Here is a 72,089-nt window from a genome sequence, read left to right as displayed (position 1 = left end):
TTATTTTTTAATGTAAATGTTTGACAAACATGATACAAAAGTTTTAACATTCATATGATTTCTTTGGCAAATTATGTTTATAAATTTCATACATATGCTATAATAATTATATACTGGTTTGGCAACCCAGACAAGAAAATTGAATTTTGAAAATACCTCCAGTGAAATTCTAACATGGATCTAAGCAGTCAGTGAACACAAATAAGTGTAAATGACCAAATCCATTACTTGATCTGAATCTGATTAACCACCTTTAACCACTTTATGTGCTGCCTCGGGACTGACTTGAGATGAAAGAAACAATACATGACAAAAGTCGTTTAAAACGTACATTCGGAATAGAAAAATGTGAATTATATGAGACTGTTATCAAAGTATAGAATGCTTAAAAATATAAGTTTGCTTAGTTGCAAGCAATTCATACTTCTTGTATCCTTCTGAAATATTGAAAATAAGTAGTAGGTCAGTTATTTAGAGACACTGAAATCAATCAAACTTATAAATTGTCTTATAGCGATCATAGTTACATAAAACAATCCGTATAAGTTTGTGCTTAAATGAATCAATCTGAAGGATAAAAGTTATCCTGTTATGTGTTGTTATATTTTCTGGTCTTTTGGGATAATGGAATCCACTTAATACATTTGTAATAGAGGTGCTAGGGAACGTGAGAGGTGTTGCACTTTCCATTACCTCTCATGAACAGACTCAATCTGCTATCATTTTGCTTTGTTGCATTCTATGTTTTACAGATTTTATTACTCATACAGAACGGCCAATCAAACTTTAGTTTCCCGAGAAAGTAAGAGATCCAATCGTAAATGTTAAATTTGGCTTTTTCTGTTCACAAGTAATCATTATAATTATAACTTATTTTCAGGAGACCTATAAGGAGATTGTACTTCATATGCTTTTCTCTAAAGTAAAGGTTGGAGACAAGTTCCAGTTCGTGATTCAAAAGTCGAACACAGACAGGTAATATACTCAATGATATTTATACTTCTCTTGTTTTTATTTTTTGTTTTATTCATTTTTGGTGTGTATCTGTGTGTGTGTGTGGGCGGGGGGGGGGGGAGGGGGTGTACATATACACCGCATTAAATCGTTATGTTCATAAAACTAAAATATCCATGTGTAACCTTGACCTATTTCTGAACAGCTACATAAATCAGAGTTCTTCAATTTGTATATTCAAGTAGTTGGATATATTCTTTCGTTCACAAGGCTTCATTTTCAAATAGTTTACTGGCGCAGAATAATTTATGTCTAGACGACTTCAGATTGTATGAAATTGGAGGTCGTTTAGTTAAGCTTAGCAAATTACTTGTATGCTCTTTTACAGATTTGGAATTATTTTCAAAGACCAGGGAAAGAACTTCATGCTTTCTTTCCAAGATCAGTCCACCTGGCTTACGATGAATGACAAGTATATCAATGCCTACGGCAAGGCGGAAAAAATACAACCATATCCGTTCTCCGCCTTTAAAGAATACAAGATTGTGTTCCAGGTACTAGAGACACACTGGCAGGTAATATATTTAAAGAAATGATTCAATAATTTATAATTGTATTTTTCATATAATAGTTTTGATTCAATCTTAAAAATCGAGTAATAAGAGGCATCTACATTTGAAGCATCTTTAAGGTAGTGGCACATTTCAACTTTCTGTCTGGATGGAACACTCTCGGACATGTATTTACTGGGCAGGTACTAATCTTGTGAAAACCGCACACGAAGTATCAACTAGGTAGGTACTTATCTAAAACGAAATACTTGTGAAAACCGCACACGAAGTATGAACTAGGCAGTTACTTATCTAAAACGAAATACTTATGAAAACCGCACACGAAGTATCAACTAGGCAGGTATTTGTCTAAAACGAAATACTTGTAAAAACCGCACACGAAGTATCATAATAACAATCCGCCATAAAATTACTACGTGTAACCCTAACATGCGATATTGTATATGGTACAATTTTAAAGGTGGATAATCAGATTTTGGCCATGTAACGGATTTGTTCGAAACTTTAGCATCTGATCATTTACTCTCATTTATGTTCACTTAACACTTAATACAAATTAGATTTTCACTGGAGGTATTTTTAAAATTTCATTTTCCTATCCTGGTTGCCCAACCAAGATAGAGTTATTTTATCATAAGTATAAATTTGATAAACATACTTTGCCTAAGGAAATGTATAAATATTAGACATATTGAAATATATTTGTAAAATATTTGCATTAAGAATTATGTATTTAGATGGAATTCATTAGAAACGCAAGTTTGAAAAATTATTATTACCTCCCTTTGCCTATCTTGGTTGCGCAACCAAGATAAATTGGAAATAAATGAATTCAGAAGCTACACACAGCTTTAAAACTTGCATTTTGGTTCAGATTGTTCAATAGATATGTCTATCAAATGCAAATGTAAAACTAGACATTGTATCGAAATAAAAAGAAATACTCAGCTTTTTATATACTTTCATATTAAAGGGGGGTAATTACAAAATTTTATAAAAATAATAAAATATACATTTCAAATAGGAATCTAACTCAATGTAATCGGTATTTTTGTTCCTTAAATAATTCTCTACCAGAATATACAAAAAGTAAAAATGTCATTAAATGTTGTTTAAATGTGATTGACCACCTTTAACTGTACATACAACTCCGTTGATCTCTGATTATACCTCAGTAATATTTCGAAATAAGTTGCACACCAAAAGCAATATTGTAATTTTCATAAATATCATTTAGAGACTGGTTTACTTGGAGTTTCTTAGAAAAAGTTGAAAAAAAATGAAAACAAAAATCTATTGATAAATTATTTCTTAGAAAGATTATATAAACGTACTTAAGTTTTCATAAAATGTTTATGTAATTGAGGCAATTCAGAGTCCCCTGCTGGTTAATGAGCAATTAATGACTACCATTCCGTCTAATACTATGTGCCATGTTAATTAGAAAATTTGGCCGCCGGAGTGTTCAAGATTTTTCGTTTAATGATTTGAATTTGTAACTTAATTAAATGTTCGAACATAGGCAGTGCTTTATGTGTATTAAGTAGAAAACTTTAAGTTTCTTCTTTGATTTAACCTAGTGACATAATGTTTGACCCCAGAATAAAACAACATTTCAAAGAGCTTTTGTTGTTGTTCTTAGCTTGTCTTTCTTGGGTTTAACGTCACAACGACACAATTATAGATCATATGTCGAGTTTCCAGGTGCTAACGGTGAAAGAGTATCCCAGGTGCCTCTCCAGAAAATATTTCCTCGAGGGGCGGCACTTGCGTAGAACCACCAATAAGCGACTAATATTCTTATCAGTTTGTTTCTTTGTTAGTTTTGTTGCGTTTAGCAACACACCGACACAATTAATTTTCCTGATTTAATGATGGAAGGAAACTCCAGGTGCCCCTCCATGTATTTATTCCATCACGTCGAGTCGGCATCTGGCTATTTCCACAGACATTCCGTTAGCCAGCTTGATAGCTTCCTCAGATGAAGAATTACACCCCGAGTGAGGCTGGAATCCACATCGGCTAGGTTCAATTGATTCGAAATCAAAGACCTAAACCACTTGGCCATGGAGGTCCCCTTTTCCGATCAGGTCTTACTAATACAACAAGTTAACAGTAAAATTTTGATAGACGACGACGGGTATTTTGTTCTTTTAAGCTAAAAATCCCACATTCATAAAGGTATTAAGGATACTGACATTATATATCTTTCTCTGGTTTATCCTCAAATGCAGTTGCTATTTATTGTATCATTGACTAGTACATGAATTAAATATGTTAGATTAGCATTTGTTTTATTCAAATTATAAAAGATTTTGAATTTATATGCAAACAGAGAATGGATGAAAATTAACTTTGAAAAGATCTATGAGGAAAAATATCGATTCGAATAATGCCGAACAATGTAAACTGATAAATAATTCTGCCCATTTGTAAAGACGCGCCACAGAATAATAATGTTGTTTTGATGATGGTAATTATACATGATTTGCACGTACACTTTGCGAAAAACAAGTGTATAGTTACAAATTTTCAGCGACATATATTAGGCCAAGTCATCATGTTTAATGTCTAAATATTTCAGTGAATGAATGTAGCAGCATTTACTGTATAAGTCGGGTTTACTCCTCACTTTGTTTCTACAGGGTAAGATAGTTATTTATCGATGTTTTTAAAACAATACTGAAAAGAGATTGACTGATGATTTTGTGAAAACACATTAATTCAGGAAGAGCCTAAATTGTCCATTGGTCATATTGTGATATAGCTGCATAATACCAGTATTACCAGAAGTATTTTCACGAAGTTCATGTGGGAGGGAAAAGTAGGTCCCTAGGTCGTGGCGGGTCTTTAAAAAGACGCGCCACAGAATAATGTATTGTTTTGTATTTCCACGATGGTAATTATATATTATCTGCATGAAAACTTTGAGAAATACAAATAATAATTGCAAACTTTCAGTGACATATATTAGGCCAAACGAATATGTTTAATGTGTAAACATGTTATTGGGTGAATGCAGCAATATGCACTGTATTTGATTCACACTTTTTTTTTCTACAATGTTAGATAGTAATTCATCTACAATTTAAAACCAAACTGAAAAATAAATTGCAGATGAAATTGTGACAATACGTTAATGCACGGAGAGCCTAAATTGTAGACATGTCATCTTGTCTTATAGATGTATTATACCAGTATTATCCGCATGATTTTCATGAAATTCATTTGGGAGTAGTGGTGTAGTGCCCCAGATATTGTACTATACATGATATTTATTGTTATTTTATTGTATGGTATATGATACCATTCAGAGTAGAAGTTATGCTATGTCAGGTATTTTAATCTGTTTATTGTTTATCCGGACGTGTGTATCCGAATTTGTGATGTCCACTTAGAGATCGATTTTTGCATAATGAACCAGGTAGCATTGTAATCTTTGGATCATTTCTGTAAGACTCTTTTACTACCTTCAGGTCATGGTGTATTTAACTGCTTATCAGATGTATTTACGAAGAAATCTTGCTTTATTTACAAATTTACATTCACTTCTGGGTTGTTATTAAGCGGTGTCACGGTAACTTTCTCCTTAGTAACGATAGAAGGTCACCATTTTTGTGTTGAAGCCAAATAGACGAAAGATGAGCAACAAAAGGACTTATGCTGTAAGGATGTGATAGATTATCATAATTTCTAATGTATCAAGCTAAAGTCTAATTATTTTAGTGTAATTTTATCGTAAATTATGGTTGCCGACTCTGAATACTGGTTGTCAGTGCGCAAATGTTGTTTGTGTACATTTTTAGCCAATGACGTTGGCGTCTTGTACACATTTGTCTTTGGTGCATTTGTTGCATTTTTGCGTACCCGCACGAATTTGCGGCGTACCCACTTTTGGTTTTAGTGCACAGGTCTTGGGTATATATACCCGTTGTTCCCGATTTTCGGGGTCTCCGCAATTCAAAACATCTAAGGGCAAATTCTTGTCAGTTGACAGAAATTCAGATAAAGTTTACTTCCAAGAGTTCAAGGCCGGCTACCATATTTATCACAATAAATCAGAAATCTTTTAAGGTCATTAATTCTTTAATCTGTCTCAAATATCAGACTGTTTATTTATTTTGTATTAAACATTTTAAGGCTGACTGATAGAATTTTCACAGTATTTTAAAGAGAATTTAAAAGTCTAGGTTCGTGCACTACAGATATAAGAGAACTGCTTTATCATAGACTACTGTATTTCTTGTCCTGTTAATTGTTGACAGATCCTTGTATTTTCACGTGATATTTTTAGTAGTGCCTGACCGTGCATTTTCGCGTATTTTATTCGAAGCTTGTGACATTGTAAGTCTTATAAGACACCGCATTTGTGCTATTTATTGTTGTGATATTTTCACTTTGTTGAATCGAGAATTTTAGTCACTCATTGAGTATTTGTTAGGGAATAAATAAATAAATCATTTTATTCTTTAGAATTCTATTGTTGTATTCACTTAATTAATTAATGCAAAGTTTAGTACATTTCCCAAATGCCCTGTGGAGACCAACCCTTTCTATTTGATTAATTCTTGTAAGTCCTTTAAAGAGCCAACACAACATATACCAAGGTGAACTTGTTGCCTTAGTCTACGCAGAACTTCAAAGCCAGAGCTACAATCATAGTCCACACCGGGTTGTCTGCACGTCACTCATAGTTTACATAGATCCAGATTGTCGAAGTTTCCTCACAATCTACTTAGACACATTCAACTCAGTCTACAGACGTAATACATGTATACTCAGATTCAGATATCCTAATCCATTGACACAATACCAGGCTACCGAGGTGTCGTTGGGTTAGGTAATCTTATTCACGCTACCAGTTATAATTCTTAAGGCCACTAGCTCGCTACATACTTTTTGGTGGCAGCGGTGGGATCCTCTAATACAAACGAGGATCCAGAGATTCGAATCCTATACTCCGGGCAAATAGAGCGCAAACAAAATGGAGTACCATACACCAGCTGGGAGTGATGGTGAGATATCCTTTAAGCGTCCGGAACCAAGAGGCGAGAATCATGTGGCCATTTCAAGGTCATGTAGTATGCAGAGTTTGAAGACAGATGATAATTTATCAGTTACATCAAGATTTTCTTATGATATTGTTAGGCCCACTCCAACCAATTTACCGCATCATGTCGACAATGCAGTCAATACCTCCTTTGGGAATCAAATTGTTGACAGTAGAATCCAATCAAATGATCTTAGTGAAATCTCAGGGGTTTCAAAAGAGGTGGTCTTAGAACTTCAGGTACTGAAACAGGCCCTACCAAAGAATAATCATGCCGCGTCTGCGCCGCGTGTCATGTCTGCTGCGGACCGTAGTACTGCATGCAATGAAGCAGATGATAATTATACTCAATATACAGCAAGAGAACAGCCTTTATTTCCCTACCGCATTAATGACACATATGAACGGGGGGATGGGGCTTTGCCCAGGGCACTTGCACATCAATTGAACGCCAATTACAATTCAGTTGCTCCTCAGATCCCTGGGGGATATGAAAACTTGTACAATGGGGACAGGCATAGATATGAAAACCAACCAGTAAGGTTTCAACAAGGAAATTACATTAGGGGTTCTGGCACGCGAGCACGTGCAACAGATAATGTTAAGATGCCAGCTTTCACTGGGAAGGAAGAGTGGCCAGTGTGGATAGCCAGGTTTGAAGCAATCACGGAGAGATATCAATGGAGTGATGGCGACCGACTTGACCAACTTCTGCCACGTATAGAGGGCCAAGCAGCACAATTTCTATATGGAGAACTGCCAAAGGCAACATTAAGAAACTACCAGGAAGTAGTCAGGGAAATGCATAATCGTTTTAGGGTTATTGAGACAAGCAGAGCATATGCAGCAAAATTTAGTCGTCGTAATCAGAAGTCCGGAGAAACCGCAGAGGAATACGCAGCTGACCTTAAGATGCTATATGACAAGGCACATGGGTATCGTGACAGGAGGACCCGGGACGAGGACTTAGTTAGACAATTCTTAGATGGACTTAGGGATGAAGAAATAAGATTTGAAATTGAATTTCACAAGGAACCTGAAACAATAGATGAGGCTGTCTATCATGTGGTCAACTTCATACAATAATGGTGCAACAGACAGAAAATACAGGTCTGCGAGGAGAGCATTCCAGTCACACGAAGGTACAGACTCACATATGACTAATATCTTAAGGGTGCCAGATAAAGAAACATCTCGAGCAAATTCTATGGAAGAAAACAAACCGTGCAGGGAGACAAACCGGGTGTGTAAGGAAAATGACGTGCTGGCGAAAATCTTAGCAAGGTTGGAAAAGTTGGAGGAAGCAAATAGGAGTGTACAATCAAAGAAAGCTTCGCCAACGGCTAAGAGGCAGGTGGAGTGCTACAGTTGCCATGGAGTAGGTCACTATGCCCGGGATTGCCCAGAAAAGGGGTCATCAAAAGGGTCTAGAAATTGGCGAGATAGGGGTCCAAGCAATCGTGGTGCTACAAGAGAAAATGCAGGAGCCGAGCCTTTAAACTACCAGGGACCTACCCCAGTGGCCGGGAGGCGGTCCAATTAGAGTTCAGTGGCCACATGGAGGACAAGCGGAGTGATAATGCAGAAGAGGGTGTTAAAGAGAGGAAGCGACTCAGTGATGGGGTTTATGTAAAGGGTAAAGTAGAAGGAGTGGGGTTGTTGTTTACTGCAGATACAGGTGCAGCAAGGTCAGTGCTGTCATCTAGAATATATAGGAAGATAGAAGAGAGACAGAGACCAAAGTTAGCGAAGTGTGGAAGTCTTTGTGGGGCCAATGGTTCGCCAATAGCAGAATTAGGCAAAGCAGAATTCAGCATCACCGTAGGGTCGTACGAGATGGTGCATGAGGTTGTGGTCGCTGATATCGAGGACGACGCCCTTTTAGGGTTCGACATATTAAGGGGAAGTGAAAAGGGACCAGCTGACTTACTGTTAAGCAAGGGGGTGATACTATTGGATGGCGTCGAGATCCCTTGTTTACAGGTTGGTAAAAGAAATAGGTCAAGGAGAGTGACTGTTGCAGATGATGTATGTATCCCAGGCAGACCAGAGGCGCTTGTTGATGTATGTGTTGAAAGGGAGGAAGTCGATGATTTTGACAAGTATGATGAGTACCTGGTAGAACCCATAGAGGTATCAGTTGGTAATGGCATCATCGCTGGTTGACATCAACAAAGGCCCGACTTGTAAAGTCAGAGTACTTAACCCATTTCCGACGGAGGTGAGACTACATCAAAATGCCCACATAGGAGGGGCTGAACAAATAGAGAAGATCGTGAGTGTCGTGGCCGAGCAAGAATACGAGGGAGAAGATGAGAATTTGTCCAGGGTTAGGCGAATAGGAACTCAGAAGAAAGAGATTAAGAATGTGGGGGAGGGTGTCAAAAATATCAAGGGTAGCACTGATCCGGACCACCTGAGAGATCTATTTGAGAGATCAACAGTCGGTAAAAATGAAGTCGAGAAAAGCGCTGTGGCGACATTACTTAATAAGTACAGTGGTACCTTTTCAAAGAATGAGTCGGACATCGGACTCACAGACCTAGCTGAACACCCAATAGATACTGGCGATGCCACACCCATTAAGCAAAGACCGAGACGCGTCCCGCTTGCGTTTGCTTCGGAAGAAAAGGCAGCTATAGATGATCTGTTAAAAAAAGACGTGATACAAAAGAGTACCTCCCCGTGGGCCAGCCCCATTGTGTTTGTTCGTAAGAAGTCGGGAGCAGTTAGGCCCTGTGTCGATTATAGGAAGGTCAATGCGCTTGGGAAACCAGATGGATTCCCACTCCCAAGGGTACAGGACTGTCTAGACGCTGTTGCAGGTGTGAGCCTTTTCAGCTCGTTCGATTTAACAAGTGGATACTTCCAGATCCCCTTAAAGAAAGAGGATATTCCGAAAAGTGCCTTTACCTGTAAATACGGCCTCTTTGAAATGAAACGGATGCCATTTGGTCTCAGCAATAGCAGCAGCACGTTCCAGAGAACGATGGAATTAGTACTGCAAACATGCCTAGTCTATATCGACGACATAATTGTATTTGGAGCAGACTTTGCGGAACATATACAGAGAGTTGACGAGGTACTTGATAGGATAAAACAGGCTGGTATGAAGTTACGACCAGACAAGTGTCATATGCTTCAAACGGAAGTAGTTTTCTTGGGGCATGTAGTGTCTGAAGAGGGTATACGACCGGACCCCACAAACATAGCAAAGATTGCCGAATGGCCAAGGCCTACAACACCAAAGCAAATTAAACAGTTTGTAGCCACTTGTTCGTACTATAGGCGCTATATCAAGGACTTTGCAAAAGTTGCACGACCGCTTACTGAGTTGACCAAAAAACCAAAAAAGATGCCTGTTTTGATTGGACTGAGGAGTGTGAGAAAGCATTTATGACATTAAAGAAGAAGCTGACAGATGCAGATGTGATGGGATTCCCCCTCAACGAAGGTGGCGAGTTCTATTTAGATGTAGACGCTTCAGGTACTGGGATAGGAGGTGTACTTTCTCAAGTGCAGTCTGATCAAGAGAGGGTAATAGCTTATGCCAGTAGATCGCTAAACAAAGCCGAACGCAATTACAGTGTGACCGAGCGCGAGCTTCTTGCAATTGTATACTTCATGCAGTACTTCAGACAGTACCTTCTTGGGCGGAAATTCACCGTGAGGAGTGACCACCAAGCCCTTATTTGGCTTTTCAGTCTGAAAGAGCCCAATGGAAAAATAGCTCGCTGGATAGAAATCCTGGCACCTTTCAACTTCTCAATTGAGTACCGGCCAGGTAAACTGCAGCCTCACTGCGATGCATTATCTAGGTGCGACAGTCCGAGAGATTGCGATTGTAGCGAAGTTGATATGAGTGAACCGCTGAAGTGTGGTCCCTGTAATAAATGTAGACGTCGAGCCGAGATTATGGTACTTAACTGGAGGAAAGGTGAGGACTCACAGGAAAACAACGTGGACAGCAATGGTGAGGAAAACAGTGAGGCTTTATCCTGTGAAAGCAAATCAGAAGTAGCCTCAAGTCAGGTGAGGGAGGTCAACACAGATGAACCTAGAGCCGGCACAAGCAGTGAGTCCACAGACTGGACAATGGTAGGAGCAGGGAAAACAACAGCAGAGCTGAGAGCGAGACAGCTTGAAGATTCAGACATAAAGCCAGTTCTCGAGGCCAAGGAGGAGGGTTAAAAACCTGTGATGGAACGGACAGACTCCATGAGACCATGTTCTAGACATTACCTACTGTTGTGGGACCAACTGAAAGTAGCAGATGGTGTGCTTTTGAAGGAATTCATAAAGAGAGATGGGTCAGGAACATATGGACAAGTAATTGTACCAGAAAAGGTGAAAAGAGAGATACTACAGTCTATGCATGGAAGACTATTGGCAGGTCACATGGGAACAAAGAAAACTAAGGCTAAAATTCTCCAAAGGTTTTACTGGTTCAATCTAAGAGAAGATGTGAAACTGTTTATCCGTGAGTGTGACATTTGTGCTAGGGATAAGAAACCACCTAAACCCCCCAGAGCTGCTATTAGATCAGTTAGGAGTGGTGCCCCATGGGATGTGTTAGCGACTGATTATTTAGGCCCTTTTCCCGTAACCCCTAGAGGAAACCGTTATATCCTAGTGCTTACTGATCATTTTTCAAAGTTTGTCGAGGTAATTGCGGTCCCAGACCAGACCAGACCGCCAAAACTTATGCTTACAAAATTGTTAATGAATTTGTTTGTAGGTGGGAATTTCCAGTATCAATCCTGATTGACCAAGGCCGGACATATGAGAGCAAAGTCTTTCAACAATTGTGCAGATTGCTGGGAGTAAAGAAAGTGCGGACAAGCGTGCGAAATCCGAGATGCAACGGTCAAGTCGAAAGATTTAACCGGACATTAGTCCACATGATCAGAGCCTACCTTCAGGGAGTACAAGAAGACTGGGACTTGAACCTAGGATGTTTGGCCGGGGCATACAGGGCGATACCGAATGAGTCTACAAAGCTGACTCCGAATTTGCTAACGATGGGAAGAGAAGTGCGACTCCCGGCAGAGCTTGTGTTTGGCAGTACCACCAGTAAGTCTGAAGTACCAGTGACCAGCTATGGTGACTATGTTGATGGTATCCGATCAAAGATGACCATGCCCATGTCATAGCCAGGAAACACTTACAGAAGTCAGCTGCACGAAGCAAGGAGATATATGACAAAAGGATGTTGGTGAATAACTACGAGAAGGGTGATGTGGTTTGGTGTTTAGCTGAATCCAGGAAAGTTGGCGAAGCTCCCAAGCTGCAGCCAGCTTTCGAAGGACCATGTTTGGTGTTAAGGAAGTTGTCTCCCTTGACCTTTGTAATACAGCTAAGAGATCAAGGGGCAGAGCGTGTTGTTCATCATAACAAGCTAAAACCGTACGAAGGATGCAGTGTTCCAAGATGGATAAAAAAAGTGAAGAAGACATTAGACCTCTAATCTTGAAATCAGTATTCATCATTATCACATAAACATGTTTGCTTATTCACATAAACATGTTTGTCACATTTTTATATCAGAAAAATAAACATGTGTATTGGTATCATGTTTGTAGTTGCTTTATCTTTTAGCGATTACGCCATACGTGATTTTGTCAACCGCGACGTAACGGCTTGTAGCACGAGACACGAGAAGGGTCTGTCAACCTCCTGTCCCCATCAAACAATAAAGGCAAAATTACAAAATTTCTACATTTTTGTCATTTCAGAACGCTATGGCTGAACCTAGAAGGGGTAAGACCTACGTGTGTCTACACTGTCAAGCGGTTGGGAAGACCTATGTGGAAGTGAAGTATCGTCTCACAGCGCATGTATACAAACACCACCTAGCGTTAGACAAAGCACCGTACTACTGCACCCTATGTCTCATGAGGTGCACCACCAAATCAGCTCTAATAAATCATGTTACAAAGTACAGCAGACATCGGTTGGCCGCAGCAGAATTGGGAGCAACAAATGATGGACGCTACTTGGTAGAGAATCCTCGGGCAGCTGAGCTTGTGTGTGGCAGGGACTACCGGGAAATATCTCCCATAGAAGCCTCCAAGTTATTTCGTAGTAACTGCAGGGATAGTGTAGAGGACTTTTCAGATCAGGAGGGAGAGTATTGCCATGAACCAGCGCAAGCAGTAAGAGCAAGCCCAGCGGTCAGTTCCTTGCCAGGTGTGAGTAATAGTACATCTGGCCTTATCAACGTACAGCTTACGCCAGAGATGCTCTCCAGTCTTCTTAAAAACCAGCCCTTGCAAAACAATCTCTTCCATTCATCATTGCCGCAGGCAACTAGCTCTGAGATGTCTGTTACAAAACCAGCAGAAGTTCCTCTACAGCCCTGTGGTTGCCTCAGTGCCGTCTTATACACCTACACCTATCGCACCAAAGACACCGCCGCTACTTAAGACATCGCCATTCATATCATCAGCCAACAAGAGTACTTCTTCGTTGAACCCCACTGGAACTGCGTTTGGTCCACCTCAACTGTCCATGACACAGATTGTAACTTTGTCAGAACCATCTACTTGTCATGCCCAGACACATCCCATTAGTACAGAAGAACGACAGTAAAAATCTACATTAAGCACACCACGTATGAGCAGCACGACCGAAAATCTAATGCCAGGCATTCTTGGGAACATGTATGACTTCGGATCTGAGTTTAATTTTGACCATGACTGGACAGACAGCCCTATCTCAAATGAACAGCCTATCAAGACACCGATGTTACCTGTTAGCAAAGGTTCTGAATGTACCGCAGCACAGATCACCGATCCGCAACCTACAGCAGCACAGATCACTAATCCTCAAACTACAGCAGCACAGATCACTTGTCCTCAACCTACGGCCACTCCAACCATTAACACTAAGGAAGTCAAAGAAACTGTAACTTTAACTTGTGAGGGAGAACCAGAAGCAAAAAGGGCAAGACTTGATGCAGAAGAAAGTAAAAGACAGTATGAAACGATAGCTAAAGTTGTGGAGGATAGCACTAAACAGCTAGTTTCTGCTATAGAAACCAACAGTAGAGCAATCAGAGGGGTTGATAAAACACTTGGACAGTTTCTAGAGGTACTGCAGAAGATGAATAGGACGATGGAGAGGATGGGTGAGGAGCAGAGGAGGGAGCATGAACGTAGGCTGGAGGAGAGTCAGAGGCGAGAGAAGGCGGAAACAACAAAAAGAAGCGACGAGAGAGACAACAGAAAGGAAACTTCCAAGAAGAGTGAGGGAAAAGAGAACAGAGTGTTAAAATCCACTGTAAAAAAGGTGTAAATCAGTTAACACAGATAAAATGAAAGTAACCAGACAGGGACATTTAGAACTGTATCTCTTTTACGGGTTTCAAGTGGTGCTGAACAGACGTAAATTAATTTCCAACCATAGGAACATTCGGAATTGTATTTCTTTTAACGCGCGTCAAGTGGCGCTGAACAGATATAGATGAATCTCCAACCAACGGAACATTAAGAACTGTATTTCTTTTTTACGCGTTTCAATTGGTGCTGTACAGATGTAGATGAATCTCCTACCTCAGGAACATTTAGACTGTATTTCTTTTACGCGTTTTAAGTGGTGCTACGCAGTTGTAGTTGAATCGCACAATTCAGGAACAAATAGGACTGTATTTCTTACTAGGATAAGTTTTAGGCGTCTCGAGTGGTGTTAAACAGATGTTAAGGAATTACCAAATTCAGGAATATTTAAATTTACTCATATTTAGTGAACTATTTACGCAGAGCAGTATTAGACGAATCACAGAACTCAGGGACATAAAGACTGTATTTCTTGTGCAATTTAGTGAGGAGCCACAATGTATTATTATTGTTTATTATAATATTTATAACATGTGTTAATATAGGTATATGGCAGCCTTACTGGACATTTAATGTTAATTTTGCTCAAAATGAGGTTAAATTTACTAGTCAAGTTAGAGAGTGTGTTTTATGGTCAAAGTATATGTAAAATTAATGCTTGTAGGCATTTTTGTATTTAAATTTGAATTTTCTCATTTTTATATGTGCTAGTTGACTTAAAGTCATCATTTCAGATGTTTTGTCTTTAATAAGTAATTGTTATAATGTTAGTTAAATTTTGCATAGTTTAAAGATTAACTGTCATGTTGTAAGTTAAAATTATTAGTTAAAGATTGACTGCCATGATGTAAATGGAAAATTCCTTAAAGGTTTACTGTAAGGATAAAATGTTTTGCAATATTAATGAATTTTCTGCATTGAAGTTAGTTGGATTCAGGTGTAACTTTGGCAAAGTGAACATTTTATTCTGTTTTGTCAGTTGGAACTTTGACATTGTAAGAGGGGGGTGATGTAGTGCCCCAGATATTGTACTATACATGATATTTATTGTTATTTTAATGTATGGTATATGATACCATTCAGAGTAGAAGTTATGCTATGTCAGGTATTTTAATCTGTTTATTGTTTATCCGGACGTGTGTATCCGAATTTGTGAAGTCCACTTAGAGATCGAGTTTTGCATAATAAACCAGGTAGCATTGTAATCTTTGGATCATTTCTGTAAGACTCTTTTACTACCTTCAGGTCATGGTGTATTTAACTGCTTATCAGATGTATTTACGAAGAAATCTTCCTTTATTTACAAATTTACATTCACTTCCGTTTGTTATTAAGCGGTGTCACGGTAACTTTCTCCTTAGTAACGATAGAAGGTCACCATTTTTGTGTTGAAGGCAAATAGACGAAAGATGAGCAACAAAAGGACTTATGCTGTAAGGATGTGATAGATTATCATAATTTCTAATGTATCAAGATAAAGTCTAATTATTTTAGTGTAATTTTATCGTAAATTATGGTTGCCGACTCTGAATACTGGTTGTCAGTGCGCAAATTTTGTTTGTGTACATTTTTAGCCAATGACGTTGGCGTCTTGTACACATTTGTCTTTGGTGCATTTGTTGCATTTTTGCGTACCCGCACGAATTTGCGGCGTACCCACTTTTGGTTTTAGTGCACAGGTCTTGGGTATATATACCCGTTGTTCCCGATTTTCGGGGTCTCCGCAATTCAAAACATCTAAGGGCAAATTCTTGTCAGTTGATATCAGAAATTCAGATTAAGTTTACTTCCAAGAGTTCAAGGCCGGCTACCATATTTATCACAATAAATCAGAAATCTTTTAAGGTCATTAATTCTTTAATTTGTCTCAAATATTAGACTGTTTATTTATTTTGTATTAAACATCTTAAGGCTGACTGATAGAATTTACACAGTATTTTAAAGAGAATTTAAAAGTCTAGGTTCGTGCACTACAGATATAAGAGAACTGCTTTATCATAGACTACTGTATTTCTTGTCCTGTTAATTGTTGACAGATCCTTGTATTTTCACGTGATATTTTTAGTAGTGCCTGACCGTGCATTTTCGCGTATTTTATTCGAAGCTTGTGACATTGTAAGTCTTATAAGATACCGTATTTATGCTGTTTATTGTTGTGATATTTTCACTTTATTGAATCGAGAATTTTTGTCACTTATTGAGTATTTGTTAGGGAATAAATAAATAAATCATTTTATTCTTTAGAATTCTATTGTTGTATTCACTTAATTAATTAATGCAAAGTTTAGTACATTTCCCAAATGCCCTGTGGAGACAAACCCTTTCTATCTGATTAATTCTTGTAAGTCCTTTAAAGAGCCAACACAACATATACCAAGGTGAACTTGTTGCCTTAGTCTACGCAGAACTTCAAAGCCAGAGCTACAATCATAGTCCACACCGGGTTGTCTGCACGTCACTCATAGTTTACATAGATCCAGATTGTCGAAGTTTCCTCAAAATCTACTTAGACACATTCAACTCAGTCTACAGACGTAATACATGTATACTCAGATTCAAATATCCTAATCCATTGACACAATACCAGGCTACCGAGGTGTCGTTGGGTTAGGTAATCTTATTCACGCTACCAGTTATAATTCTTAAGGCCACTAGCTCGCTACAGTAGGTCACTAGCTTGTGTTGGGTCGTTAAAGACCGACCACGGCCTGGTGACCTACTTTTTCTCCTCATAAGAACTTCTTGAAAAAGAAACGGTTAAATGAATATAAAAATTCATAACATGTAACTTAATATTGGAAACATAGACCAATATAAGAGACGGATAAAAACATTTACGTTTTACGATTTAAGCAGTGACTTACATTTAACAATTTAAGTAAATAATTAAGAAGTAAGTTAATGATGTGCGGCGACTTAATTTGAACAGTGAACATAAAATTGTGCTGCTAACGAAACGATGTTTATAGGAATATGTGTGTAACTTTGAAATGACCCTAACCTCAATGTGGCCATGATCTTAAAATGACCAAAAACTAAATTTCAACTCAGCTTTATCCAACAAAATTATTTCTGTTCGAGCTGTGGCGTATGCATTGTGGTTACAGGCTCGACATTTGGTAAAAATGGGATTTGCCTGTTGTCTGATGACGGTAAAATATAGTAAAGTGGATGGATGTTCTTCATATCAGATAGTAAGAAACAAAATGGTTTTAGATACACTTATTTTAAATGATAAGTTACTATTGCAGATTTACATAGACGACGTTGCCTTCACGACATTTGACCATCGTCAGCCTTTCAGTAAGATCAAAAAGATCCAAGTCAAGGTTGGACCTGCAGTCACCTATCTTACAAAGGCATTTGATCCAAGGCTGCTAGAGTAATGTTCACTGTCTCAACTCTCCCAACTGGCTGTAACACTATCTCAACTGGCTATGATCAGATAAGTAACTGAGACATGCGTCCAGAACTACGTTTTCCTTTTTAATTCTACCACTTATATTCTTAATGACTTTTCAAAAACTTTACTATTCGAACAAGTAAGAAATTAAGATGCATTGAAAGAATTATCTGTAACTGTTTAATCTGTTTAAATACATTACTTTTAGTCAACATACGTATGGTGTTTTATGATACGAAGATTGGTCTTTAATTTTGGAGGAAACATATAAAATTGTATGCATCTTTATTTCATTGTAAAAATGTAAATGTGTTATAAACGGACAGGTCTCTATATAATTAGGCCAGAATAGTTTTATTGCACGTCTGAAAATGCTTACAGAGAATTACAAATTATCCATTAGTATCGTTAGGTATGTAGAGTAGGATGTTTCCTTTGTTCAAATAAGGAATAAGTGACTATTCGTAGAATACTTTGTGAAAGCATCTGTTTTAGTTATCATCAATGCTACATTTTAACTAATTGATCTTTTGCGATTTGAAATTCATTGCTGTCTAACACAGATTATTGTCTTACATAGATCTGCTCCTTTTGTGTCTATTCGCCGTAAACTCCAACTCACTCACTCACTCACTCACTACATAGCTCTGCTTCAAGCGACTTATTAAAGAGGTCTTTATGACATATAATATTTTTCTCGGATTGTCCGCTTCCTGAATCGACTTATGGAAAAGAAATAGAAATAGAAACCAACTTATTCCTTATGCGATATGGCGATTTCACATGTCAATCTAGTGATCTTGCATGTTGCTATTATATTGTGAATAAGAAACCAGCCTACCCCCCATTCATAATGTACAGTAAATTTCCTGCGGTTTTCCATCACTTTTCCACAGTTTCGACGTTTTGGCTGATTCAACGTGTGTCGTTGAATCCTATGTGGACATATATGTATATTGTTTTGTGTACATGCTTTTTTGTTTTACATACTAGTACATTAAGGTGATACAACGTTCTGATTTTCCAGTGAATGGAAGAATAAAATAAACAAAAATGGATTCATGATCTGTGTCCAAAGATTCAAGTTAATAGATCTCCTTCCTCATATGACGGAACCGTTTCATGCCTTCACATTGAGTTTTGGTACCTCAAGTGGCATAATACTGAAATAATAAAGTTTGTTACCTGATTTAGTGACAAGTAGGTTATGGTATCACGCGCACGGCTGATTCCGTGTTGGAATGTAAACTGTACCTATACAGGAGACCTCAATGTTCAGACGTAATTTCAAAACTGGTACGTAATTCAGGTCGAACTCAATGTCAGAGACATTTCTTCTATGTTCCAGTGTACTGTAAGCTAGTTTGTTTCATAGAAGATGGTCTAAATAACTGAAAAAACGACTTACCATAGTTTGAAGCGGTGTGAAATCGATGTTTACGTAATCCATGCAGCAGATGCGCATGACGTACTAATCTACCATCAAATATGCTCAACAAGCAATTTAGCACGAGTATTGATATGAATATATTGTAATGTTACACACATTTATTAGAAAAGGTTACTTCTATATTTGTACAATTTTGAGAGCCTAAATGACAATGAAAAACTGGCACTGTTATTCACCCATCCAGATTTGATTAGAATAGTTGCAAAACCCTGTTATAATATACTTAAAAGTAGAAGCCGTTTGAATACTCTATATAGTATTAATACAGTTTAATGCACCTGCATTGATAGGCTTTTTTTTTGTCTATAAATATTTTACTCTATTGTATGCTTATTATTTAAAAAAAGCTACATTACTTTAATGTTAAGTAAGATATGTCTGCTAGTCTGTTCTCTACCAGTTGGTTGGGATACATGATTTCTTAAGCCTTTTTTTACTAGTGCACATTTAGTGAACCTGGATTAACAGACATGTCTTGCTTTTTAATGTGATATGTGAGAACAAATTAAATTGATAAATATGGTGATAAAGTTAGAGTACTACCGTGTGTAGGCTAAGGTTTGGGGCTTTGTGAATGATGTGGATTTGGTCGTCTGGCGCCTCCGTGTGGCCTGCTGGGGGACTGCAGTATTCTCTTATCAGCTACAACAATTGCGGTGTGTTGGGTGAGAGGATGCTGTGGATCTGTTCCTGATGACTTGGGCGTGCTGGCTGATCAGGGTCTGCATTGTTTGTTTGACCCCTTGCATTGGCTGCCACGCGGTGATTCCCATTTGTTTATAAATTAGAAACATGTGATATGAGTGATAGAAAGGAATATGAAATATGAAAAATATGTGATATGCAGAAATTTTATAAACATATAGTCTCTTGTAGTTCAAATTTGAATGACCATTTACTTGTGTTTTAGTATGTATATATATATCATATTTTATGTTGTAAGCATGTAAATGGAAGAAGCTGAAATAAACTAATAAACTCTAAACTCACTACAATGCCTAACCAAAATACTTACAAAAAAAGAGATGTATTTTGACAGACGAAAGGTGACAACCTAAGTAAAAAGGTTTGGTGTGATTTCTACCTTTCTGTCAATTTTCTTAAAAAATGCTCTATATTGAAGCTTACAAACAAAATAATCAATGAAAAAAAAATTACTGCCAACTTACTTTCGTTTTCTCTATCCAATAAAATATGAGAAAAGATCCTTTGGAAGCATATAATACAACCAGGCAACATAATCGGTTTGAATGAGTCTGTTCACGAGAGGTAATGAAATGTGCTGTTCTGTACATTTAATCTAATGTATAATGTTCAGTTTCTATAAATAGTAGTTGGGCTTTCTAACAACCGGTTTTTAGCGTATTTATCAACGCTGTATGTGGTAGAACTCGTGTGTGACTACTTTTTGTTTAGCACATTATTATAATAGTTTTATGTTTGTTTCATTGAACTATTTGTTTCTATCTTGTTCTTTGGGTATTATCATTTTATGATTTTCCCTCTACGTTTTGTATGTAAAACAAATTGAAAAGAAATGGCCATTGCTTTTCATACTCTATGCTTTCTCTTTCACTTTTCCTCTTTATTTCGAGTCCAGGCTTCTAGGGTGTAGCATTGCAGTGGTAGCGTTGTTTTGTTTTGATAACCTACCTGTCTCATTCAAACAATTTAATAATAAATGTACTCCTTATAGATAGTCAATGATTTATGTGCATAGCGTGTGACAATAGGTTTATTTTATAACAGCATTCACAGAAATGTGATCAGTTTTAGTTATTCCAGCATTATAAATCTTCATACTGGGATATTAGTTTCATTATATGTTGGTAATCTTGTTACAAACATTTTTTTCAGTGTGTTCGTTAACTCGGGCATGATATTCCAATCAATGAATTTTCAATTTTGTTTCCTCTTACTAAACTTTTACTTTTATTTGACGATGTTGAGTTAAATCCTAGACCAGTTAATTTGAATAAATGAGCGATTTCTGTTTTCAATCAAAATATTGAAAGCATCCGAAATATTGAGTACATGCGAGATAATTGGGTGGGCTTTGGTGTCATCTGTTTCTCAGAAACTCATTCGGATAACTCAATCAGTAATGACAAATTAAAAATGCCAAACTTTTGTGGAATTTAACGTAAAGATAATATATGTCACTCGGGTGGACTAGTAGTATATGTTACTGATAATTTAATATCTAAAAGAATATTTGACTCGGAAAACATCTTACCGGAATCTCTTTGGATTGAGATAAAATGCCGAAAAATATTCAATTGCAAAAATGTATCGGCCACCAAACAAAAGTGTATAATTTTGCGACAGGCTGAATATTTTTGTCTTGAAAACGCTTTTCAAAAATGTGGTAAAATTCTGTTAGCACATGTAGTAAGGGACATCAATGAAGACAAGCTTAACTTAAGTACTCATAAATTTTGAGACGTCCTTTTCTAAACATTATGTATATCATGTTATTTCGGAACCAAGAAGGGTTTCAGCTAATTCATCAACATTAAGTGACCCGATTGCTATCTTTGATGAGGACTTACTTTTACATTGCGGCATTTTTCATACATATATATATAAGTGTTTACATGAAGTTTAAGCTATTGGTAAACGCCGAGTGTGGTATTATAATCGTGCCGACTTTGATAATCTTTACAACTTGATCGTAACAACGGATTGGTCAGTCCTTTATTTTAACACAATAGACGAAGCTTCCGAAAAATTTGATATAAAAGTTACGGAACTAGCGAAACTTTTTATTCCATCCAGCTATGTAACGATAAGGCCAATTGTCAGACCGCGGTACGATTCATTCAGTCGTCGCACTTCCCGTAAATGAGACCGTCAAAAAGCTAAAGCTATAAAATCAGGAAAAATTATCGACTGGAACGTTTATAAACAACTTTGAAATATAGACGGAACATTGAAAAACAAGTAACCATGTATAGAGCCAAACATCGAACCTTCCTGCACTACCTATTGAATTTAATTCCAGAATGCCAATGATGCACATTACCTTCTAAGAAACAAGAACAATTACATAACTGTTGGCAGTCGCAGACAAATTTTTGCTAACACGTTTTTTCCATCAGCGTCTTCTTTTTGGAACAACTTAGAATCCGATATCAGAAATTCATCCTCAATCAAAATTTATAAATCAACACATAAACTAAAATACAAACCTCGTGTTATACCCTCATATTTTTTTTGTATTCGTGAAATGCTGAACTCGGTTTTCCATGCTCAAAAGCGTAATAAATGTACTAATTTAAATGTTGATTTATATAGAAATCATTTGAGAGACAATGTTGCATGTGATTGTGGTCATGCTATCGAAGATACTGAACATTTCCTCTGCAGATATGAGTACAAAACTATATCAAACTAAAAATCGTTTTCGTTAAGATATCTGATTGCTGCTAAATTATAAGCTTACTCTATATTTCCATCTATCTCATTTTCTCCTAATTTCGACAGTTAGGTACTTTTTACTTCTTTTCCAACATTTTGCTACTTGTTTCGCTTAGCTTCGTTTTCTTCCAAATACAATTTGTCATTTTTTTCATGAGAATACAATGCAGTCTGTAATATAAATTTTCCTTTAAATACCCATTCGGGGACGGACCGAATTGTTAATGTTAGATGAACTTGTGGTCCAACCCTTTTACCTTTCCTGAAATGTTTTGTGTATGTTCTTTATATTTACATTGTATATGTTGTCATGGAAGGAATAAAAAATAATCGAATCATAATAACGAAATGTACAACATGCGTCATGCACCCTAGCACTGGCTTAAGCGAGATTCTATCACCGTTTTGTATGTATGCTAATAAAAGAAAGTTTGGAAATTGAGTTGCATTGTGTACTTTACTTTCAATAACAACTGTGTACATATTAGTAGTAAAATTTGTTTTGCATTTTGTATTCATTATGATAACAATGATGTGTTTGTTAGTAGGGAATGAATGGAATAAGTATTTGCATTTTGAACATATTTTTATGATAAGAATATTTGTTTATATAACTAGAAGAAAGAAAGGAGTTAGTGCTTCATTTTGTATATGTTTTTATTTTCATATTTAAAACAGTTGCGCACATGTAACCAGAAGAATGATAGGAATCTGTGTTGTTACATGTTTTTACTGACATAACATTCACTGTATGTGTGATAAGAATATATGTCGTAAAATGTGTGTATGTGAATAGAATAGAACGTTTCATTGTTACACATTGATGGTCATGTATATGTTGTCTTAATGTTTTATTGCAAATGCCAGTGTTGGTTTTATACATGGGTGAGACTTAAATAAATTTATTGAGGTGTTTGGAACGCTGGCGAAATTTTAGATTGCCTGTTTTATTTGGTAGATTATTACTGATTCTTAACGTTTTCAACAGGCTGTCTAATTCTAATGTTTTGGGAGATACCATATTTCTGAGATTCTGTCTGTGATATTAATATTACAATAATGCTAAATGATTAATTGATTTCTTTTATGCAGTTTATTCAACATACTCTTTGCAAAACTTCATGCCAGGTCATAAAATGTGCATGTTCTAGTCTCCTATAAATCTTTATAAATTGGTCATGTATATGTTGTCTTAATGTTTTTTATTGTAAAAGTCAATGCTGGTTTTATACATGAATGAGATTTTAATAAACTAAACTAAATATAATCGCAAAACATACATAGTAATTTGTTTTGCATTATATGCATGCTTTATTCTTACAATTGTGTGGATGTTAACAGAAGATAGGTAGAGTTGTGTTGCGTTGTGTACATGTTTTATTATTTTCATTATTACAGTTGTGTGTATGTTAGTAGAAAAGATTGATGGAATTTGTGTCGTATTGTGTAACGAGTTAACATATTCCTGAACCGTAATACGAGGGTCTTGCAAAAAGTTATACCATTTGGGTCCGGATTTCTTAAAGGCTACGTTTTATTACAAACCTTCAACGCATTCGCCCCTTTACCTAAACACATTTTTGTAACCTAAACGCAATCGCGAAAAGCAGATAATAGTCTTATTTTGGTATTTGTTTGAGACACTGACAAGTGACAATTGGTGTTGTCAAGGGACTTCTGGACTTATATTTCTTTCCAGAAAGAATTTATTTAAGGCTTGGAAATAAACAAATGTCACAGGGACTCAGAGCAGGGTAACTTCCACCTTTCAGAAGCCAAAAAATACTTAACAGCCACGCACTTGTTAGAGGAGGCGTTGTCATGTATAAGATGGACTCCTGACCATCCTTTTCTTGGATGTTTCTTATTGTTAACATTTTCGCTTTCTTCAGTACAGAGTTGTTGTAGAATCGTCCAGTGACAAGATAGACAAGGCACTTGGACGACTGGCCCGCTAGAATTGAAGAAAATTGCGTAAATATATTTTTCGAACTTACTGTTCTGTTTATAACACAGGGGCGTTTTTGATCTTTTCGCTTCAACTGCTTATTATCAGTCCTTCATCTGCATCTGCACCCAAGTCAGCAGGTTAAAAATAGCCCGACTATCAGTGTCTTTGCATGTTTTCAAACGTTCCCAAAACCTTAGATGTTTAATGCGTTGTTTCCTCGGTGAGCAAATGAGGTATCCACCCAGCGCAAATCTTTCTTAGGTCCAGACGCTTTTTCAGCACACTGCCTTCTGATATGTCAGTACAACTGGCTATATCTTTCACCGACAATAGCGTTTCCTGTTCGACCACAGTTTTTACAGAGCGATGTTTGCCTTAATAACAGAGGGTTTAGGTTTACCAAAACGGGTATCTTTTTAGGCAGATAATTTCCCAGCTTTAAAACATTAAACACACCTAAAAGCCGAGCGCATCGAAATGGCCTGAAATCCATAGTCTTTTCGTCCATTTAAAAATGTGACAAGTAAATTGGTCAGTGTATATGACTGCATGTATTTCAATTTAGAATAACTCGGTCATTTGAAAAGCAATTTCCACGAAATAAAAGGATATCATTAGCTATTGGACACACCATTCAAGAGCAATAAAGCGTTTTAAAAATACCTGAGATAAAACCACAGACGCCCATTAGTGACAAAACTTTTTGCAGGACCCTCATTTTATTTAATCAGGTAATATTTTTTTAACTTTGGGGCTTATTCAATTGCTTTATTATAATATTACACATGTTTTATTTAGTTGGTGTGATTGACCTAGATCATAAAGCACATATAAATGTATTGAAGAAGAATAATCTAAATAAGCTATATATGCAGCATGCTTTTAATCCATTCAGTCTATTTATAGAATTTCATAATATTGCTCGTAGCATCAGAGACATTAGAGACACAACAAACCACGTGATTTGCATTTTTAGCATGCCTACGCATAGGAACCTTAAAACTCGGCATATATCATACTCATCATCTACAGTTAACTTTTGCCATAGATTTAGTTTTTGTCAATAGATGTAATCAAATATTCTATTGAATGCTTTTTTTATGTTGAACAATTTATGTACAACCTTATCTCAGATAAAATTAATCCTATCTTCACCAACCAAGCTTTATAAAACCAAATTCAGTGACCAAGATATTCTTGTAAAATAGAAATATTTATGAAATGATCATGACTATTTCCGAAATGTTTTTGTGGAAATACAAAGTCTGATTCTTCTTTGGTCAGGAACAGCATATTATAGTCACAATTCATTTATAAGTCTTGATAAATTAAAAGATTCCACACCACATGTATTTACTTCTATTCGCAAATAAACGAGAACTTCCCCTCATGAGATGGAGGGTGACTACTTCAACTCTCAGAACAATGCCTACAGCGAAGATAGTCTCCACCGGTAATTGAGCTCTTGAGTAATAGTATTTTGCGACTGTGGTTTTTTGCTCTGGCGGCCTACCTTAGATGGCAATATTTAGCATGAATTTATTTTGACTCTTGTCAAAAAATGTTAATTCAGATAAACTTTAATTTTGATGTGTTAAAACTTGGTCAGATGTCTAATGTGTAGGCTTCTTGGAATCGAATACAGACAACTGAGTATTATTTGAGAAGCTTTTACCCTCACATTGTTTTAACCATAAAATACGCATTAATCAACAGGCAATGGGTTTATATTCAATATTTAAACGGGTCTTTAACATTTTAATCTCTTTAGTTTAATGCTAAGTAATCGTCTTTGCTTTATACTAGAACAAATCTTAAATTTGAAATGAACTTTGTACTATATATTATATTCTTGAACGTATAAAAGCAAATAAACATAAACACTGTTAAATATATAAACTCTAAACTCCGATAGTTACGCATGGGTTATATGTAGGCTCTGAACATGCATTTTAAAAAAGATTACACCCAAAACAGTGAAAATGTAATTTGTTTTGGATTTTTCAATTTGTTTGCAGCAAATTGCTATGAAATGTTCTTTTTTCTATCATAAATATGTTAATTCAGATACACTTTCATTTTGATTTGTAAAAACTTGGTCAGATGTCTAATGTGAAGGCTTCTTGGAATCGAATGCAGACAACTGAGTATTAATTGAGAAGCTTTTATCGTCAGATTGCTTTAACCGATTCTAAATTGATCAATTGGCAGTGAGTTTATATCTATCAATATTTAAACGGGTTTTTACAGATATTTTCTATTTGCTTTTTTATCAAGATGAAATTAACATTTTTATCTCTTTAGTTTAATGCTAAGTACTCGCCTTTGCTTTATACTATAACAAATCTGAAAATTGTAATGAATTTTGTACTGTATATTATATTAGTGTATAACGTTTTGTGTTTTGAGCTTAATAAAGTCAATGTTGTTTTACCTTTCGTTGTCTATACTGAAAACAGTCCAACAGGAAAATCTTCATATTGTATGAACATCAAGTTATCTACTTATTTCTCTATTCGAATAACACTTTTTTTCTGTCAGTATGCTTCCCGTATAATCTTACTCGAAGTCTGGTGAATTGATAAAAAAAGGATGAAATATTGAAACAGTAACTAAGTAGCCGCTCCAAACTCTATAGAATATATGTTACCGCCCATAGAATACGACAGAATATAACACGCGTTACTTACCACTATATTATAGGAAACCATTTTCAGTCTCGACCTCACTGTGATATTTTACCTCCAGTCGTGAAGCATCGCAATATTTCCGTATTCTCCGTACAATATACTATTTCGTAGCATAAAGGCCGAGGTGATCAGATTGATTTTACCTCCTTACCAGAGAGAGCAATTGGACCACAGACTATCATCAAACATTTTATGTATATATGTACAAGCATTCCATACTAAGTCTTAGAGACTGTAAATGCTTCATGGTGGCCTCGGCCTTAAAACCACTGATATCCAAAGCTAAATGCAAGCTAACTAAATATGACGGTTCTACCTCTAGTGCTCAGTACTTGTTATCGGAAACAATTTTCAATTTCGTTTGTTTTTTAATGCCGTTTTTCAACTGTATTTCAGTTACGTAACGGGGGAAGTCAACCTAACAAGTGTTCCTGGCTGTACAGTGGTAAATAAATTTGCTATATGTTCTATATAACATTATCAATCTTTTAAAAGTGTAACGCATAGCCAGGCCCATTTTTTAAAAAATCACTACCCTTATGATCTCAAATGACCTATACACTATCAAAAACATCAAGAAAAATAGGGCTTATGTATCTTCTAAGAGAGATGTCTTGTCTGACAGGTCAACACTATGGCACAGCTAATAAACCCTAGCGCCACCACCAAAAAGTGGTGATAAGGAAAGGAGCTGTCGACATATTCGTGGTGCAGCTATCACCTGTTTAAAGTTTATGGGTTTACATCATGTCTGATATTTTCTTGATATATAACTTATTTCGAAAATCGGAGAATGTAGTCCCAAGTACAAACACTTTTACCACAGGTTGACTGTAATTGTGAATAATATTATATAATTGCTTTTCTCCTGATGCGGACGTTTGCGTGTTTTGATACATGGCTATATTCAAACTACATTTCGATGCATATAGACACAATGTATGTACATTATGGCGCCAGCAAATGATATATATATATATTCCTGCACTATGATGTTCTTACAGTATATTTATGCATCGAAATGTAGGTGGAATACAAACATGTATCAAAATGTGCAAACGTATGAATAAGATCTCTCTCGACATCTCACTTTACATAATATTTTAACACAATTATAATAAACTTGTAATAAAACTACCTTCACACGCCACGATATTCTCCAATTTTCAAAACAAACTCTATCAATTAAAATATGAAACAAAATATAAATTTCGATTACCTTTTTACAATACACCACGGAAATGCCGACAACTCCTTTTCTTATCACCACTTTTTGGTGGAGGCGCTAGGGTTTAGTAGCCATGTATGGGATATTTTCCAAACTGACAGCTAAAATGTGGGTATGAACACATGAGTAATAAGGTATGTTTTTCTATAAATGCAAAAAAAAAAATCTACTTGCTACCAAAATGTCAAGTATAGGTCCACAATGAAATAAAAACAGAAACACATGAAAATGTCACTTTAAGTGGTTTTTCTTTCCGCCATTTTCCGACTAGCCCGGAAGTGCTGCTTGATTACGTATTTAGTACTACTGTACTTATAAGAAAACCTGGCTTTCTGTAATAGTGTCAATTTCACTTAAATAGTAGAAGTAGCTAATTTGCATGTAAAATACCAAGTTTCAGCTTGATATATTTTTTTTCAAAGTTTAATGGCATTTTCAGTAAAGCGTGTCACTGCAACAATTTTCCTTAATTACTAATTATTTTTACTTTCTACTTCCTGTAGAATTTTTTTCGTTTAAATGGGAAGGGTAAATTTTATATGAAAACCTTTGTTTAGACAAACACAAGGCTAAAAGAACTTTTAAAGTCGGTCCATTATTGAAATTAAGGAAAATGGCTGACGATGGAGGCAGGCAAAATAGGGTTCATGACAAAATTTACAAACTTCAAAATTATCTATTTAGCAAAACCACCATCTGAATAGATGAATTTCTAAGTTTCGTAAGTTTAAAGACGCTCGCTACAGTTTCGTATTTTTTTTTCTCAATAATAGATTTTGATGAAATGTTTTGTATTATAGATCATGTTAAGATGTATTGAAAAATGAAATAAAAATACTAGGTCACCAGAATTGTTTCAATTTAATTTGCCCCTAGATATGGTGCTATTTTAAACATTTTTCAAAATGTCTGTAATCCTAAAATATCTTTCAGTAAAGTACAATAATCAGCATAAATTTGATTTTCTAAGCATTTTTATAACGGAAAACAATATATCTATTTGAAACATGCTCAGAGAAATCAAAAGAACATGATTTTGTAAAGAAAGGAATACTTGTTCAGCAGACCCAAGGGCTATTTTGCATATTTGTCATTTTAGTTTTTTCAGTATTTTATCGAGTTTCACTTAATAGATTTATCAAACTCTGCACATACTTTGGTTATGTTACTAATCTAACAACAAAAATTGATAGGTCACCATATTAGATTTCGCTTAAACAAAATAAATGAGGTGGGGTGTGGCGGGCATTTATACAACGCAGGTTTGTACGAAATACTCTTTCAGTGTTTGAGCAAATGACTTAGAAATGTGTATATAAAATTATCAAACGGCAGATTTCTTAATAAGCGGATTTTAAGGTGTTTCTGAAGCATTTTGATGGCATAGAACGATGAAAGTTTCCGCCCTTTTTTTTTAACAAAACCTGTAGTTTATGAATGTACGGTACGGGATTAGAAACAGCTGTGACTCAATGCAGAGTTTGAACGCTGGTAATAAATAACAGACTCCAGTATATGTCGGATTGAAGCAATTTGAACTAAAAGTACTTTAAATGTATATATTTTGTAACCATGGTTATATATACCCTAACCTTTAGTCAGTATATTAAACAGTTTGTACATTAAATGCATGCGAACATACAATAATTTGCCATACGCGACATTAGATAATCACTTCCGGGCATGCGCAGAAGACCGCACCAAGTCTGCAGTGAGCTACATCGAAACCAAATTGGCACGGTGTTGGGGTAAATATCGTCCCGTCTGGAAAAACTGTAGCGAGTGCCTTTAAGATATAAATTATGATAAATTCTTTTTAAAATCTTTCACTGTCTTAAAGACGACGTATCAGACAAAATAAACATTAGAACAGTATTTTCGTTTCCTTTAGATTTATTGTCCATCTTTTCATGCAAACAGTGCAAAAATGCTTTAGGTAGCATTTTCATTTATGAAATATAATGATTCTCATTTTCATTTGATTTTACGGCTTGTTTGTTTGACTGAAAAATGATCCCCACTTTTCTCTTGATTTTTATTTAGCATTGACAATGTTTTTCATGAAAATGTAAGTCACGAACATTGAAAATAGGGTCTGGTGTATGTTGTAGTAAAGAGTTAGGTCATACACAGCTAAATGCCGTCAGGTGCCGTACTTATGTTGATGTAGGATTAAAGATAATACGATAATTGATTGGACAATATGATGAGTACAGGTTGGTATTTTATTTTCAAAAACAGTCCCGGACAAATACTTACACCATTTTAAATAGATTTCTATTATTATATTATCTATGTTGACCTATTCCTTGAATATTGAAAATAGTCAGTACAATACAGAAATATTGACACCCTTGCTAGGTTCAATGTCATATTTGGGTTTAAAGGAAGAGCATGACAGTCCATCTTTTATCGAAAATACATCGGTTTAGCATGACCTACAAAGGACCATTTGATCATGCACAATTGACCAAAGTTCAAATTATCCTGCAGACTGAGCCTACATAATATTATTCAATTATATTAAAAAATCTGTATTATATGGTTCATAGTGGATTTTCAGTATTGTCTCACTGGCAACATAATGTAAGTATGTACATGTAATAATTTCATGTTTTCAAGCAACAGTAAAATTTGTTACCTTTTAAAATTTACATTTTTTTATGTTTTGCTTGTTTCAAAAGTAAGAATCTGATAAAATATACACAATACATATACTCTTTTTTTTAGAAACTCATTACAACATAAACTACAATTAAGGGCAATTTTATTTACATACTAAAATGCAGGAATGTATACCCATCATTCTGGAAAGCGATAGTTCAATTCGGGCATTATTTAATGTACTGGTGGTTATCTTGATAACACTTGCAAACTTGAGAGCTTCCAAAAATTAAACAAGTTGACATTTTAAGATGCCGTGTCCTTACGTCACTTTCCAGATAAACAAGAATAATGGATCTGGCAAACTTTTAAAAAGTGCAAAGAAAACAAAATCCACCCGTAGTAAAGGATGTGAAGAAGGTTCGCTACTATTAAACAAATAACTATATATATACATTTATAGGTTATTACATTTGTAAAGAGTAATACGCACGAGTTCTGCAGCGTAAATATTGCGCGACTTTTGGAGTGTAGATCTAATATTTTTCCGGGAAAGAACGAGTGCATATTTCTCGATGCAAATCTAATAATCTTTTTATTACATACACATACTACACTTGTAATTGATATATAAATGATATAAATTTGTTCTTTAGCCTGAGTAGAACCGAAAATATCGTGTTTAAAGAACTTTTGAACGTAATGACATGCATGAAACTGACGTCACAAATGACGTCACGCATCCGATATGATGTGTGTGTACCTTGAGAGGTAAGAACAGAAGGGTCCACGCTACCAAGAATTACAAATACCCATGATCTGATGAATGTCCAAAGAAAGGGTTTGTTTGTTTTTGGTCCAGCAATATTGTAGAATCTATACAATGAGGACATTCAATTAATATTACGGTGGTACACTACGTACATCATCTAGATCTACATCAAAAATATGTTGCAATATATATTTAGAAATTACCTACTTGTTGAACACAGGATATCAGTTAAATATGAATACACATTACTATTCTTTTTCATAGGTCAGTGTTAAACTTTGAGTATTCAGTATAGGCGAGTGTGCAAGTTAATTGAACATCCAAAAGAGTGCTGCCAAAAACGCGTCGTCTAGACACTTATTTCTATTCTATAAAAAGCAAAAACAGCACAATAAGCACGAAGCTAATGCTACATTTGTTCTGAGCACTGTATGATTTTAAGCCGCGAACATAGCTTTTGTATTCATCCAGGCAGACATCGAAACCATCATTTTCATTCCTACGTGCTTTTAATTGTAGGGTTCTATTCCGATTTCCAATCTTAACAAATTCATCCGATGACAGAGCTATCTTTTGACAGTTAGCAAATCTGCTAGGGTCAAGGGATCGGCACCGACTCTTTCGATATATCTGTACAGACGTCTCTATAATAGTGTTGTACTTGTCCCGCGACCAGATATATCTCGCTGTAAATGTAATATTCTTTACCAACAGAGTTGGTAGTTGACCTTTTTCCAACCATTCTGCAAGCGATAGTAAATATTTCCATTCACAATATGGCGTTGTAGTAAATACAAACTGAAGATAGAACTTTACATTCTGATCTACTGAATGTTGCATGGTGTGGCTCATGTTGTAACGAACTTCTGAACTGCACACTTGACATTTTCGAAATCCAAGTTTAGGCTGTATTATAGAGGATAACGCCTTCGACAATTCGTTCAAGTCTACATGGCTCCATGGCTGTTTTGGGACAAGTTCGAAGTTGAAAGCATAGTTCAATTTACTCTTCTGCACAATGGAAATGCATTTACCATCTGAGACTACCTCAAACATTTGGCAACGTATTTCTCGGCACGTGTCCTGTAATTAGTAATAGAAAATTCGGTTGTATTTTAGATACATATTTAGGCCTATCTACCGTGAAATACAATGAAGTGCAATTTCGTAATAGAGTGCTTAATTTCAAACCATGGCGTAGAAGTAACCTCTGCTTTTTACGAAAGACCGGTGATGACTTCACACTTCATGCTTCACAGTTCAAACTTCACACTTCACACTTCATATATATAATGCTTAATACACATACAAATAATAGGAAAGTCTGAAGTGTGAAATTTGAAGTGTGAAGTTTGAAGTGTGAAGTATGAAGTTTGAAGTGCGAAGTCTGAAGTTTGAAGTGTGAAGTCTGAAGTGTGAAATTTGAAGTCTGAAGTTTGAAGTCTGAAGTGTGAAGTATGAAGTCTGAAGTATGAAGTGTGAAGTTTGAAGTGTGAAGTCTAAAGTATGAAGTTTGAAGTGTGAAGTCTGAAGTTTGAAGTGTGAAGTCTGAAGTGTGAAATTTGAAGTCTGAAGTCTGAAGTGTGAAGTCTGAAGGAAGTTTGAAGTGTGAAGTCTGAAGTTTGAAATGTGAAGTTTGAAGTGTGAAGTCAGAAGGTTGAAGTGTGAAGTCTTTTTCGGGCGTTTTTTCTATTTTTAGAATAACCTAGAATTACCGAGATTGGGCATAATGAAGTAGCATAATGATTATGGCTGAGTTACTTCTGACTCCAGAGGCGTAATTTGAATGAATATCGTAGAGTATAATGTATTGTAAGAGAAGAAGATATTAAAAAGGTTTTCCTTTATAAGTCCGTTTAAAAGTACTGTCCCTCGGATTGGATAATTTTGAATCCAGTGGCATGATTTGAATATCTTTAATACTAGAAGACCGCTAGGTAATGCCACACACCATATATCTAATTTCTATGCCTTTCTGTTTTACACATGAAGATTTTTAAACATATTTTTCCTTTCGTTTACTTTGGCAACCGCATTTTTACATTGAATGAAATTGTTTTAGCAATTTGTATGTGCGTCACCCATGTACGGTGTTCCGTTTGGACAATCGTGACTTTTTATTTAATACTTAACCGCGATGCACAATGGTACGATGATGAAAACGCGATGGCACGATGATGAAACAACGATGGTACGATGGTGAAAACGCGATGGCACGATGATAAAATCGCGATGTACGATGGTACCATGGTGAAATGTCGATGTAATATCGCGTTTTCATCATCGTACCATCGCGTTTTCATCATCGTACCATCGCGTTTTCATCATCGTACCATCGCGTTTTCATCGCGTTTTCATCATCGTACCATCGCGTTTTCATCATCGTGCCATCGCGTTATCACCATCGTACCATCGTGTTATCACCATCGTACCATCGTGTTATCACCATCGTGCCATCGTATTTGCACCATCGTACCATCACCTTCCGGTGGTCATGCGCAGTGGTACAGTATATGTGTCAGTAAAATACAGGCTTGATACAATCTCATTTTCACATTGCACTATGTACTTTATACATCCTAACAAGAATAAGCTTAGTTTGAATAATACCATGTGACTATTACACTAAATGGTAAATTTCGTCTCACAAAATACATTGAGACACATTCATCTATTGTTGACAAAAATACAAGTGTACGGGACTACGCATTTCTAACCGGAAAGATATGGTACGATGGTGAAAACGCGATGGCACAATGGTGAAACAACGATGGTACTATGATGATAACTCTATGGCACAATGGTGAAAACACGATGGTACGATGGTGAAAACACGATAGCACGATGGTACAATGATGAAAACGCGATGGCACGATGGTGCGATGGTGAAAACGCGATAGGATAGTACTATGATGAAACGTGATATTACATTATCGCGATTTTATCATCGTGCCTTCACGTTTTTACCATCGTACCATAGTTGTTTCATTATCCATCGTGCAATCGCACCATCGCGTTTTCGTCATCGTACCATCGTGCATCGCGGTTTAGTATTAAATAAAAAGTCACGATTGTCCAAAAGGAACACCGTACACATGTATCATTCCCGTGAGATTGATTAAAAAATTATTCCAATAGTTTTTCTCAAGAAGATTTTGAACGGACAGACAACAGACAGTGAATTTCCCTTTATCTTTCGAATATCAACAAGTGATATAATCTAAACTCGAAAAGTCGTTTATTTTCCTAGAACATTCAAAATGTACACAGTCAATAATACTTAAAACTAAAATAAGAAATGGCATACACATCTATACCAATACACAATAAGCAGATGACGTTAAGTCACATGATTCTTAATCTACGAAGTGCGAAGCGTGCAGTGAAGTCTGAAGTTTGAAGTGAGAAGTATGAATTGTGAAGTTTGAAGTGTGAAGTATGAAGTGCGAAGTCTGAAGTCTGAAGTTTGAAGTCTGAAGTGTGAAGTATGAAGTGTGAAGTTTGAAGTGTGAAGTTTGAAGTGTGAAGTGTGAAGTCTGAAGTTTGAACTCCTAAGTGTGAAGTATGAAGTGTGAAGTTTGAAGTGTGAAGTCACCACCGGTCTTTCGTAGCTTTTTCATATGAAATTAATCCTTTTTTTAATCTTCATTTTTCTTTAACTTTACATAAAATGCCTCAAAATGACTTAATTCCAAACAACGTACTTAGAACTTAGATACCCGGTGAAGTGTCAAAGTCGTTACATATACATATTTGTATGTTGTTTCGCATCTCATAGATTTCGTATTACCACCCCCCCCCCCCCCCCCACACACACACCCCCCACCCATCCCCCGCGGATTACTACGAAGGTGTGTTGATGTAGGTTGAAACTATACCAGTTTGATATTGTTTACCATTCAGTCTTACCTGTGGAATCTTAAACATGTATTTAATTTGTTTAACTGGCATATTTCTCGGTTAGATTTTACCACTCAATTAAGAAAGCTTTATCTCAGCTAAAATTTGACTAATTTAGATATAGACTAGTGAAGGTAGATTTAACGTCTCTGGAAATGTTGATACAAATGTGTGCCACCTCTAAACATACTAAAGTAAACTAGTGGTTTCTGACCTAAATGTCTTGTACGAGTCGTAAGCAATTACCTCTAACCAGTGGCATGGAAACTACTCGTTTTCGCGCGCCATAAAGAAAAGGCATCTGCGCTTCGACTGATTAAGTAAAGTCTGTGGTGCACAGACAGCGGCTTGTTTCATATCTATCTCGTAACTTTAGATACACCTTTGTCAGTTTTGAAGTTAAAGACTCGAACCGGTGTTTGTTTTTTTTTCCCCGCAGACTTCCATTTTCTATTCTGCATTCCTACTATCGGAAAGGTACATTTGCTTATTGGATGATATTTTAAAATAACATGTCTATATCGTTCATAGATCAAACACCGAGGTCTTAGTAAGTAAAGTATCGTTGACATTTTTAAACAGCTGGCGTGTTAAACAAGGTTGCACTTTCTTTAATTCATTTTTCATTCGTTGACTTACGCAAACGGTACATTGTAAAATATTTAGAATATATAGTGCGCCTCCTGAGTTTTTAAACGTATTTACATTTTCCTAAAATGATGTAGATATGTTCCCCATTTATAGCTATCTAGCAAGCAAGAAAAGCATTAAACTGTCCAATATGTAAAAGAATGGACAATCTCGGCGCGTTGCTTCTTGATTTGCCCATTCTTTCACAAAATGGACTATTTTGGGGTGTCAGCTTTTCTCCTTTACATGAAGATTTTGAATTAAGAAATAGTACAAATAGGGTTAAAACTATGACGACGACTTACATATTGCTGATTTGAATTATTCTACTATAAAAAAATAAATACATACAGAAAACTTCTTCTGTTGAAACAATTTTTTAAATACTTCTTGACAAATTGATTAACGTCCGTGCATGCTGCTTAGATGCTGTCTTTCCCCGTGAAAAACGTTAATATGAATTGTACAGGTTTATTGCATATTTATATTTTTATATTTGAGCCGCGCCATGAGAAAACCAACATGGTGCATTTGCGAACAGCATGGATCCAGACCAGCCTGCGCATCCGTTCAGGATCCATGATGTTCGTTAACAGTTTCTCTAATTGCAATAGGCTTTGAAAGCAAACAGCATGGATCCTGACCAGACTGCGCAGATGCACAAGCTGGTCTGGATCCATGCTGGTCGCAAACGCACTATGTTGGTTTTCTCATGGTGTGGCTCAATTTTCTTAAATCAAAACATGCACAGTTATGCTACGTTGTTTTTCTGCAACTTTATAACATTTTTACCAATCAGATTTTGGTTTATCTCTTCCGATTTCCCTACGCATTTTCAGCAAGACAAATCTTATATGCCAATAGCGTCATTTGACCATAAAATATAAAAACCCTACGCAAAATGATAAATACATGTGGGCGGAATAAAATAGTTCTCATTGTTAACTGCCTTCGAAATGGAAGGCATAGCTCAAGTTACTTTTCTGCACAATGGAAGATAGCATATATATTTAAATTCATTTAAACACCTTACTGAATCACATAGGTCTATGCCTGACATTTTGTTAGCATCTTACTATCTGTATCATGATAAAATTCAGCTCATATAGGTCTACTACCATTTCTTGGGAGCTCATTTTGAACTATTAAAAGGTAATTTTTTCTACCGTCGCTTTGTGAAACAATGAACATAATCTCTGTAGAGCTTTTGAGCGACCCTATTAAAGAACAGTTAAAACTAATTTTACCTTACCCCCAGCAATTTGCTGGTACTCATCCAACGTAACCGCATTAGGCGTTTTAACCAATATAGCATATTTTGCACGTGCAGTGTATGTGCACCAATATGCACGTGTTAATGAACACTTTTGACATTACTGACGAAAGCCCTACTATAAAAATACATATCATCGTGAAACTGACACAAAAGCAACGCGCCCGGGCTGTCGGAATTTTACAACAAAATTCAAAATCGGTCACTTCAATGAATTGTACTTGGGTTAAATTTCGCCAAAAGAGCGCGGATGGTAGATAACCAACGACTGAAGATTCCTGTAAACGGAAATAAGGTTAAAAATGGAAATTACCATCAAAGTAACAGCTACAAACAAATTATATCAAAATTCTTTTGAAACTGCAAAAATAATTACACACGTGTCGTAAATGTGTCCCGGCTAGCAACATTTCGACAGCTCGATCGCGTTGCTCTTGTGTCAATTTCACCATGATATGTGTTTTTCTAGTAGGACTTTCGTCAGTAATGCCAAAAGTGTAAACGAACACGTGCATGTTGGTGCACATGCCCTGCACGTGCAAAATATGCAATATTGGTCAAAACGCCTAATGCGGTTACTTTGGCCGTGAGTCGCCAAAAATAAATTAATAATTAGCTGCAGTACCTATTCAAATGTCAGTATGTGAAATTTCGTGTGAATACATGCATTATTAACAAAATAGTAATACAAATTAATATAAACTGACCTTTCAGGAATTTTGTTGAGTGTATACATCAGAGAAAACCACAGCCCTTGAGACTAAGTGATTTTATATACATGTATATACAAAACTTAAATTTTAGACATCAGCTTAACAAAATGCATTCCGTAATACATGTGTAATTTCACAGTGTGGAATTGTACATGGCATTTCTTGAAAAATTTAGACAAAGCTGCATTCAGCATTTTCATTGACTATTAGTAGCGCCGCCCTGGAAAGTACTTACAAATAATTCGTCGTAGAAATAATGGCCAGCACACTGACGGTCTTCTACTTCCGCTTCCGGTGATAATTCGCCCATGCGCAGTGATGACAGGTCTAATGAAAAGGACATACTAAGGAACGCTTTATCAGGGTTTTCAACGTTACAAGTCGCTGCTTTTTGTCTATAACTGCACAAGTAGCAATAAACATTAGCAAATTGCAGATTGTATCCGTAGAAAACTGGCAGTGCACCTAGAAAATAAACATTAGATATATATATCTTATAAATAGTTTCAATAAATAAAGTGACCGAAATGTGAAAAAGACGCGCCTTCAGAATTACATCTTTTTTTCAGAATTCGATAAGTATTTTTTTTACAACTGAAACCAATCAAAACGTTAAAATGATATGATTAATATTTAATAGACATTGCAGCTTGCTGAATAATACTGAAGTATACATCTGGAGACTCGCATCTTTAAATAAACTTTAAAAATGCTGATATTTTCCTGAAAAAAAGGAGAAAAAAGTAATGGCTCAAACTGTGTGAACATGTGTAAAAACCGGCATTTTGTTCTCTCATCTTACTTTTACCTGAAATCTGTATCTATATCATTAGACGGACTATAAAATAATAAACTTGAGTCTCTTTGCTGTATTTGTAATTGTAGATGCTGAAAATTTACGCGAGTACAGTTGCAGCAGCGAAAAATAAAATCTAATGATAGACACAGCTGTAAACATGGCTTTGAAAGGTCGCCATATCTATATTTGTTTACCTACAAAAAGTTCAACTGTATGAGAGCTCCTATATCTTTCTAAATAGAGGTTAAAAGTAGACCTGCCTTACTAATGCGCTGCACGAACATTTTCAGGAAAGCTGAATGAGGGGGAGGGGTAAAACCATGTAGTAGTAGAGAATTATTTCTAAAAAACAAAACTGCCCGAACCAGAGTACCTGTAAAGCAATGTTAACTATGTACTTACTGCTGTCCTTCAAACATAATTCATTTAGTTCCTTGTCAATATCATCAGACGGCAGGTTCTGTGACGTCACTTCCGGACAACTTGAAATCAGTAATTCTTCATGAGCACACGCCACGTGTTTCCAGCTCGTTATACTTGGTCTGTCAAACGAAATTGTACATGATGTCATCAGTTTTTCATTCATGTAGGACGCATTTAGCGAACGATGATGATCAGATCTGGACAAAAATACGTCTCTGGCACATTTTTCATCTACACCAACTGTCCACATAATTGGGTCTTCTTCACCGTGGCAAAGAGCGCAGTGCCTGTTTTTGTAAACAATTTTGCCATTTTTAGAAGAGACGAATACGCCATCTTCAATACTTTCTGGAGTGCTCGTTTCACATTTATCCCTGGTACTACGATTGGTAAAACCTTTGGGACAGTGTGCTCGCACAAAGTATGGATTGAGCTGTGTGTTTCGTCTGTCAGTGGATCTCTTCAGTCCGGCGAGTAAGCATACTTGCTTGGTTACATTTCCTACTCGGCTTGAACTATTGTCGTCACAGCACGTTCCTTTTTCCTGACAAAAATCCTCGCATTCACAGGGACGGCAACACGAATTTGCCGGAAGGGTGTTATTTGCTCCGCTACAGGACTGTTCGCCTCTGCACAATTCTTTCACTAAATAATCAACGTCATTTGAAATGACACAATTGACGATTCCAATACACAAATGAAATGTGACAAACAAAATCCTCTTCTTTGAATCCTTCATCCTTTTCACGTTCACAGAAATTTACCTATAGTAGGCGCCTTTATTTTGAAAAACTGTATACGATGTTGTGTAGAGGTTCTTATGTGTGCTAATCAGTCACTCAGTCATATTTTGAAAAAGATGCGTACGTTATGTAATGTATGTTTTACTTCCACTTCAGCTTAAAAAAACATTTTGAATGTTGTGCTAACACCATGCCATACAAAGAGAATCTGTTTTCATTCGGATGTTGTAATGAATGCAAATACAAGGAAATTCAATCCCTTTATACAGGAAATCCTGATATTAATTACTAATTCTACGGCATGATAGGTCACATGACATGTACCTTAATGATGTCATTCACACGGACGGTCGAGAACTTTTTGACACCTGCAGCCTCAAAATGGTGTCAAAACTTCTTGGTAGTTTTCCAATATAATGGCTGCTACGATTGGCATGACACTGAAATGTCCACCGTCATGTAATTTGCCTTGTCCGTGAATACTCTATGAAGAATATTTTTGTCTGTGTCTTTTAACCTGAGACACGGACGTGCACCTGTGCAGAAGCACCCGACGGACCGGAAATCATCTCGTGAAATATCCTACCTCTGATGAAGACCAAACCAACGTTGATAAGTGACAAGTGATTCGAATCACTCGCTATGAAGGCCCTTGATAGTGTATTAGACAAGGGGGCTTCATTAGATATTTATAGTCAGGTTAAACAGGCTACCTTAAATCTTGAAATCTACCTAGCTACCTTAAACTCTAATCAGCCTGTCCAATATTCAAATTTCAGATACCACACGAAGGGCACGCATCTAACTTAAGGTGGCGGTGGAAGCCGTGGTAATAAGCTACATAATTATACCGTGTTTACAGGTTCGATTTAATCATTAGGCGTTCTCTATAATTATCTGATATCTTTATTAACAAATCACGGAATAACGAAATAAAGGTGAAAATACCATATGATATGGTGCCTTTTATGCCGCTTAAGGTGATAAATTATCTCGTATAATTAATAATGCCACATACAGGGTGTTAAAAAAATTATTCTCAATTTTCTAACACAACCCGGTTTGTTTCCCGGCTGAATTCGAAACTGACGCTATTATACAACAAACCGATGCACATCGCAATTATAACAGATATGAGCCGCGCCATGAGAAAATCAACATAGTGGCATTGCGGCCAGCATGGATCCAGACCAGCCTGCGCATCCGCGCAGTCTGGTCAGGATCCATGCTGTCCGCTAACAGTTTCTCTAATTGCAATAGGTTTTGAAAGCGAACAGCATGGAACCTGACCAGACTGCGCGGATGCGCAGGCTGGTCTGGATCCATGCTGGTCGCAAACCCACTATGTTGGTTTTCCCATGGCGCGGCTCATTATAATTATGATACGTTCCGAATAACGCGTGGAAGGTTTGGTTCATATAACGGTTTTAACCATAATTAGACGTCTTGTTTGTAGGAATAACGCATGATTTTACGTGTTTTAACATCTGCAGAATTCTAAGAGATGGGTTTGTGCCCTAGCCCAGAAATACCAGAGACCTAACGTATTCAATAGGGTTATTATAACAGTAACTTGATCTGAGATGCAGTATTCGGCTCGAGTGGATTTTGCCAGTTCGGATCTCACGAGGCGCGCAAGCGCCGAGTGTGATCCGACCTTGCAAAATCCACGAGAGCCGAATACAAAGTCCCAGATCTAGCTACTGTTATAATGACCCTTTTATTATATACCTTTACTATTTTGATTCTTGTTTTGTTCTTGAACGAAATCTTCAATGTTTATCGATATCAAATGGAACTTAGTGAAGTTTTTATGTGCGCTGTTTATAGAAATGTGTCGGGTCAATGCATATTAATGAAAATAGTCCGGCAGCATACAATACGGAAGGTACAATACGGAATTTAAAAGGTACAATACGGAATTTTTGTCTGTCTGTCCATATTTAATTGTGAAATACAAGCCGATTTTTACAGAATTTATATAGTTATATAATAAAAAGCGATTCTACAGAACGAGCATACGTTAAAGCTTTTCTAACCCGAGACGAATAAAGCGCTAAAAATAATCTTTTGTCTATTGATCAACATTATTAAATATTCATAAAGTATGCGGAAATGTCAGTTCTGTTAACATAACGTGAGCGCGAGAATTTTCTCTCTGTTAACATACGTGTTTTATCCTGTTAAACAACACCCCTTGAAAAACGATAGAAACAACAGTTTTATGCTGGAATGTTTCAGTCCGTAAGCTTATCTATAGTAACCTTCAAAATCCATATGGGCGACTAGTCCAGAAGACCTTTCGTAATTTTGCTTAGGGGATAGTACAAAATCTCCTAAATTACGGGCAAATATCTCCAAAATAAATACATAGATATACATTTTATCTTACCATATGATAAACATAACAATGTTTACAATTCTAAAAAGTTTCATTTAAATTTGTAGTACAATTGCTATTCGCGAAAATATATTCAAAATTGTGATTTCATTATAATGAATAAAATCAATAAGTAATAGAATGCAACATGAGTGAGGTCAACATTGATCAAATAAGTATAGCAAAACAAAAGCACTTTACTCGTCATCAATCATTTTCTAATTTACCGAGTACATCCTGAGATTTCGGTAATGAAACTTATGGTGGCTGATTTCTGCCATTTTGTGTCTTCGTGTTGGCGGGGCGAAAACACGACAGCACGAAAACTCGACAAAAAGCTAATTTGTCGAGTTTTTGTGTTTTCGTGTTGTCGTGTCGGCGGGGCGAAAGCACGTAAACACGACAAATTTTACTCGAAAACTCGATGTTTAAAGGGCGCCGACACGACAGATTTATCTGTCGAATTTTCGTGTTGGCGGGTATAAATATGTTGTGTCGGCGCCCTTTATTTGTCGTGTTTTCACCCCGCCGACACGAAAACACGAAAACTTGACAAATTCTTTTCAGACATCTCATATAAAAAGTAGAGTTATATTGAAGCCAGTGGCAAAGGGTTTTAGAAGCATTTTTCTTTACATTTGAACGAACCGCCAATTCAAAATTTATTTATATTCACTAAAGCTGCATTAGGAGATTTGAGATTATAAAACAGAACAATATTATGTCAGTTATCGTTTTAAGAATACGAAGTGTATGTTTTACTGACCCGGTTCCAGAAATATTTCATTGGGGTGCGGGGTGGGCAACAGTTAAAGAATGAAGGCGGCATCGGCGAGCCGAGTGGGGTTAGGTACGGCAGGGGGTAACCCCTAATGTTAGATGGTGCGTCAGGGCGTGTCTGCATTTAAATGTTTGAAATATATAATATATATTATATAAAATGGTGGCATCTGCTGCAAATTTTGAGGTACGGGGGTTAACCTCCTCCTGACAATGGAGTCACAGGGTCTTTCCCTTGTCATCTTTGAAATACAGGTATGACATGGTGGTCCCTGCTGCATTTTTTTTCTCCAAAATTTGAGATACGTTAGGGGGTCATTCCCTCCCATTCAGAGGGTATCCTCGCGGACATTTTTGAAATATAGGAATGAAATGATGGCCTCTGTTGCATTTTTGGGTCTAAATTATGAAAAAAAATATTATTCCTTTGCCAAAATAGTTTATATTTATACCCGCCAACACGAAAACTCGACAGATAAATCTGTCATGTCGGCGCCCTTTAAACATCGAGTTTTCGCGTAAAATTTGTCGTGTTTTCGTCCCGCTTTCTTTAAAATTGACGTTTGGTCATATTACAATCTAAGTTCTAGTTTCTAAACTGTGCCAAAAGCCAAATAAATAAATAAAGAAAGAAAGAAAGAAAGAAAGAAAGAAATATATAAATGCCAGAGTCGGCAATTGAACCCGGGCCACGACGGCAATAAAACATTTCTTCATTCATGACCAGTGCACCGCGGAGGAAAACGTACTACTTAACACTCACTAAATATAGAGCTTTTTATTAAAGGCATTTTACCTACGGTATTTCGTTACAAACGCTTTTCAGTTTTGAACTGAAATATTAGTAGAATGAGATTTGCTTGATTTCTGTGACGCAAGGAGGAAAGCGTCATTAAAAGGAGATGCCATTTCTGCTTAAATTTGATGTTATCATCACCTTAGATGTTTCCGACATTATTTATAATTACCAATAATGTTCAAAACAAAATTCACTTAGGCTATCGACTACTAAAATCAACATGTCAAGGAAAACGGTACTAAAGATAGCATCTGTTCAGATGAAAAAGGACAGAGGCAAGATGATAGCCTTCACTTGGATGTCTGCTTTACCAAGGTACATTATATTTGTATATACCTATAACCCCATTTGGTATTTTGCCAATATCTTATATATTATTGAAAGTACTTTCTTGATATTATGAATATAATGTCAATATGATTAAATATCATGATAGAATACCAAAAATATCAAGTCTCACAAAAATATAATTAAAATCATTTTACTACCACACCCCATGTTTAAAAGTCACAAAAAAAAAACAACAAAAAAACAAAAACGTTGTACTTTTAGCAAACGAGTTCATCCCAATTGGAGAGAGGTGTAGATTTTGATATTTGCTGTTATGAAATGGTTAAATATCACATAAATAAACAGTAGAAGTTCGTCAGATTGACATTAACAGTATAAGCAGTATAGTAGTAGCAGTTAGCATAAGCAGTAAAAAATCGTAAAATTGACAATAGCAGTTGCAGAAGTAGCATCAGTAGCAGTAATAGATACTGTAGTGAACAGTAGAAGTATCAGCAGTGAGCAGTAGCAGCAGAAGAAGCAGTAAAACAGTAGCAGTGAACAGTAGCAACAACAGCAGTGAACAATAAAAGTAGATGCAAAGGGAGGAAGCATAAGCACTAGTGAGAAGTAACAGTAGTATTGGACTGTGCAGCAGCAGTAACAGTGAACAGTAGCGGCAGTTAGCAGTAGCTGTATGGGCAGCAGTGTCAATAGCAGCAGTAGCGATGAACAGTAGTCGTACCAACAATAGCAGTGAGGAGTGGTAGCAATTGCACCAGTCAGCAGTACCAGAAGTGAGAACAGCAGTAGCAGTGACCAATAGTAGCAGTAGCAGTAAGCAGTAGCAGTAGCAGTAGCAGTAGAGTAGCATATAATAGAAGCAGTGGAAAGCTGTAAGTGTGGCAGCAGAAACAGTAGCCTCAGTGAACAGTAACAGTTGAACTAAACAGTATAAAAGCAAAATGTGCCATATTGCTGTCAAAGTCGAAGCTAGCAAAAGATTTTTAGTAAAAGTGACTCGAAGTCTTATCAACATTTAGGAGCCAAAACCAGACACATGAATTTCTATTCACATCAAATATAATGTAAAACAAATTATATTTTGAATATAATACATTATAATTGCAAAGGGTGTCATACTGGTGTCAAATAGTTTATTATCATATCTAGATTATGAGGCTAGCAAATTATGTGTGAGCCGAGGTCTTATCAACATTTGTGAGACTAAATCAGAAACATGATTTTCTTACTTCTCAAAAATAATGTAACATAGAATAAATATTGAATTCAGTACATCATCTATTCTGAATTTCAAAAAGTGACAAACCGCTGTCAAAGGTATATCGTACCAATATCATGAAGCTAGGAAATGAATGCGAGTCAGAGTGACTCGATGTCCTATCAGCATTTGGTGGCCTAAACCAGATATAATTTTTTTACAACATCAAAAGTAATGTAACATACATTAAACAATTAACATAGTACAGTATAAACACAAAATATGAAAAACACTTATCATCTGGTTTGGGCTCCCAGATGTTGATAGGACCTTGACTCACTAATATTTAATAGCTTCATTTGCTAGTTTCATGATATGGGTGTGCTAATAAAGCCAGTGTTATGCCTTTGACAGCATTACGTCACCATTTGCAATGGTACTGTACTATTTTAAATATTTAATGTATGTTATCGTAAGAAAATTATGTATCTGTTAGGGCTCCCGATTGTTGATAGGACCTTGAGTCACTCTGACTCACACACATTTAATAGCTTCATGATCTGGGTATGATTATAAAACCAGTGTTCAGCCTTCGCCTGTAGCACGCCATATTTAGCATTTATACTGTTCTATATTCAATATTTAAAGTATGTTACATTATTTCCGATGAGGTTAGAAAATTATGTATCTGGTTTGGGCTCCAAATGTTAATAAGACCTCTGGTCACTTTGATTCACGCACATTCACTAGCTCCATAATATGGGCACGATTACAAAGCCCGTGTTATGCCGTAGACAGCAGTATGTCACATTTAGCATTTATACTGTACAATATTCAATTTTTTATGTATGATACAATATTTTGATGACGTAAAACACTTATGTATATGGTTTTGGCTCCCAATTGTTGAAACGACCTCGGGTCACTGTGATTATAACCCATTTGCTAGCTTCATGACTTATGTGTGATTATAAAGCCAGTTTAACGACTTTGTCACCAGCATGTCACATCTTGCATTTAAAATTAACTATTTTCAGTATCTAATGTATGTCACATTTTTGTGATGAAAAAAAATTGTGTCTCTTGTTTGGGTTCCCAAATATTGATAGGACCTCGAGTCACTCTGATTCACAATCATTTGCTATGGTCTGGATATGATTATAAATCCAGTGTAATGCCCTTGAAATTATTATATCACATTATGATTGTATTTATACTGTATCACTATGTTCAATATTTAACGTATTTTACATTATATTTGTTGAGGTAAGACATTTGATTTATGTATCTGGTTTGTTTTTTCAAATGTTGATAGAACCTCGTGTTACTCTGACTCACACACTTTTGCTAGCTTCATGATCTTCGAAGATTAGAAGACCAGTCGGACTCAAAACTCCTGCGTCTGATCGGTTGCTTTAGTTTATACTAATCTAATTTAGCTCGATTATGACGAAAGCTTCAAGCTGATCTCGAAGCCGCTTCTTGGAAAACCGGGCTTGGTGTCATATGAAATGGTGAGGCCGTGACCCCAGTTGGGATGAGCGATCAAAACCTTATCCGCTAAATACACCACTCATCGGAATGATAAGCATATTTTAAGCTCAGTCAAGTAGATATTGCGTTCTGACACGTGTCCCAAGCTTTAGGATCTGGTTTTCAGACATTTCCCATTACACTTTAACACTTATCATGCTAAATTTCTATAATGAACTTGTCCATTTCCAATTTGGACAGTACCATTATCTTTTAAAAGGGGAGCTTGCCAAAACGATACTGAATAGCGAACAGTGCAGATAATGATCAGACTGCACGTATGTGCAGGCTGATCATGATCTACACTGGTCGCAAAGGCAAAACTAATCGTGTCGAGCATAGTATGGCTCTATAGTCAAGTTAATGAAGCCAAAGATTGTTTACCGTATATTACAAGCTTTACATTGAATTACCGAAATATCAGAGTGAAATATAAAAAGTGTTTTCACGGTGAAAAATATCAAATATATTTTTCACTGGTAAGAAACTGTAAAGTTGGTTAATATAGTCAAAACATGAAATAAGAAGAAAACTTGTTTGTTTCACATGTAAGATTAAAATATTTTTCACTCATAGCTATTCAACTCATGAAAAATAAAGTTCCATTAGGTGTTCTCTCATGAAAGATATTTTGATCTTACAGTGAAACAAACAAATACCCTAAACTGCAATTACTGTTTCTCTTATCTGACTTGGTTGATTGTGTTGCATTATAGTGCAATAACGCTATAAATAAACTTCTGACAAGTACAACATGCATAATTATGATTGTTGAAAGAGAAAGTTTATTCTTGAAAGAACTAGAACAAAGTGTTTTTAATTTTGAGAGAATTAGAACAGAAGTTTAGTTACAAACAGAATATAAACATCTTTTAGATATTTATTGAGCTCGACATAAAATGAATATCACAGCTGTAATGGCTCACTTCCTGAAGTCATTGATGGGTTTCAGACCACCAAATGAGTATTTCGGATTTTCAAAAATCGACTCCCGGAGGTACAGTCCTAGGGTGCTCCATCTTCATCCTTTGTCAACATCTTTCATATGCATACAAATACAAAAATATGTGTAAATACTAATTCTAATATCGTTATTGTCTCTTCCCTTGCTTCCCGTTATAAGTTTTGGAGAAAAAGTTGCCAAATAGTATAATAAGTGATATGGCATATAAGAAAACTGCATAGTTAAAGCCTTGAGGAAATTCACAGTCTCCCTGTAACATATTCACACCAGTGTGTATCACTACACCGAAGAACTGGGTCTGAAAAAGAAAGAAAACATACAGAAACAAATTATACAAAAAACAGATAGTTAAATGAATAATCAGAGCTGTTTCTTTCTTGAAAAACTTCTAATGTCTAAATCGAAATGCAGTTGTTGTAGAACATATGGTTGAACTTTTCATTTAAATCAAGCAAAGATTGTGAAAGTTTATTCTAACATAAATGAACTGAAAGGGCACGAGCGGTACTGTAGGAATTCTATATCCGGAACTTAGTAATATTTTTCAACAACACAAAAAAATCACGATAGAGTCTTGAAAAATATAAAACTGTTCACTCAGCTTAATAAACTATACTTTTTCTTGAAAAGAAAAGTACTTACCAACTGAAGTATAGTCAGATATTTCTTCCACCAGAGGTATTTTTGAACTTGAGGCCCAAGGGCAGACAACCCGTAATAAGAGTACATTATCACGTGGACAAACGTGTTTAACATCGCTAGGAACCAGGCTGAAATAGATAGACAGATGTAAAACTTAAGTATTTTCATCGCATTATGACCCAGACATTAGCAGCGGAACAAACGGTCATTGAACCAGTCAACATATGGTCATGGAAACCTGTCATATACGACAGATGAAATTTCTCCCGCTGTATTCATCTAAAAACATAAAATCTTGATTTATAACATGTTTTTCATATAAGAGTGAAATACATGAGGTATTTCACAGCGAAAATGATCACTGGTAAGAAACTATAAATTGGGTAAATTTAGTCAAAACATGAAATAAAATGTAAATGTGTTTATATCTTTCACTCACGAACACTATATCTTATAATTTCGTGAAAACATTGCATGTATAGTGTTCACTCATGAAGATCTGAAACAAAAAAATATCCCCCATAAATAGAGAGATTAGGGGTGAAAACTGTAAGTACATTTGTTTCTTCAGTTCTGAAGCATTGTCAAAGTAGCTTAACCATAGTCGGACTCAGACTGGTGGGAGTGATTTAGTCCGGCAATCACCAACTATTATACCGTAATACCTACCAGACATACATTTTCTTAACTCTTATCATGCTGGAAATGATTGATTCTGCTTTTGTGACCAGTGGAGATCATGATCAGACTGCACATCCGTGCAATCGTATCATGATCTGCACTCACTGTTCGTCATTCAGTCAGTATAATTTTGGTAAGCTTCCCTTTTTACGGTTAATGGTAGTGTCCAAACTGAAAGACGGACAAGTTCATTATCGAAAATTAGCAGGGTAAGGGTCAGCTAGTATAAATAAATTTTATCGTCATATGGATGAGTCTTGGACATAATATAAAACAATGCTGAAACAGGCCAATATTCAAAATCAGAACATAAACTGAGCCGCCATTTTGCGCGAATTTGAATACACCTCGAAACAATTGACAAGCGCAAACCCTCAATACATTCAGCACTGTAACCCTATATATTTTCACAAATTAAAGGCTAGAAATAAAAGATATTGACAAAGATTTTGCAGTTTGAAATTTAAAATTGGCGTTGTCAACCGTCCGTCCGAAACTATATCTATGGTATGGTGTAAAACATGGGAGAAATGTTTAGAGCTGTAAGGAAATGCCACTCTGCAAGTTTCGGTCAGATTACAAGAGTAAGACAAGGTTTATGGCCCTTTGTACATGTATTGATATACTACATATATAGTGCTAAATAGGTATTACTAGGTTTCATAGAGACCTTTTTTTTTGGTTTCATTTAACTTAGCTTGGGTAACGTTCACTGTTACTTGAAATAGAAAAATTTGTTTCAATCCATTATTTAGAGTGAGTGGCTTTCAAAAAGACTGAAACTCAATTGTACTTAAGCAATTTTTGTAGATTGCATGTTTTTGTACTTTTTGAATATTTATGAAAATTTAAAGGTACCGAAAATGAATGTGATATCAGTAGCAAATCTCATTTTTAAAATAAAATTTCATAGGTACTTACAAAATAGAAATGTAAAGTATACTCACACTGTCCGCCTGCGATATATTTTACTCCTAACCACCAATTCAGTAACATTGTGCTATGATGATAAGCATGTAGAAATGATATAGGCTTCTTCCGTAGGATAAGAAATACCTTCAATAAAAAACAAAAAGTACAATATGCGCTATGTATTTGAAGGCACTGCACGACGCGGATAAAGTTTTCAGCAGTTGAAATCTTTTCTAAATGAAATAACTGGCAAAACGTTATTAGACAGATAAAAAAATATTGTTTTCGCTCTTACAAAACCTTAACTTTTCTTTAATAATATTTAATAATGTTTCCTGTTTAATAAGTACAAACCTAAGGAAAGATTTCCTGAAAATACAGCAAACATTAGTAATTTCTCAAAGCTAATGTAGATGATAACATTTTTAAAATGGAAATAAAGTTGCTCGCTACACTTACTGTGTCCAGAAGTTCTATGATTTTAGAAAAGAAGTACCACCAACACACATTAGCCATCTGAAAAAAGAAGAAACATACGTAGGTCATAAAAATCACCAATTTTGAAGCAGTTGGAAAAAAGGCGGGATGGATTTCTTACTAGTAAAGTGTTTGTTTATACAGCGTCACCCCAACTAAGAGGGCCAGCCAATTTGGCTTATGTGACACCTACATACATTGAACAGCATTACTTCCCGATTCCTATTTTTTGATTCCAGGCATCAGGCGTGTAGGCAATCGGTAAGCATTATTCAACTAGCTGGCGGTTCACCAAGCTGTATCTCTTCAGTAACAAGACCCGCCTCTGACAGGACTCGAACCTTCGACCTCCCGATTGCGGGGCAGGTGCCTTATCCATTATAAATAGCCGTCCAATTCTCTTGAGATATCAAAAGAAAAGTGAAACAGTGATTTCTTACAGTGTACAGTACAACAGCAAAGTCTGTGATATGTAGATAATGTATGGAAGGCCAAATGTTGCTGAATTGTTAACGTGTTATATATGTTCGACATCTCAGTTTTTTATGTCAATATTCAGACAGATATTAATATCCTTTGTGTATCTTTTGCACACGAATATTTCGTATTCTGATTTAAGAAATAATATAGCGCAGAACTGTGTTTTGACATAACATATGGAAACAACACGATTGCGAAATAGTTTCACGAGGGCGTAAACTACACCAAAAACGAAACTGTTCTATTCGCATCGTCACGTGTAAACTTATGATAATCAACTGTTTAAAATTCTTGCACATAAACTGACACTAGGAAAAAGATTAAAAAACGCATATGAAACAAATTTATTTCTGGCATAGTTTTCACGAACTGAACTTTAGTATACTCACTCGTAACGCCAATGGATTGGTTGAGTAATCTACCGGCTGGCATATATAACTGTAACCAGCCAGAACTGATGATACTAAAAACTGAAATAGACAAAATAAGCTTTGTTTATATTTATTTCGATTGTTGATAAACGTTAACTACGGTCGCAGACTGCTACCTGTACCTCTGACTTCAATACTGACGCCTAAGTTACTGCTCCCACTTGGATTTAGGCTTTTGATACTAAGACGAGTCCGGCGTTCTATCCTAGCATCACCTCCATTTTACCAATTAGTTTTTTATGGCTTGCAGATACACGAAATGCAGATACCTTTTTACAAGTTGACAAATTTTCCGTTCATATACATTATTTTAATTAGACGTAAAAGGGCGCAGCTAGAATTCCTTTCTTTTTCTTAACTGAAAATGTGATCGATGCAAAATTACAAAGACTGAAGGTAACAAAACCGAACATGTATTAGTTTGGGATAAGTACAAGTAAGGAAACTTTTACATACGCCCCCACCCCCTCAGTTTCTATGACAATAGCTTTCATATTAATAATGAAACATTCTTATCTTTTTTCATACATTAGTATAGTATTTATTAAACAACATACCAAAATTTCATCAACATAGATTGATGCTATGGTATCATTCTACTGACTCATTCCAATTCTGGGATAACGCATGCTTTTTCCTGTTATAACGTCTGCAGAATCTTGAGGGATTGGTTGGTGCCTGGGCCCATAGGGCGAGGGTATTAACGTATCCCGAGGTATTTCGAAGATGTTATAACACGAAATGAACACGCGCTAACGCTATTCTAGCGTAAAACGCGAAAAAAAAACACAACTAATAAATGAATACATCCTCCCTCAACGTCATTAAATTTCCATGAAATGCGCGGGGATATCTTAGTTGTTTTTTTCACGTTGACGTCATTTCCATCTGAATTATCTGTTTTAGGGCCATAATACGTTTACGCTTTATTGCCAGGGAACGCGCATATATAAAAAGGTGGTATAACAGCACGTAAGCGCGCGAACCTCTCTGTTAACACACCTTTTCTCAACGCTTGTTAAAACACCCCCGAAAAGTGACAAGAACAGCAATTTTATGCTAGAATGCTAGTAATTGCCCTTGTTAATGCGATGTCATTACTCATTGCAATATATGGTTTAGTCACATAGACTACTGAATGTCCAGTCGAAGAATTCGCAGACTGGTAAAATTCTTGTGAAATTCATAGTAATAGCTAGAAATTTGCGTACTGCAGAAACCTAGAGCAAAGGTAAAAAAATATTCGTATAATATTCAAATTGCTTTGTTTCTAAGTTTTACAAAATGCTCTGTGAAAATAAATGAAGAACAAGAGCCATGTTAGACATGGCTAATCCCCACGCCGGGCATATTATAATTGAAGGCGAAAGTTCCTGGCAAGTTAGTGTCTGAAAGTATTAACTTTGGGGAAAGCTTTGAAGAACCGTTTAGTTGTGGTCCGCATCAGGGGTTTTAAAGATGTGGAAGAAAGAATAAGTCAGTGGTAAGGTGGTTTACTGCTAAATTTTATTAATTTTCATGAACAGTATAGCTATGATGTTTTTCTATATGGCTACTGTAAAAAGAAGGAATGGAAAGACAGAATGTCACAATAAACGCCCGTCACAGCAAATTTCTTTACTCTAGCAGCTGTATTTGCAAATGGCTTTTTAATTTTGTTGTTGTTTAGTAATCATTGTAAGTCTTTTGTTTTTCTAAGTCCATAAAAAAACTCCTTACCAGGTAGAGATACCTTAAAATACACCTAAAATTGGAAAGTAACATCTATCATCTATCTTGTCCACAGAAAAGTGGTCTTGTTTTTTCGCTACGGTCAGTTATAAAAATGTTACAATATAAGTTATTTATAGTAACAACTAAGGGAAGTTAATCTTAAAAAAAAATTGTAAGTCCACACAAAAATCTTTACCAGGTAGAGATTGGTCAAGATACACCTCAAAATTGGATGTAGCATGCATGTTGTACTACAAAAAAGTGGTCTCGATTTTTCCCTACGACTAGTAATGAAAAAGTTACAATAAAAGCTATTTAAAGTAACAACAAAGGGAAATAATTCTGAAGAAGGCAACTGCGCATGACACTTCATCTCATGATGGTGTATAATTGTGCCAAGTTACATCAAAATCCCTCCATGCATGAAGAAGAAATGCTTCGGACAAAGTCATTCTTGTATCTGACCTTTGGCCTCTAAGTGTGACCTTGACCTTAGACCTAGGGACCTGGATCTTGCGCATGACACTCCGTCTCGTGGTGGTGAATATTTGTACCAAGTTATACCAAAATCCCTCTATGCATGAAGAAGAAATGCTCCGGACAAGGTTTTCATTCTTGCATCCTTTGACCTCTAAGTGTGACCTTGACCTTAGACCTAGGGACCTTGTTATTGCGCATGACACTCCGCCTCGTAGTGGTGAACATTTGTGCCAAAATCCCTCCATGCATGAAAAAGATATGCTCCAGACAATTTTTTTTTAAGAAAATATGTTAAATGGGAATAACTCAAAAAATAGGCAAGGTAGAGTTATTGTTCTTGCACACTGCACTTCCTCCCAATGTGTTCTATCAGTGTATGAAGTTTGAAGAAAATCCCTTCAGTACTTTTGGAGTTATGCTCCGGACAAAATATTTTAAGAAAATAAGATAAAGGGGAATAACTAAAAAAAATAGGCAAGGTAGAATTATTGTTCTTGCACACTGCACTTCCTCCCAATGTGTTCTATCAGTGTATGAAGTTTGAAGAAAATCCCTCCAGTACTTTTGGAGTTATGCTCCGGACAAAATTTTTTAAGAAAAGAAGATAAAGGGGAATAACTAAAAAAAATAGGCAAGGTACAGTTATTGTTCTTGCACACTGCACTTCCTCCCAAAGTGTTCTATCAGTGTATGAAGTTTGAAGAAAATCCCTCCAGTACTTTTGGAGTTATGCTCCGGACAAAGATCGTTGCGGACACACGGACGGACGGACGGACGGACGGACGCACGCACGGACGGAGAGCATTTCTAATATCCCCTTCGCCTTTGGCGGGGGTATAATAATCAGGGTACTTTATTGCCTCATGGACGCTAGTTACGTTAAGAGGTATCTTCTAAAATGTTGTACAAGAAATCTTCTATAACAGTATTCCATAACACCGGTTTGATTTATAAATGAAGATGATACGTGTAACAACAAAAAAAAAACAACACGTCACTTACCTCATAAAACATATAGGCAGATAGTGCAACCAGGCCTAGGTTATAGACCACTATACATTTTTTAAGATCCATTGCCTTCTGTGCTTCCATTAGTTTTGGACCTTGTTTTATAGTGATAAGGTACATTAGAAATATTGTCAACACTGGACCGGGCGTTGCCATCAAGGGCCATTCTTGAACACGTGTATCTGTAAAATAGACATTTCTTTTTGTAAACCATGCTTTAGCGCTATCATATGTTTCAGTCAGTCTAAAATATAGCTATATTGAAAAAAAATCTAATAAAAGATGTTTTATTAAAATTAAATGAATTGAATATAAGAAGTCTCAAATTCCGGTAAAACCAGTGCGATAAAATGCGCAACTATACCTAGCACTGATTCACCCGTCTGGTCTGAAACCACTTTTAGCATTACATATAGAAAATATTTTATCTGGTAATATTGCATAATAAACAGTATTATATATTGTAAAAAAACGTTAAATGTAGTATATATAGAATAACATACCTCCTTTTGATAACATCCATTCATAAAACCTTGAAACTGGTCCTGCAGATATCATTATTGCTTCTCTCGGGGGGTAACTATAGTAAATAAAGTACAGATACAAAATAATTCAGTGCATACGTACTTAAATTGTGTAGATTAGTGTACGCCTATTACATATCAATCTCTTTTCAGATCATAACCTTAAACAATTTTACTGGAGCATGTCAAACTGACAATATCGGAATTGTTATTACATGTTGTAACCTCTACTGAAGACTATAATTATATTAGTTAAGTCGGTTATTATGCTACGGTATGAAGTTATAAAGAAACCAATTCTTTCTTTCCAAAAACTATATACATGTAATTACATTTTATACGCTATGATATTTATTCATGATTCAAGAGATCCTCAAATTTCATGTGGATTGGAAGGCATTATTTGTATTTTAATCCACGCGTCAACTGAAAGAAGATTATGGTGCAAGGCCGAATCTTCTTTCCGTATTCCGTCTTTAAAGACCTGCTCCGTGGCTATTCAAATTCTATTATGTGTATGCCGCCCATGATTACAATAGGTAACAGTAAATGGCCACGCACCACACTTAAGCATGCAGACCCACAGGTATTTTATATAGAATTCTATATAAAATAGACTCTATTTCGACAGGCTTCACTGTTCATAGTCAGGATTTTAATGCTTATTCAGTGAAAATTTAAGGTTAAGAGGTAGGACTGGAGCAGGTCTTTAAAGGTGGTCAATCAACTTCATTATTTAAAAAACATTTTATGGTATTCCTATTTTCATACATTCTGTCAGGGATTTATGAAACGGACACAAAAATACTCATTACATAGAGTTACGTCCCTAGTGGAAATGTACGTTTAATTACTTTTTATGAAATTGTGTAATTACTCACGTTAACATGAAAGTATTAACAGAGGACTATTTGTTTTTCAAGTTTGAAAACAATGTGCCGTTTCCATATTTATTTATGTCCAATCTATCTTTTTGCGCAACAGCGAGATAGGCATATCTAATAAATTTTTGATGCAATTCTATGACTATTTAGTATAATGATACAGTCAATATTTTTTTGTAGTTATTGAACTCTTAAGAAAAAGATGTGTTTACTTAAAGAAAAAAGAAAGAAAAAGAAACTAGCAGATACTAAGCACTCAGTTAACACAAATATGTGTAAATGATCAGCTTCTAAAGTTTTAAACAAGCCAATTAATTGTCCAAAATCTGATACACGCACCACCTTTCAGATGCCGCATGCACATGTCACACTGACCCGCCAATATTATGTCATTAATATTTGCTTATATGGAGCACAAAGCTATAGATAAACTATAGGTAGCGGACTTCCTTTATACACAAGGGTACATTAAACTAGTACATAGGTCATGTCAGTACGTGTCAATGTATCGATCAATATAATACCGCTTAAATATTTATTATAAATATCCCTATACATGGGGATTTTTATATCAGACGGGGATTTCGTGTATATTTACCGGTGGTTGAAAATCCATAGATGACTCTCGTACTATAAATGACGTATTACGAACTACATATATATAGAAGATTTATGTTATTTTTTTTTTTCAAAAATGGAATAAAAATCCAATACATTGACAGTTCCTATTTGTTCCTGATAGTATATTTCTCGATTCAAAAAAAAAAAAAAAAAAAAAAAAAAAAAAAACAAAAAAAAAAAACACGTTATTTTATCAAAAATTCATAACTATACGCTGCAACTGATAAAACAAAACCGGAACTAAACATTGTTATATGTCACTGACGTCTTTCTTGTTTACGGACGTTGGTTCCTCGCGCTTTGTTTTATTACGCTGCTATAAGAAATAGTTCTTAAAAGAAAGCCGTTCGATTGATTTTATTTTTATAATAACTTCTTGAATGTGGTTTGCAAGAAAAAGATTCTATCATTGGCTGTAGCTGCAGATGGGAATATTCGGCTCTCGGGTAACTGTTTATGCGGTAACTCGGCAGAGCCTCGTTACCGCCTAAACAGTTATCCTCGAGGTCGGAAAATCCCATCTGCACCTGCAATCAGTGAAATAATCTTATAGCATTTGTGACGGGCAATCTAAAGGAGTGGTGATATTCATATTAAAGAAAAGTAACAATATTTCCTAGGATTGCGTCATTTGTTGCACTACATGGGTAGTCAGCATGGACACTTCTTAAGTCTAAATAAACATACAGATTAATAAAATGAATCTCAGCTCACAACTTTTACTGATTGTCATATATTTCAAAGTTCAGTTTGCAGTTTTCTAATAATTTTGCTACAGTTTAAAATGACGGAAATAGGAAAATATTCATCCATATAAGCATGAAGAAAAGAAGAAATCAAAATGAGGAAAGAATCGTATTACCTCAAACACGCAACTCCCAAGTAACTTCCTTTTCAATATATACTGTTCTTTGGTGACATTTAAACATGAAAACTTCCAGTTTGTAATGAAATCTGTATTATATAAAGCACTGAACTTCTAGTATACTATCAAGTGTACTTAACCTATCGCCACTCGGGTAGACCTATATAATCAATATTCTAGCATAAAACTGCTGTTATTGTTACATTTCAGGGGTGTTTTAACAGGAGAGAAAACGTGTGTTAACAGAGAGATTCTCGCGCTCACGTGCTGTTATAACACCTTTTTATATATGCGAGTTCCGTGGCAAAGCGTAAACTTCATTCGGCCCCAAAACGGATAATTCAAAACAAAATGACGTCAACCTAAAAAACATCTCAGACATTCCCGCGCATTTCATGAAAATTTAATGACGTTGAGGTAGGATGTATTTATTTATTAGTATTTTTTCCGGGTTTTATGCTAGAATAGCGTTAGCGCATGTTCATTTCATGTTATAACATCTGCAGAATCCCTCGGGATAATTTGGTACCCTCGCCCTACGGGCTCGGGCACCAACCAATCCCTCGGGATTCTGCAGACGTTATAACACGAAAAAACATGCGTTATCCCTACATTAAAACACGGTTGTGACATAATCCTTTGTTAGTGTTGTCCATTACTAGTATATATAAGTTATAGTATAGTAGTCGCAACTTGACCGCGATGGTTGACATTAGGCTGACTATTCATATCCATTATTTCATAATAGAAATCAAGGGTGCTTAGGGTATAGTGGACGCAACTTGACCCCGATGGTTGACCTTTGTATTATAATACATAAAGAGGTACAACCTATTAGTAAAAAGGAGTGTACGTAAAACACTTAATCTCTGCATCTAAAAACGCGAGCTGCACGAGAAAATGGAAATATAAATTTGTGTAAATATGAATTAGTGTATTGGAAAGTTTAAAAAAAACTATACTGTATACAAACTAATTCCATATAATATATACGGCTACCCTAAGCACCCCTTATTTCTACAATGAAATAATCGATATGAATAATCAGCCTAAGGTCAACCATCGCGGTCAAGTTGCGACTACTATAGTCGTGTATATTTAATGAATTTGTATACAGAGCAGTATCAAAGTATATATACTTACATTTGATCAGTTAAAACTTTCCAATACACTAATTTATATTTACACAAATTGATATTTCCTTTTTCTCGTGCAGCTCGTGTTTTACGTACACTGCTTTTCAATAATAGGCTGTGCTTTATTATGTATTATAATGCAAAGGTCAACCATCGGGGTCAAGTTGCGTCCACTATAACGATACCGCTCTATACACAGATTATTTTACTATAACTATATATAGAAGAAGAAGAAGAAGAAGAAGAAAATTTGTTTATTAAAGTGACATGTGATATATACAATATAGCAAAACATATAAATAACAAAACAAGAATCACCCGGCCCCATGGACCTATTAGTCACTATCGAAATATAATAGTAATAATACAGTGTAAATTTAAATTAACTATAACGTAAGCATATATATATATATATATATATATATATATATATATATATATATACATATATATATATATATATATATATATATATATATATTTATGAACAACTTAACTAAGATTATATAGTGGTAAGTCATACACTAAAACCGTGTGATCATTTATACATTTAGATAAATAGATTTACGTCTGTGCAAATATGCTTGAACTAGATATTTTGCAAACTTTCTCACATGGTGTTTTGTCAGAAAAGTCATCTTTTCAATGTCTGACAAGTCTCTAAAAGCAGAATCATGTATTACATCACCAAATAGTTGAGTTCGTAAGTCATTGTATTTTGAACAGTGTAATAAAAAATGCGTCTCATTTTCAACAGTATTGCTTGAACAAAATTTGCAAAGTCGGTCATTGATGGCTTCACCTATATACCTTCCTGTCTCAATACGAAGTGGGAGTATTCCACATCTGAATTGTGCTACAATTGAACGTTCATATTTTGACAGGTTTAATATAACATAATCTTCAATTTTGAATACCTCTTTTAACAATTTATAAGTTCTTAGCTTGGGGGTATTTTCGACGGTGTTCTTCCATTGACGGCTATGTAGATCAATTAGTTTCCGTTCTGCCACTCGAAGGTCAATTATTTCTTAGTTATTGTAAACATTCAAGAGTTCGAGAGAGGTCATTATGGCCTTAATCTCACTGCACCAATTATTATTGCACCTTTCATAGTCAAATTCGAACGCACATTTAGTGATTCTATCATTATCAAAAGAAATTAGCCTGTTCCAATACCTTAACGTGTTAAGCCATCGTCTTTATCGACTTGGAAGCCAGCCTAGATCACCTGTTAATGCAGCTGTAGGAGCAAATCTGTGTACACCTAAAAAAATCTCATTGACCTGTTTTGAACATTATCAGTCTGTTGAAATTGTTTGTATCCCCAAATAGTAGAACAATAATCCATTACAGGAACAACACAGTTATATACTAGTTTTTCGTAGGATTTAAAACCGAAATCAGGTAATCCGTGAACTTTGTTTATCAAGCCTCCGAGCGCTCTACCTGCACCTTTACCAAGGGCTTCACAATGACTGTTAAATGATAGTGTTTCATCAAAGATCACACCCAAATACTTATATTCAGAAACAGTTTCTAGAGTATTGTTACCGATTTTAACGTTCAAGCGGGTATGGTCCCTCTGTGACAGCCAGCCTTCAGTGCAGCCGAGACAATTCTGCCAAGCTACAGTTTCTAGCATAGAAACTACATGTCTAGCATACTTCAATTGTAAAGAAAATTCTAACATACAAACACTTTGCCGTTGTCGTAAAAACAAAATCTGCGTTGGCCATTATGGAATATAAATATGTTATAGATGACTGTGTGCATGTATTGGAGCCAGCTAGGAGGAGTTAGTAGTTAATTAATCTTTATTCTGTCGACGTAACTCATTCTCGCCGCCACTGAGTTGGTTGTGTAATTAAGTGGGCACTAATTGATGTTAATCATCAATACAAACTATAATTAAGCTGTCTAATCAATACAAATTACATTATAATCCAGATTAATTGTGTGTAATCCAGATTAATTGCGTAATTTTTTTATTAATCGGATTAATTACCTAATTATAATCCGATTTAGAACATGAAACCATATTACCAAAACTGAATTCCCCCTAAAGACACTACTAGCATACAGGTCATGAATTTCGCTTTCACTCTGCTTTACGTAATAGGCGCATACCATTCCAAATGAAGACCATATCTAAATAAATGAGATTAGAAAGTCACGCTGAAATAAACAGAATTCCTTCTTTGTCGCATAAAAATTAAACTCAGTTATTACATGTTAAAGAACATCCACAGATTACATTCCATGGCTGTGTAGGACCTTACTATATTTAAGTAAGTGATCTGTAAATATTTAAGCTTCGGAAACACTTAGACTGGTAGCAAGACCTTTTTGGATTTATTTGTTATTGCCTCTCTGTAGCATGCAGATATTACAGTCTAACTAGTCTAACTGTGTTTTATAAACATAGTCATAATAAATTGTTGTAATGCGTCGGTGATGTTTGATTGAAGCAGCTATATAAATAGCACCGAGAGGTTCCTACCGTTTTCACATGTTCGACGGATTTATCAATGTCTTCTTTAATGTCTTCATCGTCGATAATTTCAAGTAATTCCTCTAAAGGATCCAGCTCTTGAGTTAAACTGGTGAGTTTCGCAGCAAAGTTTTCCCAAAACCAAACAATTTTTCCGAAATACTTTCCGACTTGCCCCAGCTCTTTGCAAGCCTTTTCCAGGCATTCTTTATTGATTTGATCGGCTTCAAAATAATGTTTTGAATATTACATTGAGAAATAATATACAAAATATATACGGCAACAATATATCATGAAAATTAATGAAATTATCGGATATATGTTATAGGATACGTTGTAGTACGCATACGTAACATTTCATAACATTAGCCCATTGTAGATGCTGTATCTAGGACACAAGCTGAACACAAACAGTTACAGTATTATTAGAATCCTATTGGATAAATTGCCTTAAATAAACACTTACGAAACATTTTAAACTAAGCGGATACTTTTTTATTAATTTGGATATATAGAAGAGTACAAAATAAGTTGTATACGTACAATTTGACCGCTGATCAGTTATTATGTTCAAGTAAAACAATCAATAATTTATCATCTACCACTCTCTAAAGCAAGTTTCCTCATCATTGTTATCTTCTCAATCGACTCTTGTTATAGCTGTAGCATTCTTTTTTCAGCATCATCAACCTTCTTTTCGGACTCATCTATTTCTTCTTTAACCTTTTCGCTGGCATTTACTGCCTGCTTGCTCTTGAAACAGATTGAAAATAATTAAGTGCATACAAATTTTTTAATTTTTCCACTTACCCATCATACAGCTGCTGCATTCAAATGAAATGTTTAAAATCTACGGATGGGCATCAAGATGTTACAACACATGGCTACGATTGATTACATAAGTCACGTCGTCATATGAGATATTTGCATTTTTCTAGAGGTTATATAAAAAGTAAACTTTAAAAACCAAAAAAGAATTTTATACGCAATGCGTTTGCAGAAGACAGAGTATAAAGATGTGGTTACAAAAATTATGCTTTAACTATAATTATTTCATATCTACTGTTATAGCCCGCCCGCTTAGCTCAGTAGGTAAGAGCGTTGGTCTACGGATCTCGGGGTCGCGAGTTCGATCCTCGGGCGGGGCGTATGTTCTCCGTGACTATTTGATAAACGACATTGTGTCTGAAATCATTAGTCCTCCACCTCTGATTCATGTGGGGAAGTTGGCAGTTACTTGCGGAGAACAGGTTTGTACTGGTACAGAATCCAGGAATACTGATTAGGTTAACTGCCCGCCGTTACATGACTGAAATACTGTTGAAAAACGGCGATAAACCCAAAACAAACAAAATGTACTGTTATATACTTGTAATATTATGCGGTATAAAACTATTGTAACATGAATGAAATTAAAAGATAAGAGCAGAATTCTGGAAGCAAAGAGCACAGCAAACACGGTCATAGCCCTGCATTGCAAAGTAGATTCACAACTACAGAACCCGTTGTGAAAATAATTAGCAGACGAGCCAGAAATCAGCCTCAAGTACATTTCAATTAAATTCAAGATGCAAAAAAGTACGTAAAGCCACGCTCCAAAAAATGCGGTCTCCTTAGACCGTAAACGAAAGCAGTGTAACCATTGACGCGCACAAAACACACATGCGCGCACTCATAGACAAAGCAAAACAGACTAAACAGAACAGCTGGGCACCGCTCAGGGACTTACGTGCAGTATGTCATCATGTCATGTTACGGAAATTTATCAAAATAAGTTTTGGTTATTTAAACTAATATAATCTGGAAAGTAGATCCCTCGGAACCACCGAGAACAATGCAAACAGTGACAGTTGCAGACTTGGTGCATGAGCGGCAATGGAAAATGCAACACTGCCAAAGCATTCTCTAATAATTTAAAAAAAACCCGTCTAAACAATGATGTCTCCATCCTTATTAAACGCAAACATGGTAAATCTTCTCTCACCAGGTATCTGGAAATAATATTTCGTAGTATGTATTATGGCCAGTTTATCGACTACCCGGCCTACAGACGACACACAGAGAGACTGACGGACGGGTTTATCGCAATATCTGTAATCCATTGATGTACCGTACATGAAATTATTTAGATACTTGTTTTCCTTTTTTTTGTATCACAACCTCAAAAAGATAAATGTTTTTACATACATACTAATGAAATACTGAAAAATATTGATGAAATATAATTCAGATTTTGGTTCTTAGTTTTCACTCCCATAAAACGTATTTTTCTATATTTTGACTGCAGTGAAACATATTTTTTTACTTTCACTGATTTATGAGAATATTTTAATATTCTTGTGCAGTGACTTTGGTACCATTTGAAATACATCGATAGTGAAGTGAACTATTTCAAGCCAAAATATAGAATTTACAATGATCGAAACCCACCTATGGTGCATTCTAACCGGCATTTGTACGGGTACACGGCATTTAAACTTCTGCAAAGAGACATTAATCCGGGGACCGTGTGAGGCCATACACCATTACATGGTATTCCATTATATTCTATATAAAACTGACATTTTTTTAAAGAGCTAACAAACATAGCTAGACCCATGTCTGAGAACAAATCCTTACCTCATTTTAAAGAATTATGATAAAGCTGATATAAACTGAAGAAAAAAGTAGGGGCCTTGTATCTTCTAAGAGAGATTTCTCTTGTCACATTTGCTTACTGTAAAATCACATCAAAATCACGCTGCTGTGACCTGGAAGTATTACTCATACTAAAATTGAGATTCACTCGATCTCCTTCCCCACTGTTTCTACAACAATGTCAAAGATACATCCTGAAATTTAAACAGAAAACAGCTTTCATTTAAACTTCTGCGGCCATGCCAAGTGAAAACTTAGTGTTCAAAAACATGTCTGCCATTACACGACTAGACCAGATGGCTCCCACGCTGGTTCCTTTACTATAATTAGACCCTGAAGGCTATATACCAATAAAAGAAATTGTTCTTTGTTTCAAGTATAAATAAGCTACTTAGATTTTCACTCCGTCGTAGACCAGTTTTCCACAACATATCCATACATTTGCTTCAAGAAAACGAAAAGAAAAAGGGGTGTTGAATAGTATGCAGTGAAATGCAATTCAACTGAAGTCAAGTGCCCTCATTTTGCCGCATTGCAGAAAGCGGTCCACAGAATAAACACCCTACGTTCGTTTTATTGTAAAAGCTATGTTTTACTTTGATAAAGAAAAAATAGTCATGTACATTGAAATATTTATTAAACAAACTTGAAACGTAAACACATATTCATAAAATAGCAAAGATCATTATAAGATAGCAGAAGAACTCTATAAGACTTGTCTTTCGTTCTAATCCTTTCCACCAACTGTACTTGTAATGTTAGTATATTAATATAGTTATGTATATTGTTGGGAATAAATATGCTTAAACCAAAGATCATAAACACTTTACATTCAACAGTTTGAATACATGAAAAAAATCGGAATGATCTTCAAGTCCCGATCCTTTTTTATAGTTCGAAGTTGACCTTGACAATAAATATACTATTTTGGTCAACGGGGAAGTTGATCACATAAAAGTGATAACGAACTGTTTGCATAGAGATGACATATATCTTGCAAATGAAGTGTGCAAAATATATTTCAAGAATAACACATGGCACTGTTTCCTCCTACTTTTAAAACAAATTGCTCAGTGCATATGACACACATTTCGTTTCGTATGAAGCAAGTGGTGAGCTAATTACCTTTCAGAACAATGCATTTAAAGCAATAAAAATAGCTCTGACTATATTATTTTAAGAAAATTTCAAGTGAAACTAGTTCGAAGGCCTACGTCAAATGAGTCTAAGTTATTGAGGAGAAACCACTTTAAAAGTTCAAAGCCCCTACGACCTTTGAACTATAGACACCATAATCGATAAAGGTCGTCTATTGACCAAGGTTTATGTCTCTTTGTAGTATGAAGGCAAAAGGATAACATATTTTCATGTTTGCTCTTCTTATTAGGGTGGACCTTTTCCACACTGATCGTCATCATATCCTGTGTTACATTATTATAAAACTTCACGGCTGAACTTGTGGCTGGATCTTTACTCAGCAATGGCTAGTCTTTGGACAGTTTCTGTGAGTGACTATTGGCATGCCCACTGTAGCTGTAAGTTGTAATATCAGTGTTCAAACTGGTGCTTGTTATTTTCGCTGTGAAGTCTAATGTCATCTACAAACAGAAAAGACATTCCATCATTTAGGCTAATGGAATTACATGCCATGTATATCTAATGACCATAAATGCTGAAAAATAAGCACGTTTTTCAACACCATCGACTCTCATTTATCACCGATTTCTCTGTGATTTGAACATTTACAAAGCTGAAATTTTGCATATTTTTTCTTTGTATGTAACTAAATCAATTGTATGATTCAGATTTTCCCCACAATGCAAATGGGTTATAGTATCGGGACAAATGTGTTTACGGCATGCATTTATCAAATGATAAACCTGTCATTCTACTTAAGATTGACTCATTTTATGCTTGTGATTGCATATACACAGTATCTAGTTGTGAAAAGTAATGCTCTTTTCTTCTGTAGTAGTATAATACAAAAGTAAATCGGGGTTTTACTTACCTTGTTGACGAAAAATAATCACGTTTTCGGAAAATACTTTATCGCTTATTGGCAATATCCGGTGTATGCATTCTCACCGTGAGCATGAAAAGTGTCTTATTTTATGCAAGACTTGAAGCCCCCGGTTTTTCGCGCAGCGTCAAATGGAAATTATGATTAATTTCTTAGGGACGGTTTTCGACTATACCACGAAGCACTTTTTTGACCGAATTACTGTTATATAACCTTGAAACGCCAGAAAAGAAAACCGCATAGAATTTGTCGAAATTATCGGGAACTGTGTAATGTAGGCATAGGAAAAAGAGATCAATATAATTGCACCTTTACTAATCCTACCAGGTGTTCTGTATTACAAAAGTGCTTCTATTGTGACATTTTGATACAAGCAAAACTGTATTATCTGCACTATAAAATACTTACTCGTATTTCATTTTATTATCGTCTTGTTAAAAGTTAATTTTTACCATAAGTAAGTTGACAAAATCATAGGAACCAGTGATTCAGGGGTAAAACAAACACATATTAATAAATCCTGAACGATTTTGTTGTGCAAAAATGTATAATATTGTGTTTTAAACCGTTTTCGTTTTCTACTGTATTGTGTAATTGCAAGGGAAGTAAACTAATAAATATCTCTGCTTTAAAGTACTAGCCCAAGGCAAGAGTTGACATTCTTTGCAGATCACAACTTTGAATTAAATATTAAAATTTCTGTTATTGATATTAGCAAAACTATCATACATTGAACATTTGTGAAATCATTTTTGTTAATTTCAAGGACTTGGAAATCAATTTCTAGACTTTATTTAATGTATTTCTATCAATGAAAATGTTAGGGTCTATCTCTATGTAATGTACCTATCTCGTACAACTACACTTTCATACTTAATATTTTTGCGGATGCTGTAAAGGTAACGTTTTTCCTTTATTTCTAAAGTAAGACTTAATTCCGACTGTACGGAAAATGTGTTGTCACGTTGTTGTAGTTGTCGCTCGTTCTAAATGTAAAAAAGACGTTTTAAATCATTTGCTATCAAATAAACAGAAAATTCAAGATTACCTACTGATCTCTCCTGGTATAACTTGCAGCAATACCTTTAAACAATGCCGCCCCAGCAATTGCTGGGCCACCGACTACTGCAGCAGCAACTGGTATTAACAGTCGGTCCACTAACGACTCTCTGTCCTTATATTCTTGTGTTTGAACTGCAAACAAATTATACACAAAATTCTAATGCACGTATCAGTCTCTTTACCATAAATTGTATATGACTGAAGTTCGCAAAAAGTAATATAATGTTTACAATCGTGTATTTATAATCTGAAACCGCAAATTTGCTTTGGTAAAGGTCAAACATGTATGAGCTTATTAATATCGCCAAAATAGAACTAATAAATGCAAGTCACAACAAATAACCTTTTAAATACATTTTAAATAGCAATTTGATGTCAGTGAGATATAGTCATATAGATATAATACATGATGTACATGTAAGAAAAACAAGGACAAATATCCAATATGAAATGCAATGATCCAAGAACGCAATCACGATTTACACATACATCATCGCAAAGAAATATCACAAAATTCAATTTTCTTTGCGCAATGTCTTATGCAAAAATTAGCATATTATTTTTTTATGGTTTACTGCAGATGAGCAAGCTACCTTGAATTTGATATAAATAGCCTTTTTTTCAAATTTTGTAAAGGAGACATCAATGAAAAACACTTTGTAAACATACACGTTTAAGGTATTAGATGTTTAAAAATGGCATTCGCTTGGTAATTTTGTAAATTTGACCTAGTTTGCACTGTGTTGCAATTTTTAAATAATTCTTACCGTGCCATTTTTTTTTATAAATTCTGTATAATTAATACTAATTCCTTAAGAATAGACACTTTTCAAAGTGCTGGCCATTGTCCAAATGTCTGCAGAGAATTCATTTTATAATTAATTTTGATTTTGATGAAAGAAACGTCAAACTATTGGTAAACAATTATAAAACTCAAAATAAAACTTTCAGTATTTTTTTTCTAGGGGCCCTCAGGTAAAAGGATTTAACGAGGCAGAATTCTATATCCAACATTGAAAAATTAAAGTCACTTCATTCAAATATAAGCTTGGGGCAGAAGTAAAACGTACTACATTTCTTCCATAACATGTAATCTAAAGAGTCAAGGCAAAATGGAAAACTTTAACGGCAAGTAACTCAGTATTTTTAAAATTGTGTAACTCTGTCCCCTTCTGTTTCAGAGATTCACTATGAACAGCAAGAAATCGCTAATCAAAACAAAAATGTCCAATTTTATATGATAGATTTAATCAAAAATAAATCTTGAAAAAAGTAAAAAAAACATATACTAGAAAAAAAGGAAATATAAAGAAAAATAATTTGGTCCCAGTGGGGCTTTAACCTATGCCCTCTTGAAAAATCAAAATCAAGTCAAAAGTAAGTTTATTGTAGGAAGTAAATACTTTTTAAAAGGAGGTACACTATTAGGTATAGATACCTTAAGTTAGCTCTGCACTTTTGATTAATCGGAAGTAATGGCGTACAGTCCGGATAACGTAGAATAAAGCCCGGACTTGGCATATGGAAACGAAAATCATTTTATGATATAATGTCAACCTGTGAGTAAACTAATTAAACGGCAATGTTACTACCTTTCTTAATATACAAGATTCGAAATAATGTCTTGAAATTAGCTTGAAATATGCGGATCACTTTAACCATTTGCAAATATCTCAAAAACAAGCACACAGACATATACATTTTGTTTAAATATATTATAAACGATATAATTATTTACGACTGTGAAAAGTGTAATTAAAATCTACATTGTAAGATAAATTCTATTTGCAATAATGTCATCGATTTTGTGATTTTCCAGTCGACTGCCCTTGTGAAAACTTGTGTGAGGTCAAAATTCCTAAAGTCAGTCTAACAAGTTAATTCGATGAATTGGTATCCCTCGCCGAAAGGGTTTGTGGTGAGGAATGGCAAAAATATATCCCGCAAAAAGTTAACGGTGTTACTAAGAAGCAAATAATTGCATGAGTCATGAGTCAGAATCAATTTAACAGAAAATGAATGCTTTTTTCGCGGGGGGAGTGGGGGGGGGGGGGGGGGAAGCGGGTGGTGAGCGGGGGTGACCAGGTGTGCGTATAAAACTTCACATGTTGATTATAAACATTGATGGAAAATTAAAAATGAAAAACAATGGGGTGGGGGGATGCATGGTCGGGTTGGTAGGCATGACTGGGTGGAGTAGTGAGTCGGGGGAACGGTACAACTTTGCATGTTGATAAATATTTATGGAAGGTATGAAAAAAATATAAAAAAGAATGATTTTTTGGGGGGTGGGGGGTGGGGGGTGGGGGAGGGGATTGGGATGGGGAAGGAGTTGACCAAGGCATGGTGGTGATCAGGTGTGGGTACACAACTTCACATGTTTATAATAGATGTTCGTGGAAAAGAATGAAAGAAGTTTCATGAAATTCTACCAATTGGTTGGTTTATTATGTACAAATCTGTGGATTTTTAAACAATTAAAGGGCAATAACACTAAGGGAAATTGACCAATCCAAACAAACTTGACGGGCATCATCACAGTATGTTGGTTCATGTTTATTTCAAGTTTTATGAAATTCTACCTGCTAGTTACTGAGAAATGGCTGCGGACGGACGCACGGACGGACGTATAACGCCATTTCAATACCCACTCCCGATTTCATCGACGGGGGATTACAAAATATCAGTACCCTATCTATTTTATTTGCCGATTTTTTTAAAGTGTATTTTATTTATCTTTTTGAAAAATCAGGGTTGAATAACCTTGATCCGAGTCTATGGGGTCATAGTTAAAAATAAAAATAGATTTTTTGTTTCATTTTGATTATCAAAAAAAAGGTAATTTCGAGTTTATAAATTTAAATATTAAAAAATATTTTTACAAAACTATTACCGGGACAAGTAGGTGTATGGACATGGGAGGACAGACAGACAAACTGACGAACAGACAGAGCGATAACTATAGGACTTAAATAGACTTGGGTATTGTAGGATGCTTTTAAGTTTTGTCTTTTGGCAGTTTCTGTGATATGCAGGCTCTATAACCACAGATCCCTTCTCTTACATGTCTTTATTTCAGTTTATTTAGCTCTGCCCATTGTTTTCGTTTTAAGGGTTAAACCCATGTTTTTAACTGGGGACCAATACACCGTTTTTCCATAGATTTGCACTCTGTGTCATTAAAGTTCAATGTATAACGCTGTAAGTACATCTGCGAGTGACTCTGAATTATATTTTAGTACTTGTAACATGTGTTAATGTTAAGTTCTGCACAATCCAGCGCTCAGTCAAACCAGTCTGCAACATTTTGATTTATTTCGTTCTGGGTGACCTGTGGTTTTCTACTTTCTCTATTTTATTCTACCAAAAAGGCGGGATTCTGTTACATTTCGATAAAATAAGGGCTTTTAATTAACAACATTGATCGAGTTGATTATTCTCACAAGAGTACTAGAAAAATACACGTAAAAGACTTGAAACAAAATAAGTGACTTTAAGATTGGACTTTTCTGTTTATCAGATATGCAAGTCTGCCTGAAAAGTAATGTTACAATATTTTTGCGATTTCTATTACATTACAGTAATTTGACATTAACAGAATACTCACTAGACTTATCCAAGTATTCATGAAGTTTTTATCTAAACTCTTTTATGTCTTTTACTATGTCTTCCTTTTTGGTCTGTAAACCGGCGCATTCGTCTTTTGCTGCAAGTAGAAGAACCCTTTTGCCTTTCTTGTTTTAACTCTATTTCTTGTTGTCTATCCTTCAGCTGCTTATTTTTTCAACAATATCGGATATTTGGTTTTGTATCTCAGCTTTCCTGGTATAATAACTAAAACATAAATATATCATTTTAATCTATAGGCATAAATATATATTTAGGCATAAATATATATTTATTTTATTTTTATTATAGTGACAGGTACAAAAAGATAATGTACAAACTTATATAAGTCAAACGATGATTCTCAGCCTAAGAAGGCTTATCAGTCACTCAATTTCAACATACATTGCATTATAAAGAATTCATGCATTATACGATCGACAGTAAAAAGTGATAAAATATAATGTGGTGTGTGTGTATATATGAGAACATAGCTTGTGTTGACAAATGAACAGAGGTGGTTCTTAGCTTCAATCGAAATGGAAAACCTTTAGCCTTTAGAGAAGTTCATGATTATTCTATGATTTGAGTCTAAGTGACCAACATGTTTATCATAGATGACCTCTTGTTTCTCTTTGATTTCATCAAGACAAACATTTTATATAGTTCAACCCTGGAGTGTTAGCAGATTTTTCTCAGATATAAACAGTAGCCAAGATTTTTTAACACAAATGAACAAATTTATACATGTATTAGATTTTATAAACTAAGACAAATATTCTGACAATGATTCATATAGACCAAATGACAAATATAGCCTGTAGCATGTTAAAACGCTTTTAATGATTAAATCTACCTCAATTAACTTAATTTCAACTTTGTCCTTGATTTTATGAATATCAACATTCTGACCATGTTTTATATCTCAAGATAAAAATATAACATCTAGATTGTTAGATTGTTAACATCTATATCTAGAATGTGAGCTAGAGCTCTTATCTTTTCATTCCCGATAACTTAGTTTTGACTTTGACCTTGACCTAGATTTTATGAGGACAAACATTCTGTAAATATACCTTGAGCTGACCATAACCCCCCCCCCCATCCCCCCCTCTAGGGATATTTCTACGCTATGATTTTCTTAAAGCATATAATATGAGCTATCATTCCAGAAATTCTGCCATCTGGCAGTCGGTTTCTTTTTACGTTACAGCCTACTTTATACGTTACCATTAATAATTTCTAGAAAATACTGACTGGCACTACAGTTAGCGACTAATGGTTAACTAGCTATACAATTTTCAATATATAAAGACAGAATATACAGATTTACATTTTGCAGGTAAAATTGACACTTATAGGCATGTGCTTTACGTTATCAAATATACGATACCAAAAACTGTAACGAAAATAGAAAATATAACTGTGTGATTTTATATTTTATTTGAAGTGTCTATGTCAAAAAAGAGGTTGTGGTTATAACAGATGAGAGCTTGACATAACTATATCAGTTGTAAGATATTTCTAATTATTACGAAAAAATAAGCGGTAATGTA

The 72,089-nt window shown here is 35.5% G+C and overlaps 2 protein-coding genes across 3 annotated transcripts; one reads left to right on the top strand and one right to left on the bottom strand.

The window, feature by feature from the left end:
* Positions 1-4,781: 4,781 nt before the first annotated feature.
* LOC123524020 (uncharacterized) lies at positions 4,782-14,794 on the top strand. 2 transcript variants are annotated; one of them, XM_045301887.2, is made up of 2 exons: positions 4,782-5,191; positions 12,312-14,794. In XM_045301887.2, the coding sequence occupies exons 1-2, from the start codon at positions 5,168-5,170 to the stop codon at positions 12,999-13,001; spliced, it is 714 nt and encodes a 237-aa protein (XP_045157822.2). In that variant the 5' UTR covers positions 4,782-5,167; the 3' UTR covers positions 13,002-14,794. Both variants share the same exon structure in this region, with proteins under 2 accessions (XP_045157822.2, XP_053394977.1).
* A 32,965-nt stretch (positions 14,795-47,759) lies between these two features.
* LOC123547757 (elongation of very long chain fatty acids protein 4-like) lies at positions 47,760-55,321 on the bottom strand. Its single transcript, XM_053539970.1, has 7 exons — positions 55,188-55,321; positions 54,679-54,866; positions 51,442-51,522; positions 50,555-50,611; positions 50,131-50,239; positions 48,503-48,630; positions 47,760-48,158 (listed from the first exon to the last, which is right to left on the bottom strand). The coding sequence occupies exons 1-7, from the start codon at positions 55,240-55,242 to the stop codon at positions 47,988-47,990; spliced, it is 789 nt and encodes a 262-aa protein (XP_053395945.1). The 5' UTR covers positions 55,243-55,321; the 3' UTR covers positions 47,760-47,987.
* Between the last annotated feature and the right edge of the window lie 16,768 nt (positions 55,322-72,089).

Source organism: Mercenaria mercenaria, chromosome 3, assembly GCF_021730395.1.
Source record: "Mercenaria mercenaria strain notata chromosome 3, MADL_Memer_1, whole genome shotgun sequence".
In the NCBI taxonomy this organism is placed as follows: domain Eukaryota; kingdom Metazoa; phylum Mollusca; class Bivalvia; order Venerida; family Veneridae; genus Mercenaria; species Mercenaria mercenaria.
Note: the sequence above shows the minus strand (reverse complement) of the source record. Positions and strands in the feature narration are given on the sequence as shown.

Coding starts and splice junctions, on each gene's coding strand:
- LOC123524020 (XM_045301887.2), top strand. CDS start 5,168: ATGAGCAACAAAAGGACTTATGCT. Junction 5,192..12,311: donor GCAACAAAAGGACTTATGCT/GTAAGGATGTGA, acceptor TTGTCATTTCAG/AACGCTATGGCTGAACCTAG.
- LOC123547757 (XM_053539970.1), bottom strand. CDS start 55,242: ATGATATCTGCAGGACCAGTTTCAAGGTTTTATGAATGGATGTTATCA. Junction 51,523..54,678: donor CTGCCTATATGTTTTATGAG/GTAAGTGACGTG, acceptor TGTCTATTTCAG/TTTTTAGTATCATCAGTTCT. Junction 50,240..50,554: donor TCATAGAACTTCTGGACACA/GTAAGTGTAGCG, acceptor TTTTTATTGAAG/GTATTTCTTATCCTACGGAA.